General features: G+C 39.6%; 1 pseudogene; it reads left to right on the plus strand.

The window, feature by feature from the left end:
- SKP2P1 (SKP2 pseudogene 1) lies at window positions 44,093–45,262 on the plus strand (annotated as a pseudogene).

Genomic DNA, 72,089 nt, shown 5'->3' on the forward strand with positions numbered 1-72,089 from the left:
TTAAAAAGAATATTCTCATAGTTATTTTTGGGACACATCCTTGATTGTTTCCATAAGTTTCAAGAAATGGAAGTGCGACTCAGCTGTTGCCGTGCAGAGCAAGTCTGAGTCATTTCCAGTCCTTTGGACACTGGCATTGGTATTGAAAGCCCCTTTCTGTAGGAGTCAGTGCCAAAGCCTGGTTTGTCCTCCTGATCCTGGACCCACACTTTCACTGTTCTCTTTTTCTAATGACTCAAAAAAGGGTCAAGAAAATTAGTAGTGGAAGTTATGCAGGTTATGATACTACCAGAGAAGCTCCCCAGAACCTAAGAAGGCTTTGTCTAAATCCAACGGTATTGGTGCTTTAAATCCTAAAATTTGTACTGCAGGTGTGGGTAGTGTCAACCTGAAAGTTGACTGTAAAATTCTACAGCTCTGCTTCATCTCCACATTTACCTCCATGCAGAGAAAATTTGGGGTTTGGAACCTGTTGTTTGACCTTCACCTTCCAGAATCCATTACTTTCCTTTCACCTCATTTCTGCTAGATGTCAACCTTCCTCAGCTCTAGCCTCCTGGCTGACTTCCTAGCTCTTGTCCCTAGTCTATACCTTGACCATATTTTCTTTTTTTATCTACCAGTAACAAATGACTAACCTAGCTATTGTCCCAGTAGTGATGAATATGGGCCTGACTTTGGTGTTGGAACCCAGAATAGAATAGCACACCCATCATTTCCCTTTTCCTCTCTACTCACTACCACCTCCTCCTTATCAGTCAAAAGTGTGCAGAAGAGATGTAGCAGATCCATAGCATCTCAACACACAAAAAGTAGATTTGCCTCCCAAATGTCAGAGAAATGGTTGGGAAATGGTGTGCAGATATAAATAATATATTGGCTTTTTATTGGCAGTTTTTAAGAGCAAGACAACTTGATGATTAAATAGGATCAAGTTATTTGAGGGCAGAGAAACAGTTAATGCTTTTCATTTGTCCATGACTTTACTTTCTCTTGCACAAATGATTACAAGCTGTCTCTAAATAAATGTTTCTATTTCTATTAGTGTTTGAATAAATCTAACAAGATTTTTGGGAAACTAACAGTCATGCTAGCATACAAGACTACTGACAAGGAAATAAAAAAACAGTTAAGTAAAATATTTTTATTATTAATTGAATTTTAAAACGTAAGAACCCATTGCATAGACTAATTCATTTTAATCAAGTCAACCTTGAGAAATAGAGCTTACAAAGTAAGACCAAAAATGCAAGATCTTCCAGACACTGGAAATTTAGTACCCTGGAGGAAATATGTCTACCTTAGAAAAGTATATTTAAATCTGACTTTTCAATGGGTATTACTACCTTTTTCCTTTTCTTATTCAAATTAAAGAATACACAAAGTTACCTGCCTTCAGCTGGTTTTCTCAAGGTGATAATGGGCAAATCAGAAGCCACGGAGCCACCCATAGATATGACTTTCTTGTTATTTGCATTTCTTCTCCCTTCATTGCTGCTTTCGTTCGAGATGTTTTTCAAACAACCAGACCATGCTGTGCACCACGAGTTCACGTTTTCACTCTCAGCTTCCCATATTGAGAACAAAAGTTACTGGTCCATAAGTTATGTTGTGAGCATTTTTTATTGTTTTCCTACTTGCATGGATATACAAAGGAAATAAACAACTCTAATAGAGAGGCGAGATTTACCCTACCTGGAAAACAATATACTACACAGCATGATCAAAGCCAATAGGTATAACAGATCTTCCTAGAGATGATAAGTGGTGTCTTCCCACCTATAAATCATAGGTCACACTATCCAACCTCCTCCATTCCTTGAATGATGGATTTCACAGGGGGTTGTGCATCATATAATCTATATACTAGTAGTTCTTTCACTTTCACCTGAAAATGGAGCTGACAAGGCCATCTAAATTTGGTTTTGAGAAAAGTGAACATAGAAAACTTGCTTAGAGAATCAAGTTGCTGCATTTACATTAGTTGAGAAACATTTTAGAGTCTACCTTAAAGTAATTGTCATATACTCACTTTAACCTAGATCAAACGTGACAGGTCTCTGTTAAAAGCAAGACAGATCAAACTGAAGATGACCAAGTATCAGGAGACAAGACTAATTCATTAGTAAATAATAGAGATCTAAACAGCGAGCCAAGGAAGGTACTGCAGACAAGTGGACAGGTAGTGTCAGCAAGAGCCAGCGGGTGATAATAGATATGATCTCTGAAAGTAGAGGAAGTATGACATTAGGAAAATATGAGTTCAGAATTATATTCCAGAATTATATTAGAGACTCAAAAAGTATTGGGTTACGTGAGATTTATTTTCTGTTTCATGTAATTAAAAATCTAGCAGTTTTTATGGCAGGGCTGGTATGGCAGTTCTTGGTGTCATCAGAGAACCAGTCTCCCCTATTGCCTTCATTTGTCATCCCTAGAGTGTGTGACCCTCTTCCTGAAGGCTACATAATGGTCACTGAAACTCTAACTGTTACATCTGCTTTCATAAAGGAAGAAAAGACTAAATGGGGAAGGACACAGCAAACCCTTTCAAAGAGACTTCCAAGAAGTGCTGACTACTCTGCTTACATGTCTGCTTTTAGCACTCCTATCTATAAAGGAGACTGTCACATATAATTTTTCATCTTGACACACTGCCATCCCCAAATGTATAAAAGTTCTGTTTGTAAGGAGGAAGGAGAGGCTAGAATATTGGGTAGGCAAGTAGCAGCATCTACAACAGTCTAATGCAGTATTCGGTGGGAGACCTTCTGTTCAGTGATTCAAGAATTCAGATTCCTTCTACCCTACAAGCTGTTTTCAACACATGGTTCCAGTGATCACCACAAAAGGGGAAAGACAGGGTAAAGAAGACACTACCTGCTTCTTAATCACATTGGCACTGAGTCATGTACCTCACTTTTACTCACATCTACAAGTTAGGTACACCCTGGCTGGTCATACACTTCCTACAGTAAAGAAGAGTAACACTGATACTTGGTGGATAGCTAGTCATATCTGCTACAGTAGTTGCCATCAGGGAGATTGAGCAACAGAAATAGGAACTCAGCTACAGATACAGGTTCAAAGATCAGGATACTACTCTATGAAACAACTAGTGGAGTGGCTTCACATCTTGGCTGCTCATTAAATTTATTGGATACACCAGATCTTTTAACAAGTATTAGTGCCCAGCCCCAAGCCAAATAAGATGGAAATGGGCATCGGTACTTTTTTTTAAAGTCTTCCCAAGTGCTTCTAGCGTTTAGCCATAGTTGAGAGCTATGCTGTGAGAAGGATACGGCTGGACTTCAGACTCAGAAGCATTGAATGTTAGGCAAAGATTGAAGATAGAGACTTAACTAATCTCATAAACAAATTCATGAAATTATGCAGCAAAACAAACTTGATACTTAATTCTAAGATCCTGAACCTTGAGCTACTTGTACAACTTTATCCAAATATCTGAGGTGAGGCTAATATAAATAGGGGTTATATGGTTCCAGCAGTAAAGTTTAGAGGACCCCCAGGCAGGGAGCCAACCACCACAAAAAAGTTTAACCTTCTAGAATTTTTGAAGTATATGCTACATACACGATGGACTTTAACAATTTCATGTATTAGCATATTCCCAGTGCCGGAACAGACCCAGACCTAGAGCAGCAAATATTTTTTTAAACTTATAAACTAACAAGTATTCAGGGAGACTATGTACCATATGTACATTGCGATTCTCCATACTAAGAAAGATGATTTAAAAAGAAACATTGGAAGGGTATAAAAAATATAAGTAATAATTGCCTCATAAATGAGAGAGAGAGAGAGAGAGAGAGAGAGAGAGGTAGAGAGAGAGAGAGAGGAAGGAGAGACAGAGACAAGCTTTAACACATTAAGCAATAGAAATCAGACAAGTGGGCCGGGCTCGGTGGCTCACACCTATAATCCCAGCACTTTGGGAGGCCTAGGTGGGTGGATCACCTGAGGTCGGTAGTTCGAGACCAGCCTGACCAACATGGAGAAACCCCGTCTCTACTAAAAACACAAAAAATTAGCCGGACGTGGTGATGCATGCCTGTAATCCTAGCTACTTGGGAGGCTGAGGCAGGAGAATCCCTTGAACCCAGGAGGCAGAGGTTACGGTTAGCCGAGATTGTGCCATTGCACTCCAGCCTAGGCAACAAGAGTGAGACTCCGCCTCAAAAAAAAAAAAAAAAGAAATCAGACAAGTGGTTGCCTGCTGCTGGGGATGGATTGATGGTAAAGGAGCATGAGGGAATTTTGGATGTGATATTAATGTTTTATACCTTAATTGTGATGATGTGTGTAGTTGTCACAACTCATCAAGCTATATACTTAAAATGAGTAGATCTTATTGTATGTGAAGTATAACCTATATTAGTTTTCCAATGCCACATAACAAATTACCACAAATTTAAGGGCATAAAACAACACTCATTTATTAGCTCATGGCTATGTAAGTCTGGTTACAACATGACTGAGTTCTCTGCACAGGATCTCCCCAGGCTAAAATTGAGCTGTCTGGCAAGGTGTGTTCTCATCTGAAGCTCAGGATCCTCTTCCAAGTCCACCTGGTTGTGACATAATCCAGTTCCCTGTGACTATAGAACCGAAGTCCCCATTTCTTTTTTTTTTTTTGGAGATGGAGTCTCGCTCTGTCGCCCAGGCTGGAGTGCAGTGGCGCGGTCTTGGCTGACTGCAAGCTCCGTCTCCCGGGCTCACGCCATTCTCCTGCCTCAGCCTCCCTAGTAGCTGGGACTACAGGCGCCCGCCACCTCGCCTGGCTAATTTTTTGTATTTTTAGTAGGGACGGGGTTTCACCGTATTAGCCAGGATGGTCTCGATATTCTTACCTCGTGATCCGCCTGCCTCGGCCTCCCTAAGAGCTGGGATTACAGGCATGAGCCACCGCGCCCGCCTTGAAGTCCCCATTTCTTTGCCTGATATGACTCAGTGGATGCTCTAATCTCCTAGAGCACCTAGCTCTTGCTGCATGGACCCTTACATCTTTAGACCCAGCAATAGAGAATTTCTCTTGTATTGAATCCCTGTCCTGTTTCAAATGTGTCTCTCCAGGAAGAGCCCATTCCTTTTTTAGGCGTTCATGTGATTAGTCAGTTACAATGACAAATTCCCTTGTGCCATAAAACGTGACATAATCATGAGAGTGATGTCTCACACATTCATGGGTTTTACCTGCACTCAAAGGGAGGAAATTATAAAAGGGAAAGCGTCATTGGGTCATTTTAGAATTCTGCTTACCACATCCCTCAGTAATATTTATCATAAAAATAGATTAACACATAGGAAATTAAGGAGAATTTAATATTGACCTTTAGCTACTTACTTCCAAGGCCACATCTCAGAGTTTATCATCATCCAGAATTGCTCAACTTTTGAAATCTTAAATTGAGACATCCTACTATCTGTCTACAGCCTGTTATCTCCCCAGTTTCCTCACTCTGTTTCTTCCACTTTGTTTGATCTTTGACCTTGCAGGTCCTCTAGTCCCTTGACAGCTCTATGGTTTTATATCTACTATCATTCTTCTATGTTCACTTTCTTCTCCCAACCAACTTAGATGCTATGATGCATCATTTCACTCTCTTGTTTCTCTCCAATAATAACTCTTATTATATTGTGTTGCCATTTGTCTATCTCCCCCACTGGACTGTAAATTCTAAGGCATATACTTACCCTGCTATAAGATAGCATCTAGCAAATAGAAATACCTAAATAAATGTTTGCTGAAAGGAGAAATGAATGGCTGAGATACTAAACATAAGTATAAAAGGAATTCAGGGGTGGCAGGAAGGGAGAAGCCCAGTGGGCTGGAGCAGCTACAAAAGACTTAATACATGTGGTAGAAATTGAACTAGGCCTTGAGGATGGAATAAAAATTGAATAACTTGGAGCTAATTGGGGTCATTCCAGGATGAGGATTATTAGTACAAGCACTGCCTTTCACTAATTTTGAGTAAGAATATGCATCATTATGAAGTGGGGCTACAAGAAAACCAATTTGTTTGATTGATCGGGAACAGTGGGAGCAGACAGGAAACTGGGACACATAGCCGATAAGTAACAGAAAGCCTTGAAAAGGAGACACATTCCTAGTGGGAGACGCTGTCATAGATGTCAGCAAAGGTGATTAAAAAAAAAAAAGAAGTCATGCAGAAAATCTATAAGTCTAATAAGGAGAATCTAAAAGCTAGAAAATAGGAAAGGAGTCAACTATTGGGAGCCAGAGTGCTCTATCGTGTATCTAAGAGTGGGAGTTATTAATCTGATTCTGCTGATTATCTTTCTCAACCAGGACAGTTTTCACCAGACTTTCCAACTCTTGCCCTCTCGCTTTAAAAGTTTGCCTAGCATCTGACACAAAAAGTACATTTCATTTTTAAAAATTTATTTGATTTTCCATAGGTTATTGGGGAACAGGTGGTGTTTGGTTACATAGATAAGTTCTTTAGCGGTGATTTGTGAGATTTTGGTGCACCCATCACCCAAGCAGTATACACCACACCCAATTTGTAGTATTTTTTCCCTCACCCCCTTTGTACCCTTTCCCCCTGATTCCCCAAAGTCCACTGTGTCATTCTTATGCCTTTGTATTCTCATACCTTAGCTCCCACTTATGAGTGAGAACATAATGATGTTTGGTTCTCCATTCCTGAGTTACATCACTTAGAATAATAGTCTCCAATCTCATCCAGGTTGCTGTGAATGCCATTAATTCATCCCTTTGTGCGGCTGAGTAGTATTCCACCATATATTTATATATATATATACACAACACATATATATATATATACCGTGTATATATATGTATGTATATATATACATACATACATATATATACACGGTATATATATATATATACACCACATATATATATACACCACATACATATATGGTGTGTATATATATATACACCACATACATATATGGTGTATATATATATATATACACCACATATATATATGTGGTGTATATATATATATATACACACACACCACAATTTCTTTATCCACTCATTGATTGATGAGCATTTGGGTTGGTTCCACATTTTGCAACTGCAAATTGTGCTGCTATAAACATGTGTGTGCAAATATCTTAAAGTACATTTCCAAATAAGTTGGAGATAATATTGGAAAGAAAAATAAAGGGCTGGTTATGGAAAGCCTCAGAAACATGGAAGGGAAGTTTAGATTAAATGTGACAGTAAACCAAGTGGATGCCTGTTTCTTAACCAAGAAGGTGGCAAAATAGAAGCTATGTTTTAGGAACATTTTTTAAGCTGGGAAATGTAGGATGAATTCAACATAATAGATTTTTTTCACCCTAATTTGAAATTAGTGTTGGGGCCATATTAGCATTTTCTATAACCCAGGAACAAGTGATTTCTTAAATAATATGTCCATTTCTTGAAATAAACCATAGAATTCATCCTTTTTCTGTCTAATTTTATCAATCACAAAATATACTTTCTGTTACAGATACAAGTTGGATTTTAAAAATAACCAGTTATGTACTAAAATGAGAAGGATACACAATACATTCACACTTTTTTGTTTTATTTTATTCATAAACATGGTACTATATATTTTAAAATCAATTAATTGACCTAAAGTGCAACAAATATAGAAATTAATGATTTCTTTAAGCCTTTTCCATCTGATTTGAGGGAAGAGATCAAACCACCAGAGAGAGAAACTTTCACTAAATGATATAATCACATTGTATGATACGGAAAAAGAGGCTTGGTGAAGACTTTAAAAGTTGTCTAATGTGGCCGGGCGCGGTTGCTCATGCCTGTAATCCCAGCACTTAGGGAAGCCAAGGCGGGCAGATCACCTGAGGTCGGGAGGTCCAGAGCATCCTGACTAACATAGAGAAGCCCAGTCTCCACTAAAAATACAAAATTAACCGGGCATGGTGGCGCATAGCTGTAATTCCAGCTACTTGGGAAGGCTGAGGCAGGAGAATCGCTTGAACCTGGGAGGTGGAGGTTGCGGTGAGCTGAAATCACCATTGCATTCCAGCCTGGTCAACAAGAGTGAAACTCTGTCTCAAAAAAAAAAAAAACAACAACAAAAAAGTTGCCTAATGTAACAGGTGGGCCTATATTTAAGAATACAGGTTCTATTCAGGCAGACTCCCTCCTCAAGTGGGTCCCTGACCCCCGAGTAGCCTAACTGGGAGGCACCCCCTAGTAGGGGCAGACTGACACCTCACAAGGCCGGGTACTCCTCTGAGACAAAACTTCCAGAGGAATGATCAGGCAGCAGCATTTGTGGTTCACCAATATCCAGTGTTCTGCAGCCACCGCTGCTCATAGATACCCAGGCAAACAGGGTCTGGAGTGGACTTCCATTAAACTCCAACAGACCTGTAGCTGAGGGTCCTGACTGTTAGAAGGAAAACTAACAAACAGAAAGGACATCCACACCAAAAACCCATCTGTACATCACTGTCATCAAAGACCAAAACCACAAAGATGGGGAAAAAACAGAGCAGAAAAACCGGACACTCTAAAAATCAGAGCACCTCTCCTCCTGCAAAGGAATGCAGCTCCTCACAAGCAACGGAACAAAGCTGGATGGAGAATGACTTTGACGAGTTGAGAGAGGAAGGCTTCAGAAGATCAAACTACTCTGACCTAAGGGAGGAAGTGCGAACCAATGGCAAAGAAGTTAAAAACTTTTTGAAAAAAAATTAGATGAATGGATAACTAGAATAACCAATGCAGAGAAGTCCTTAAATGATCTGATGGAGCTGAAAACCACGGCACGAGAACTACGTGATGAATGCACAAGCCTCAGTAACTGATGCGGTCAACTGGAAGAAAGGGTATCACCAATGGAAGACGAAATGAATGAAATGAAGCATGAAGAGAAGTTTAGAGAAAAAAGAATAAAAAGAAATGAACAAAGCCTCCAAGAAATATGGGACTAAGTGAAAAGACCAAATCCACATCTAATTGGTGTACCTGAAAGTGACGGGGGGAATGGAACCAAGTAGGAAAACACTCTGCAGGATATTTTCCAGGAGAACTTCCCCAACCTAGCAAGGCAGGCCAACATTCAAATTCAGGAAATACAGAGAACGCCACAAAGATACTCCTCAAGAAGAGCAACTCCAAGACACATAATTATCAGATTCACCAAAGTTGAAATGAAGGAAAAAATGTTAAGGACAGCCAAAGAGAAAGGTAAGGTTACCCACAAAGGGAAGCCCATCAGACTAACAGCTGATTTCTCAGCAGAAACTCTACAAGCCAGAAGGGAGTTGGGGCCAATATTCAACATTCTTAAAGAAAAGAATTTTCAACTTAGAATTTCATATCCAGCCAAACTAAGCTTCATAAGTGAAGGAGAAATAAAAACCTTTACAGACAAGCAAATGCTGAGAGAATTTGTCACCACCAGGCCTGCCCTAAAAGAGCTCCTGAAGGAAGCACTAAACATGGAAAGGAACAACCAGTACCAGCCACTGGAAAAACATGCCAAATTGTAAAGACCATCAAGGCTAGGAAGAAACTGCATCAACTAACAAGCAAAATAACCAGCTAACATCATAATGACAGGATCAAATTCACACATAACAATACTAACCTTAAATGTAAATGCACTAAATGCTCCAATTAAAAGACACAGACTGGCAAATTGGATAAAGAGTCAAGACCCATCAGTGTGCTGTATTCAGGAGACCCATCTCACATGCAAAGACACACATAGGCTCAAAATAAAGGGATGGAGGAAGATCTACCAAGCAAATGGAAAACAAAAACAGGCAGGGGTTGCAATCCTAGTCTCTGGTAAAACAGACTTTAAACCAACAAAGATCAAAAGAGACAAAGAAGACCATTACATAATGGTAAAGGGATCAATTCAACAAGAAGAGCTAACTATCCTAAATATATATGCACCCAATACAGGAGCACCCAGATTCATAAAGCAAGTCCTGAGTGACCTACAAAGAGACTTAGACTCCCACACAATAATAATGGGAGACTTTAACACCCAACTGTCAACATTAGACAGATCAACGAGACAAAAGTTAACAAGGATATCCAGGAATTGAACTCAGCTCTGCACCAAGTGGACCTAATAGACATCTACAGAACTCTCCACCCCAAATCAACAGAATATACATTCTTTTCAGCACCACACCATGCCTATTCCAAAATTCACCACATAGTTGGAAGTAAAGCTCTCCTCAGCAAATGTAAAAGAACAGAAATTATAACAAACTGTCTCTCAGACCACAGTGCAATCAAACTAGAACTCAGGATTAAGAAACTCACTCAAAACCACTCAACTACATGGGAACTGAACAACCTGCTCCTGAGTGACTACTGGGTACATAACGAAATGAAGGCAGAAATAAAGATGTTCTTTGAAACCAACGAGAACAAAGACACAACATACCAGAATCTCTGGGACACATTCAAAGCAGTGTGTAGAGGGAAATTTATAGCACTAAATGCCCACAAGAGGAAGCAGGAAAGATCTAAAATTGACACCCTAACATCACAATTAAAAGAACTAGAGAAGCAAGAGCAAACACATTCAAAAGCTAGCAGAAGGCAAGAAATAACTAAGATCAGAGCAGAACTGAAGGAAATAGAGACACAAAAAACCTTTCAAAAAATCAGTGAATCCAGGAGCTGGTTTTTTTAAAAGGTCAACAAAATTGATAAACCACTAGCAAGACTAATAAAGAAGAAAAGACAGAAGAATCAAATAGATGCAATAAAAAATGATAAAGGGGATATTACCACCGATCCCACAGAAATACAAACTACCATCAGAGAATACTACAAACACCTCTACACAAATAAACTAGAAAATCTAGACGAAATGGATAAATTCCTCAACACATACACCCTCCGAAGACCAAACCAGGAAGAAGTTGAATCCCTGAATAGACCAATAACAGGCTCTGAAATTGAGGCAATAATTAATAGCCTACCAACCAAAAAAAGTCCAGGACCAGACGGATTCACAGCCGAATTCTAACAGAGGTACAAGGAGGAGCTGGTACCAATCCTTCTGAAACTATTCCAATCAATAGAAAAAGAGGGAATCCTCCCTAACTCATTTTATGAGGCCAGCATCATCCTGATACCAAAGCCTGGCAGAGACACAACAAAAAAAGAGAATTTTAGACCAATATCCCTGATGAACATCGATGCAAAAATCCTCTATAAAATACTGGCAAACAGAATCCAGCAGCACATCAAAAACTCTTATCCACCATGATCAAGTGGGCTTCATCCCTGGGATGCAAGGCTGGTTCAACATATGAAAATCAATAAACATAATCCAGCATATAAAGAGAACCAAAGACAAAAACCTCATGATTATCTCAATAGATGCAAAAAAGGCCTTTGACAAAATTCAATAACCCTTCATGCTAAAAACTCTCAATAAATTAGGTATTGATGGGACGTATCTCAAAATAATAAGAGCTATCTATGACAAACCCAAAGTCAATATCATACTGAATGGACAAAAACTGAAAGCATTCCCTTTGAAAATTGGCACAAGACAGAGATGCCCTCTCTCACCACTCCTATTCAACATAGTGTTGGAAGTTCTGGCCAGGGCAATTAGGCAGGAGAAGGAAATAAAGGGTATTCAATCAGGAAAAGAGGAAGTCAAATTGTCCCTGTTTGCAGATGACACAATTGTATATCTAGAAAACCCCATCGTCTCAGCCCCAAATCTCCTTAAGCTGATAAGCAACTTCAGCAAAGTCTCAGGATACAAAATCAATGTACAAAAATCACAAGCATTCTTATACATCAGTAACAGACAAACAGAGAACCAAATCATGAGTGAACTCCCAATCACAATTGCTTCAAAGAGAATAAAATACCTAGGAATCCAACTAACAAGGGATGTGAAGGACCTCTTCAAGGAGAACTACAAACCACCGCTCAATGAAATAAAAGAGGATACAAAGAAATGGAAGAACATTCCATGCTCATGGGTAGGAAGAATCAATATCGTGAAAATGGCCATACTGCCCAAGGTAATTTACATATTCAATGCTATCCCCATCAAGCTACCAATGACTCTCTCTCTTCACAGAATTGGAAAAAACTACTTTAAAGTTCATATGGAACCAAAAAAGAGCCCGCATTGCCAAGTCAATCCTAAGCCAAAAGAACAAAGCTGGAGGCATCACACTGACTTCAAACTATACTACAAGGCTACAGTAACCAAAACAGCATGGTACTGGTACCATAACAGAGATATAGACCAATGGAACAGAACAGAACCCTCAGAAATAATGCTGCATATCTACAATTATCTGATCTTTGACAAACCTGACAAAAACAAGCAATGGGGAAAGGATTCCCTGTTTAATAAATGGTGCTGGGAAAACTGGCTAGCCATATGTAGAAAGCTGAAAGTGGATCCCTTCCTTACACCTTATACAAAAATTAATTCAAGATGGATTAAAGACTTAAATGTTATACCTAAAACCATAAAAACCCTAGAAGAAAACCTAGGCAATACCATTCAGGACATAGGCATGGGCAAGGACCTCATGACTAAAACACCAAAAGCAATGGCAACAAAAGCCAAAATTGACCAATGGGATCTAATTAAACTAAAGAGCTTCTGCACAGCAAAAGAAACTACCATCACAGTGAACAGATAATCTACAGAATGGGAGAAAATTTTTGCAACCTACTCATCTGACAAAGGGCTAATATCCAGAATCTACAAGGAACTCAAACAAATTTACATGAAAAAACAAACAACCCCATCAACAAGTGGACAAAGGATATGAACAGACACTTCTCAAAAGAAGACATTTATGCAGCCAAAAAACACATGAAAAAATGCTCATCATCACTGGCCATCAGAGAAATGCAAATCAAAACCACAATGAGATACCATCTTGCACCATTTAGAATGGCAATCACTAAAAAGTCAGGAAACAACACGTGCTGGAGAGGATGTGGAGAAACAGGAACGCTTTTACACTGTTGGTGGGACTGTAAACTAGTTCAATCATTGTGGAAGTCGGTGTGGCTATTCCTCAGGTATCTAGAACTAGAAATACCATTTGACGCAGCCATCCCATTACTGGGTATATACCCAAAGGATTATAAATCATGCTGCTATAAAGACACATGCACATGTATGTTTATTGTGGTACTATTCACAAGAGCAAAGACTTGGAACCAACCCAAATGTCTAAAATGATGGACCGGATTAAGAAAATGTGGCATATATACACCATGGAATACTATGCAGCCATTAAAAAGGATGAGTTCATGTCCTTTGTAGGGACATGGATGAAGCTGGAAACCATCATTCTCAGAAACTATCACAAGTACAAAAAGCCAAACACCGCATGTTCTCACTCATAGGTGGGAATTGAACAATGAGAACACATGGACACAGGAAGGGGAACATCACACACCGGGGACTGTTGTGGGGTAGGGGGAGGGGGGAGGGATAGCATTAGGAGATATACCTAATGCTAAATGACAACTTAATGGGTGCAGCACACCAACATGGCACATGTATACATATGTAAAAAACCTGCACATTGTGCACATGTACCCTAAAACTTAAAGTATAATAATAATAATAATAATAAAGAATACAGGTTCTATTATATAATGGAAATCTGTTGACATTAGTGGATTTTATAATTGCTTAATTGTGATTTTTTTTCCTACTTTCCAAGATAAAAGTTATACTTTTCTAGAGGGCATAGATTTACTTGAGTTCTGAATCTGAACATTTAATAAGTGGATTCCAAGTGTATAAGCTGATGACCAAAGTTCCCTATGTTTGGAATATAATAACATAACCAAATTTTAATATTCTAATTATGGTTATTGTGATATAGTCTCAATAAAATTGTTTCTAAAACAGAGGTGAATATATCCAAGTCTGTGAAACCACACAACTTCCTAGATATAAATGCAGATAGACACACTATACTTGTCAATACAAATGGAGCAACTACATGATCAGTTGGGCCAGGTGACAGAGAGGCTGAGCTACTCCTTCAGGCATTAATTTTACTGTCATTATAGTTGACACATTTGCTTCTTTTTCATTCTACTGGGATCACATTCCAATTGTCAGAAGAGTGTGCGTGGGAGGTGGGATTTACCAGCACTCCATTAACTACCTCTTACGCCTGACACCAGTGACTGATCACTGGTGAATTCTTTTCAGTTGTCAAGAACTTCTCTCACTCTGTGTGTGCAAGTGTGTGTATGGGCACACACACCCATGGCAAAAAGAAACTTCTGGACTTATGACCCAGTGCTAATGCAGATCCCACTTATTTGGCAGTGAAAAGTAAACACTATATAATATTTATTGTATATATTAATGGATTTTCAAAATCAACATTTGAATAATTGTCTAACTGTGACAGTCACTCAGCTACTTTTAATTTATGCCTAGAAAACACTATACAAAAGAAGGTACTATGTTATTTTATGGAAGGTATCAAGAAGCATGTGTTTTGGGTCTCTGTTCACACTACACATTATCTGTTTTAGAAAAGTGATTCACTTTATATTTATATCCATGAAAGATTAATTGCTTTTCAGTATTTTTATTAGAAAGAATAGTCAAACATAAGCACATTTGAGTTTTCACGATTTTAAAAATGTCAACGTCACCACTAAACATTTTTAAACCTTCAGAAATATGTCTCCCTCAAAATACATGATGATGAGCTCATTCCAAATGCTTTAGGTTAAATTATAGTAGTATTTTTATTTAGTAAATTACATGGAAGCTTGTACAAGCTATCTTAGTTTAAGAAATGAATCTTCATAAGCGATTTATGATTTTTATATATATTCCTATGTTTTATTAAATATAATTAGACTATGTTCAAATATGAATACATTATTAAGACTTAGGATAAGTGACATGCCTTTCCCACTAGCATATTATTCAAATGATATATAGCCTTTTCTGGTCAGAATGATAGATAATGACTTTGTACAAGCTAATTTGAAATCGGATCCTTAATTTTCATTCATTTAATTACAAAGCAGCATTATAAAATCCCTACCAAAATAGTTCACATAGCAGTCCGCAATGAGGAAGCTTTTATGTGAAAGCACATTGTGTAAGCTTGGTCAGTCGCCAGAAGTGGTAGGATTTTGCTGAGCAAGTCATGGCATTATTAGAGGATGCTGGCATAAACAGAAATGCAGATCAGTAAATGAAATGGAGGATAGAAAGAAACCAATAAAGATGGCGTATTTAAAAAGTTGAATGTAGCTTATTAGAATACACTTTTAATAGTTCAGTGTGAGTAAAGACCTGAGGAAATAACCTTCCATTTCAGCATAAAATAAATGTGGTTGAAATTTATTCCAACTGTGCTCTTTTACAATAATATAGAATCATTTACACTTGCCCATGAAAATGATTTTATTGATAAGCTGGCACTAATGATAAACTAACTCTTCATGATACCAACACAATGGCTGGTAGAGAACTTACAGAAATGGTGACTTTAAAGAAGAACTGTGTCCTCTAGGACAGCGGTCTCACACCTTTTTGGCACCAGGGACCAGTTTTGGGGAAGACAATTTTTCCTCAGAAGGAGGAGCGTGGGGGCTTGAATCCGTTACACTTCAGATCATCAGGCATTATTAGTTAGATTCTCACAAGGAGCGTGCCATCTAGATCCTTCGCATGCGCAGTTCACAATAGGGTTCCTACTCCTATGGGAATCTAATGCTGCAGCTGATCTGACAGGATCCATTGGTGGCCTGTGGGTTGGGGTCCCCTGGTCTAGGAGAATAAAATAATAGGTAACCTATATTAGGATAAACAATCCAGTTTGTTCTTGTGATATTTATAATATCTACTGTAAAACTCAGGCTTTGTAACAGAAATAGCATGGCCATCAAATTTTCTTTTAAAAAGAGAAAATGAATCCTACTAACAATTTTCTTGTTCAATTAAAAGTAATGATACTATTTCATTTTCACAAAGAAATTATCTATTGAGATATTCATGATCAGATATATCATAGGACACATATGTTTGTCATAGCACTTACCAGAAGAGAGATGACTGGGATCTCAAATCTTAAAATCTTCAGGTTCCATCATGCCGCTTGCTCCTGTAGGAGGCTCCTAAGGTGTATATATTTCACAGAGGATACACTGGACAAGCGCACACTGCATTCTAGCTAGAGCTGTGGCCTTAAATCTCTATATAGCCTCAGGTTAAATTGAGCTGGACCACTTGTGAATGAAGATGGCTCTTTATATACCCAACCTCTATCCTAGACTATGACCCAGACTAGAGGTAAGAAGAGTGACTTCTTGGCCTTTTTTCTCAGGATCACTCCACAGTCTTGACCCTTCTCTTCCTTCCACCCTCAGGTCTTACCCAGATAGTGAGAAGATGGACAAACAGAAAATCTTCCATGAAAAACCTAGAATAGAACTTTCCTAAAACTGCCTCCTGTGCCCTAGACACTAACCTTAAGTACACTTGGTTTTACCAAAAAAAGGAGTACGAGTGGGCTGTCAACATGGAGGAGGCTCATATCACACCTCTCATATAAGAGCACACCTGAAGCTTGAACTTTTACTTCTTTGTTTCTCACACCTAAAACTCTAGCTCTTGAGAATTATGTGTTCTTTACCCTCATTAGAGAGTTGTTCCTTCTACAAGATGGAGTTGTTGAAGGAATATTGGACCTTTCCCAGCAGTTAGAATATGCCACTAATCATAATTAAGACTAAAAGTGAAGAATAATTAAACATCTTGTGTTGGAGTTATTCTTAATTCAGGGTCACAAAATCTAATACTTCACTGACCCGGTACATATAAAGTAGCAGGAACTGATATTTTTTTTAATTCTATGTACACTTCCATTACCTAGCTGTTTATTGTATAATAAGCAATTTATTTTCTCTGTATAGGAATATACACATTATGGTTCATATTTGGAAAAAATAGCAATTGCTAATTGTTCCAGCTTTAAAAATTTTTTTTTTTGTATTTTGTACAGACAAGGATCTTGCTATGTTGCCCAGCTTGCTCTCAAACTCTTAGCCTCAAGCAATCCTCCACTTTGACCTCCCAAAGTGCTGAGATTACAGGAATGAGCCACCATGCCCAGCCTGGTCTAGCTTTTGAAGAACTAGTACTGCAGCCAGTCTCTACTATGCAGTTATTTATTTGTTCACTATTAATATCAACACACATTTACTGAGCATTGACATAGTTGTGCATGGCTTCAAAATTGGCTTCTACCTTCTAAAACAATCTAGTATTCAAGATAAACACATTACATAAACAACTTATAAATAATAAAGACTATGATAAATACTATAAGAGATATAGAAAGGATACAAAATATATGTTAGAAAGAAGAGCTATTATTCTGAGAGAAGGAATTTTTATATGGAAGAGGTAGGATTTAAAGAGAGGCTTAAAATACACATAGGATTTCTCAATAGCTGAATTTCACAAATATAGTCTAAACCAGTAATTAACATATGTGGTTCAAGGACAAGCAACATCAGCATTACCTGGGAACTTGTTAGAACTGCGACTTATTAGACCCCGCCCAAGATGTAATGAATCATAAACTCTAGGGATGAGGCCTGACAATCTGTGATTTATCAACTTTCCACGTGATTCTGATGCGTGCTGGAGTTTGAAGGCCACCACTGGTCTAATCAGTCAATAAGCATATATTTATTGATTGACTTATGTGCAAGGCACTGAATAGACATTTCGGGAATGGAAATAATTATAGACACAGTTCTTATTATTCAAAACATTTCACTAACATTAGGATAGTAATCTTACCAGACATACTATAAAAGAAACCTAAAAACACAAAGTCACAAGGCCCAAGGGACTTGGGTCAAGTACCAAAGTCCAACATGACATGGTGGCAGGTAGAGATTACAGAAACTTCCCACCTAAGGGGAGAGTTCCAGGGTATTCAAAGGGGGATTTTACTAATTTACAACCCTTCCCCTTTGTCAACATGGACATTATCATTGCTTTGGCCCAGATGGCAATCAGTTTTGAGAAATCAGAAAAGAAAATAGATCAGGGAGCCAGAAACAACGAAGAATAGAGCTGAGGAATCAGAATAAAAGCCAGTTCAGAAGCCAGGATTCAGGGAACAGTAAAACAAACACAAACGGCCACTTTATTTTTCCTCCTGTGAGTTTGTTGAGCTTCCCAGATACATGCATTTGTAGTTTTTATCAAATTTGAAAAGCATTTGGCCATTCTTTTTTCAAATATGTTTTCTTCCATCTTCAGTCTTTCAGGACTCCACTTACAAGTATGTTAGACTGCTTGATATGGTGATTACTTGATATAGTCACTGAGGCATCTTTTGCTTTTTTAAGGGTTTATTTTCCACTCTATGCTTCAATTTGCATAGTTTTACTGCTATGTCTTCAAGTTCATTAATCTTTTCTTCTGCCATGTCTATGTTGTTAATTCCATCCAATGTAATTTTCATTTCAAACATTATATATTTCATCACAACAACACTTCCATTAGGTCTCTTGCACCTATCATTTCTCTTCTCATTCTGCTCATAGCTTTTTTAAACCTCCTTACATGTATGGAATATGTATACCATAGCAGTTTTAATGTCCTCATTAATTTAATAAGAATAACTCCAACAAGAAGTGTCCAATTATTTTTCATTTTTATTCTTAATTATTTAATGTTCTACTTACATAATGTTTAGAAATTCCATCATCTCTCATTTCAGGGCCTGTTTTCTTCTGCTTATGGGTCACATTTTTTTGCTCCTTCTTATGTCAAGTAATTATTTTACTGGATGGCGGACATTATGAATTTTATGGTGTAGAAGGCTGAATTTTATAGTATTCCTTTAAAGAGCATAGGACTTTATTCTGGCAGGCAGTTAAGTAAGACAAAAATCATCTTTGCTTTTGAGGCTTGTTTTTAAGCATTTTTTTAGCCCCAATACTAAAGTATGATCTTCTGGGATCTCTGCTGAATGCCCTGGATATTCAACAGTGTCTCTCTCTTCTGGCCAGCAGGAGCCAAAATGATTCCCAGCCCTGTATGAACTCTTGAAACTATTTGGCTTACAGCTTCCTGGTAATTATTCTTTTCCTAAGTTGTTCTTTGCCCAACCTGATGGATTTTCACTCGACATATGCACAGATTGGTTTCAGCCAAAGACTTGAGACTCCTGTGTAGATTTCCGGAGCCATTTCTCTATGTAGCTTCCTCCTATCCAGTATTCTGCCTCACAAATTCTAGTTGCACTGGCCTCCTGTAATCCTGATCTCTATCTCCTCATTTTAGTGAGATTCCGTTTTCCTGTGCCACTGTCACAAAAGTGTTTCTACCAGAAATTTAAGGTGGTTGTAGGTCTCCCCTCATTTACTTTCCTCCTCTCAGGGATCAAAAGCCTGTACAGCCTACAGTCCAATATCTGAAAAGTGTTGTTTCATATATTTTGCGCATCTTTCTAGTTGTTTATGAAAGGAAGGCAAGTCCCATAGTAGATATTTTTCGTGGGTGGAAGCTGAAGTCCCCAAAATGCCCACTGCAAAAACATGCAAGAAAAATATAGCCACAGACATATGGGCCTTAAGGATGGGAAGCTGAGAGAGTTGTACTGATATACATTTGGTAAACATATTTTGGAGTAGATAGTTGTTTTCTACTGAACGCTGGTTAGTTTTAAAGATGTCCTGGCTCCAAGTGACTGAGCATTCTATATGCACTGACATTAATAAATAATTGTTGTAGACATTAAGTGCTTCTGAAGGAATGCCTAATTTATTCTCCTTATTAACAAGTCAGATAAAATGCAACATTTGCATTATCTTGTAGACTTGTCTGCTCTTTATGAGAGGAAACTTTTTATTATAAAAGTAATATATGCTTATTATTAAAAAAACTCAAACAAGACAGAAATATATAGAACAGAGTAGAATTAAATCACTCCACTCTATCTCATTCACTGTTAGGAGTTTGGTATATATCTCTCTAGCTAACTATATATCTATTTCTCATCTATCACAAAAATGGATTTCTCTATCATTTACTGTCCAGTCCCATTGAAGAACCAGTAATAAGGCTTTCCCTACTATATCACGATCATCCTCTGTTTTGGGGTCTTACAAGAGTCTTGGGCTATTGCCAAGGAAAAGCATTCACAAGTAGTTTAGATGGGATCCAGAAAACCTCAGTGCCTGCTTCTACTGGATGAGGATCAGTGAGGACTGCAGGCAGATCTTAAAGCAAAATTTTGTCTCATAGATAAAAAATGACATAGTTATGGTCCTTAGCATAGCCATTTACTCTCTTGACTAATAATGAATTTTTGCTGGTATCAATTCAGCTTTAATTTGGCACCCTACAGTGGTATCAATAGAGTAGTTGGTGTCCCTCAATACCGCTTCCCTCCTGTCATCCATATTCCTCTACATCTAGTCTTTCTGTGTCTAGCTTATAACCACCTCCAAGGACGTGTCCTTTGCCCCCTTCCCTGCACACACACCTATACTTCCTCCTGCCCAGGTGACTTTAATCTAATCTCTTCTCAGGACCAGGGATAGAGTGAGTAGACAGGGTTTTTTCTCCTTTTATTTTCCTTTCAAACTTTATATTGTCATGAACTCTATGTTCTGTTTTCCAGAGGGCCTTCCATTTTGTTTTTCTATAGCCTTGTCTATAGAAAATGTAATAAAACAAAGAGTGTAATAAAATAAAAACAAAATGTAATAAAACAAAGTGTATATTAACTCTTTTCCTTTGAATTCTTGCAGTAACTATGCCAATTTATCTCCAAAGCCATGCAAGTGGATTTGACTGACTAGGGAAAGGGTCAGTAAGTTCAGGAAGTGAAAGAAAAGAAGAAAAAGCACAAAGATGACATTCAAGGTTATATTCTGAATCCTTACAAGCCACTACATATAGAAATCCTTCAGGTTATTATGATATTATTACACCATATAAATCACCATAATATAGTTGACCAGTCTCTTAATGATGCACACAATGAAAGAAAACTACATTGTATGTGCTCAAACTTTTCTGTTTATTAATGTAGGAAAAATTCCTGAAAGTGGAAATGCTGGATCAAAAGGTATGTAAGAATAATTTAGGTTTCAGTTCCAAGATGGCCGAATAGGAACAGCTCCAGTCTACAGCTCCCAGCGTGAGCGACGCAGAAGACAGGTGATTTCTGCATTTCCAGCTGAGGTACTGGGTACATTTCACTGGGGCTTGTCAGACAGTGGGTGCAAGACAGTGGGTGCAGCGTACCGAGCATGAGCCAAAGCAGGGCGAGGCATCACCTCACCCAGGAAGTGCAAGGGGTCAGGTAATTCCCTTTCCTAGCCAAGGGAAGGAGTGACAGACGGCACCTGGAAAATCGGGTCACTCCCACCCTAATACTGCGCTTTTCCAATGCTCTTAGCAAACCGCACACAAGGAGGTTATATCCAGTGCCTGGCTCGGAGGGTCCCATGCCCATGGAGCTTCACTCATTGCTAGCACGGCAGTAAGAGATCAAACTGCAAGGCAGCAGCGAGGCTGGGGGATGGGCGCCCGCCATTGCTGAGGCTTGAGTAGGTAAACAAAGAGGCCAGGAAGCTTGAACTGGGTGGAGCCCACCACACCTCAAGGAGGCCTGCCTGCCTCTGTAGACTCCACCTCTGGGGACAGGGCATAGCTGAACAAAAGGCAGCAGCAACCTCTGCAGACTTAAATGTCCCTGTCTGACAGCTTTGAAGAGAGTAGTGGTTCCCCCAGCACGCAGCTTGAGATCTGAGAACGTACAGACTGCCTCCTCAAGTGGGTCCCTGACCCCTGAGTAGCCTAACTGGGAGGTACCCCCTAGCAGGGGCAGACTGACACCCCACATGGCCAGGTACCCCTCTGAGACAAAGCTTCCAGAGGAATGATCACGCAGCAACATTTGATGTTCAGCAATATTTGCTGTTCTGCAGCCTCCGCTGCTAATACCCAGGCAAACAGGTTCTGCAGTGGACCTCCAGCAAACTCCAACAGACTTGCAGCTGAGGGTCCTGACTGTTAGAAGGAAAACTAACAAACAGAAAGGACATCCACACCAAAACCCCATCTGTACATTACCATCATCAAAGACCAAAGGTAGATAAAACCACAAAGATGGGGAAAAAACAGAGCAGAAAAGCAAAAATTCTAAAAATCAGAGCACCTCTCCCCCTCCAAAGGAATGCAGCTCCTTGCCAGAAAAGGAACAAAGCTGGACAGAGAATGACTTCGGTTGAGTTGAGAGAAGATGGCTTCAGAGGATTAAACTTCTCCGAGCTAAAGGAGGAAGTTCAAACCCATCGCAAAGAAGGTAAAAACCTTGAAAAAAAGATTAGACGAATGCCTAACTTTCTAGTGTTAGTGTTAACCAGTGTAGAGAAGTCCTTAATGACCTGCTGGAGCTGAAAGCCATGGCACAAGAACTACATGACGAATGCACAAGCCTCAGTAGCCGACTCGATCAACTGGAAGAAAGGGTATCAATGACTGAAGATCAAATTAATGAAATGAAGTGAGAAGAGAAGTTTTGAGAAAAAAGGGTAAAAAGAAATGAACAAAGCCTCCAAGAAATATGGGACTATGTGAAAAGACCAAGTCTATGTCTGATTGGTGTACCTCAAAGTGATGGGGAGAACGGAACCAAGATGGAAAACACTCTGCAGGATATTATCCAGGAGAACTTCCCCAACCTAGCAAGGCAGGCCAACATTCAAATTCAGGAAATAGAGAATGCCACAAAGATACTCCTTGAGAAGAGCAATTCCAAGACACATGTCAGATTCACCAAAGTTGAAATGAAGGAAAAAATGTTAAGGGCAGCCAGAGAGAAAGGTCAGGTTACCCACAAAGGGAAGTCCATCAGACTAACAGCTGATCTCTCAGCAGAAACTCTACAAGCCAGAAGAGAGTGGGGGGAAATATTCAACATTCTTAAAGAAAAGAATTTTCAACTTAGAATTTCATATCCAGCCAAACTAAGCTTCATAAGTGAAGGAGAAATAAAAACCTTTACAGACAAGCAAATGCTGAGAGATTTTGTACCACCAGGCCTGCCCTAAAAGAGCTCCTGAAGGAAGCACTAAACATGGAAAGGAACAACTGGTACCAGCCACTGCAAAAACATGCCAAATTGTAAAGACCATCAAGGCTAGGAAGAAACTGCATCAACTAACAAGCAAAATAACCAGCTAACATCATAATGACAGGATCAAATTCACACATAACAATACTAACCTTAAATGTAAATGGGCTAAATGCTCCAAGTAAAAGACACAGACTGGCAAATTGGATAAAGAGTCAAGACCCATCAGTGTGCTGTATTCAGGAGACCCATCTCACATGCAGAGACACACATAGGCTCAAAATAAAAGCATGAAGGAAGATCTGCCAAGCAAATGGAAAACAAAAAAAGGCAGGGGTTGCAATCCTACTCTCTGATAAAACAGACTTTAAACCAACAAACATCAAAAGAGACAAAGAAGGCCATTACATAATGGTAAAGGGATCAATTCAACAAGAAGAGCTAACTATCCTAAATATATATGCGCCCAATACAGGAGCATCCAGATTCATAAAGCAAGCCCTTAGAGACCTACAAAGAGACTTAGACTCCCACATAATAATAATGGGAGACTTTAACACCCCACTGTCAACATTAGACAGATCAACGAGACAGAAAGTTAACAAGGATATCCAGGAATTGAACTCAGCTCTGCACCAAGTGGACCTAATAGACATCTACAGAACTCTCCACCCCAAATCAACAGAATATACATTCTTCTCAGCACCACATCACACTTATTCCAAAATTGACCACAGAGTTGGAAGTAAAGCTCTCCTCAGCAAATGTAAAAGAACAGAAATTATAACAAACTGTCTCTCAGACCACAGTGCAATCAAACTAGAACTCAGGATTAAGAAACTCACTCAAAACCACTCAACTACATGGGAACTGAACAACCTGCTCCTGAATGACTACTGGGTACATAACGAAATGAAGGCAGAAATAAAGATGTTCTTTGAAACCAACGAGAACAAAGACACAACATACCAGAATCTCTGGGACACATTCAAAGCAGTGTGTAGAGGGAAATTTATAGCACTAAGTGCCCACAAGAGAAAGCAGGAAAGATCTGAAATAGATACCCTGACATCACAATTAAAAGAACTAGAGAAGCAAGAGCAAACACATTCAAAAGCTAGCAGAAGGCAAGAAATAACTAAGATCAGAGCAGAACTAAAGGAAATAGAGACACAAAAAACCCTTCAAAAAATTAATGAATCCAGGAGCTGGTTTTTTTAAAAGGTCAACAAAATTGATAGACCACTAGCAAGATTAATAAAGAAGAAAAGAGAGAAGAGTCAAATAGATGCAATAAAAAGTGATAAAGGGGATATTACCACCGATCCCACAGAAATACAAACTACCATCAGAGAATACTACAAACACCTCTACACAAATAAACTAGAAAATCTAGAAGAAATGGATAAATTCCTCAACACATACACCCTCCCAAGACTAAACCAGGAAGAAGTTGAATCCCTGAATAGACCAATAACAGGCTCTGAAATTGAGGCAATAATTAATAGCCTACCAACCAAAAAAAGTCCAGGACCAGACGGATTCACAGCCGAATTCTAACAGAGGTACAAGGAGGAGCTGGTACCATTTCTTCTGAAACTATTCCAATCAATAAAAAAAGAGGGAATCCTCCCTAACTCATTTTATGAGGCCAGCATCATCCTGATACCAAAGCCTGGCAGAGACACAACAAAAAAGAGAATTTTAGACCAATATCCTTGATGAACATCGATGCAAAAATCCTCTATAAAACACTGGCAAAGAGAATCCAGCAGCACATCAAAAAGCTTATCCACCATGATCAAGTGGGCTTCATCTCTGGGATGCAAGGCTGGTTCAACATATGAAAATCAATAAACGTAATCCAACATATAAACAGAACCAAAGACAAAAACCAGATGATTATCTCAATAGGTGCAGAAAAGGCCTTTGACAAAATTCAACAGCCCTTCATCCTAAAAACTCTCAATAAATTAGGTATTGATGGGACTCATCTCAAAATCATAAGAGCTATTTATGAGAAACCCACAGCCAATATCATACTGAATGGGCAAAAACTGGAAGCATTCCCTTTGAAAATTGGCACAAGACAGGGATGCCCTCTCTCACCATTCCTATTCAACTTAGTGTTGGAAGTTCTGGCCAGGGCAATGAGACAGGGAAAGAAATGAAGGGTATTCAATTAGCAAAAGAGGAAGTCAAATTGTCCCTGTTTGCAGATGACATGATTGTGTATTTAGAAAACCCCATCGTCTCAGCCCCAAATCTCCTTAAGCTGATAAGCAACTTCAGCAAAGTCTCAGGATACAAAATCAATGTGCAAAAATCACAAGCATTCTTATACACCAATAACAGACAAACAGAGAGCCAAATCATGAGTGAACTCCCATTCACAATTGCTTCAAAGAGAATAAAATACCTAGGAATCCAACTTACAAGGGATGTGAAGGACCTCTTCAAGGAGAACTATAAACACTGCTCAACAAAATAAAAGAGGACACAAACAAATGGAAGAACATTCCATGCTCATGGGTAGGAAGAATCAATATCATGAAAATGGCCATACTGCCCAAGGTAATTTATAGATTCAATGCCATCCCCATCAAGCTACCAAGGACTTTCTTCACAGAATTGGAAAAAACTACTTTAAAGTTCATATGGAACCAAAAAAGGGCCCACATTGCCAAGACAATCCTAAGCCAAAAGAACAAAGCTGGAGGCATCACACTACCTGACTTCAAACTATACTACAAGTCTACAGTAACCAAAACAGCATGGTACTGGTACCATAACAGAGATATAGACCAATGGAACAGAACAGAACCCTCAGAAGTAATACCACACATCTACAACCATCTGATCTTTGACAAACCTGACAAAAACAAGAAATGGCTAAAGGATTCCCTATTTAATAAATGGTGCTGGGAAAACTGGCTAGCCATATGTAGAAAGCTGAATCTGGATCCCTTCCTTACACCTTACACAAAAGTTAATTCAAGATGGATTAAAGACTTAAATGTTAGACCTAAAACCATAAAAGCTCTAGAAGAAAACCTAGGCAATACCATTCAGGACATAGGCATGAGCAAGGACTTCATGTCTAAAGCACCAAAAGCAATGGCAACAAAACCCAAAATTGACCAATGGGATCTAATTAAACTAAAGAGCTTCTGCACAGCAAAAGAAACTACCATCACAGTGAACAGGCAACCTACAGAATGGGAGAAAATTTTTGCAATCTACTCATCTGACAAAGGGCTAATATCCAGAATCTACAAGGAACTCCAACAAACTTACAAGAAAAAAACAAACAACCCCATCAAAAAGTGGGCAAAGGAGATGAACAGACACTTCTCAAAAGAAGACATTTATACAGCCAACAGACACATGAAAAAATGCTCATCATCACTGACCATCAGAGAAATGCAAATCAAAACGACAATGAGATACCATCTCACACCAGTTAGAATGGCAATCATTAAAAACTCAGGAAACAACAGGTTCTGGAGAGGATGTGGAGAAATAGGAACACTTTTACACTGTTGGTGGGACTGTAAACTAGTTCAACCATTGTGGAAGTCAGTGTGGCGATTCCTCAGGGATCTAGAACTAGAAATACCATTTGACCCAGCCATCCCATTACTGGGTATATACCCAAAGGACTATAAATCATGCAGCTATAAAGACACATGCACATGTATGTTTATTGCAGCACTATTCACAATAGCAAAGACTTGGAACCAACCCAAATGTCCATCAATGATAGACTGGATTAAGAAAATGTGGCACATATATACCATGGAATACTATGCAGCCATAAAAAAAGGATGTGTTCATGTCCTTTGTAGGGACATGGATGAAGCTGGAAACCATCATTCTCAGCAAACTATTGCCAGGACAAAAAACCAAACACTGCATGTTCTCACTCATAGGTGGGAATTGAACAATGAGAACACATGGACACAGGAAGGGGAACATCACACACTAGGGCCTGTCGTGGGGTGGGGGGAGGGGGGAGGGATAGCACTGGGAGATACACCTAATGTAAATGACGAGTTAATGGGTGCAGCACACCAATATGGCACATGTATACATGTGTAACAAACCTGCACGTTGTGCACATGTACCCTAGAACTTAAAGCATTAAAAAAAAGAAAATATCAAATTGCCTTCCAGAAAGATTGTACCAATATACACTTTTATAAATAGCATATGAGATTATTAGCTCTCCATATTAACATTTGCATCAATATTTGACAGTCTAATAGTATAAAATACCTAATTTTTTAAAATTATGTTTTTGTGATGAACAAGGTGAAGAAATTTCTGTATTTGTAGGAGCTGCTTGTACTTCTTCTACGAATTATCTGTTCATATCGTCTGTGCATATCTGATTTGGCTGTTATTCTTTTACTTGTTGATATATAGCAGCTCTACATGCATACCAACATTAACTCTCTAGATGTCATACATTGCCTATACAGTTGACTCTTGAGTAACATGGATTTGAACTGGGACCATGTTGAACATGTTTGAACTAGCAGATTTTCTTTTGCCTCTGCCATTTCTGAGACAGTAAGACCAACCCTTCTTCCTACCCCTCCTCATCCTACTCAAAGCGATGATGATGAAGATGAAGACCTTGATGATGATCCACTTCTACTTAATGAATAGTACATATATTTTCTCTTCCTTGTGATTTTCGTAATAACATTTTCTTTTCTCTAGCTTACTTTATTGTAAGAGTACAGTGTATAATGCATATAATATACAAAAGGTGTGTTAATCGGCTGTTTATGTTATTGGTAAGGTTTCTGGTCAACAATAGGCTATTAGTAGTTAAGTTTTGGGGGCATCAAAGTTATCTATGGATTTTTGGCTGTGCGGGGCATCAGTTCCCCTGACCCCCATGTTGTTCAAGGGTCAGCTACATATTGTAAATATTTTTTCTAGTTTGACATTTGTATTTTAGCATTATTTACAAAGTCTTTATGCAATGCAAAGGTTAATTCATTCAACAAACATTTATATTGAGAAGCTACTATGTGGCAGCCAGTAGTGTGAGTTGTAGGGACATAGTGGTGAGCAAGACAGACAAGGTCCCTGCACTCAGAGAGTTTACATTCTAATGGAGACGTAGAAAAATAAACAAGCAAGCAAAAGATGTACAGACTGTAGTTGTATGATAATAAAAATAGACAGTGGCAAAGAGTAAATGGGAGAGAATGACCAGTTAAGGTCTTACTGAGGAGATGACATGTGAGGTTAGACCTGACAGATGAAAGTGAGACAAGAAATAAAAGCACATAGGCAGTGGAGGGGGTTGCTGGGTTAAGGGAAAGTTATGGTGGGGAAACAGTAAACCAAAGGACCAAAGGCAGGAAAACGTTTGATGTGTTCAAGGACAAAATGAAAAGCATGGATACTAGAACTTAATAAGAAACAGACAAAATGATACGAATGAGGTTGAAGGAAGGGTAGGTGCCAGATAATGCACGATTTTATTTTATTCTAAGAGCAACAGAGAGCCACTGAAATGTTTTAGGTATGGAGTGGTATGGCTTGATTTATGTTCTTAAAGCTCACTTTTTCAGCTATACAAAGAAAAAATTAGAAAGGAGAAAGAGAAAGAGTACGAACAGAAAGAAGAGTTAGGCAACTATTTCAGGATACTAGGCGAGATATTATAGTGGCTTAGATAATGGTGGTAGCCATGACGAGAAAATAAAGTGGGAAGGGAAGTTTTCAGGCAATCCAATCTGCTCTTCTATCTTTTCCTGCCACACATAATATAACTTCATTTTCATCTATTCTCTCATCCTTTCTAGTATCAAGGAATGTCTCTTCTGTAAAACAAACTTCTCAGGAAACAGCAAGAATCATCTATTCATTAAGCGTTTCTTGAACCTCTTAACTTGGCACAGTCACTTACCTGTGCCACCAGAGTCATGTGTGCAAATTTCTTTTTTTTTTTTTTTGAGACAGAGTCTTGCTCTGTCGCCCAGGCTGGAGTGCAGTGGCGCAATCTCGGCTCACTGCAAGCTCTGCCTCCCGGGTTCATGCCATTCTCCTGCCTCAGCCTCCCAAGTAGCTGGGACTACAGGCGCCCGTCACCACGCCCGGCTAATTTTTTGTATTTTTAGTAGAGATGGGGTTTCACCATGTTAGCCAGGATGGTCTCGATTTCCTGACCTCGTGATCCACCCGCCTTGGCCTCCCAAAGTGCTAGGATTACAGGCATGAGCCACCACGCCCGGCCTTGTGCAAATTTCTATGAAAGCGTTCGACACATTATGTTTTACATATGTTCACTTGGCTTTCTGTTAGTCCATAGCCTTCGTGAGGTAAGTGATTATGTCTTATTCATCTACAAAACACAGTGCCTGACTCAGTATATGTCATGTAGTAAGTACTTAATTATTAATTATTCTTGAATTGAAGGAATGAGTATTAAATTTTACCTAAAGCATCTATGGAGATACTCATTTATCTTCATCTATTGATGTTATATATAAATAGCTTGTCTGGGAAATTGCTCTGTATTTCTGAAATAAGCCCAATATAGTTATGATAGATTATTTCCAGTAATATCAAATTTAATCTACTTATATTTTTCATCTATATTTATAAGTAAATTTGGTGTATCTTGTTAACATTTTGTCACCAGGGTTATGCTGACTGTAACATATATTGAGTAGGTATACAGACAGGGTTCTTAATTTCAAGCAGCAGGAAATGATTGTGGTTAATGTAAACAAAGATGGAGTTTATTGGAAGAATGACAGATATTTCATAGAATTCATAGAAAGATCAAAGACCTAGGATCAGTATGAATGCAAGAACCACAGGAGGATAGGGCTCAGCACTACAGCCTACCTCATGCCATTGAAACCCTCTGTTGAGTACACTACTGGAATTGCTACCGTTAGATACTTGATATTGCAGTCAACATCCATGGTAAGGAAGTCTTCCCCATTCCTGCTTCTTTATTTTAGATTCCAAGCTCCTGATCAGAGAATCTGATAAATTTCGCCTAGGTCATGGACCTAGGCTTGGAGGCAGAGATAACGAGTATCTGGCCTTTTTAGATCCTGTAGTGGAAGCCAAGCCCTGCCTTCTCTCCATACTCATACTCTGAGGAAATCCTCAAACATAAAAAGGAGGTTCTCATGCTGGACAGCCACAAAACATACTCAAGAAACTCTTCCAAAAATGGCAAACAAAAACTGAAGTCCACTTCAGGAGATTATAATCGTTTTGATGATCTTGACTAGACTACATTGTGTGGGAATTTGTCTGTAAACTTGCAAAGAGAATTTCCTGGGGAAAATTCTTCTGTACTTATGATTTAGTTTAGTCTATGGTTATAGCTCTTCTCATGTTGTCTATAATGTTTTCTTATAAATTATTTTCTAAATGTACTAAAATAAAATACAAGGACACAATATGAAATGCCAACCATTTAGATATATAGAGAGTAAAAAAGTGACAGTTTCTTAGACTTTTCCTGACTTCTAGCAACCATTTCTCTATGTAGTTACATAGAGAATATGTGTATACATCCACTAAATATATTTTGTATTTACAAAAATAGCATTACCTCAGGCTAGAGAATGGAAGATGAAAAAAATAGCATTATCTTAAACATTTTACTCTGATTTCACCTAATTAGAAAGCAAAGTCACCTTTCTATGTTATTATGGAGACAACACATTTTTAAGGGCTTTATTATAGTCTATTGTATGGGTTATAATACACTTAGCCAATAGTGTCTTGATGGACACTTAGATTTCCAATTTCCTGACATTACATACTATAATGCAATGAATATTCCTGTACTCATATTTCCGTGTTCTTAATCTACTCGATAATTAGAGGCTGTGATGGTATGTTAAGTTTTACAATTCTATTTCTGTCCATTTCTCTTTTATTTTTAACATCATCATCATATGCTGAATGAATTTTGATGTTACCTTTTAGTGCATAAATTGCATGACTAAAATATCTTCATTGTTTGTTTTTAATCAGTATAAACTTATTTTGCCCCATTAAATTTTTGTTCTTAAATTATACTTTATCTGACACCAGTATTGACATCAGTCTTAATTTTGAATGTGATCGTCATATGTATATTCAGTCATCCATTTATTTTTGTCATTTCTAGATGGTCAAGCTTTAGGAATATCTCCAACACATGTTTGGATGGGCCATCCCCTTGGTTCTGTATGAGAATTCTCCTCCTCCATCATCTTGTTTCCCTTTGCATTGAAAGGAAAGATCAGGTGAGTATAACAGCACCCTTCTCAAAAGAAATCTGTAAGGAGTAGACATGTCACTTCTCAATATTTAGATATGCCAAAATAAAAGATTTTAAAAATCAGTTGGCCAAATAATTGGAAGAAATAACAGTAACATAGATTGAATCTAATCGGGCTTGGTGCTTTAATAATTCCTTTCCTTCCCACAGGTGAGGTCACAGATGCCTCACAAAAGGCTACTGCTTCTATATTGTAACACATAAAGGTAATATTTCCTGGAATTATCCTCCTATCCGATGTCTCAGAATGGTTCTTCCATCTTGGCAGCCTTCTGATTGCAGTCATATTGCTTAACTCCTGCTTTTTACCTCTTTTCCCTGCTCTTTTGATGAGGCTCTTTATATGAATTCTTCAGTTCTTCAAACCAGCTTTGTTACCATGGCTCCAGGATTTGCAGGCCATAGGCTAGACCTACCCTTGCCCCATGCCAAGCCACAGCTTAAAGGAGGCTCCTTGGATCTATGATCTTCAGCATAAAGATTATCCAAGGTAGCAAAAATTCTGAAGTTTATATATGTATGCAAGAGATTTGAAAAAGGAAATAACTATTTGTCTCTCCTGCTTTCTGATCCAGGCAGGACTAATACTAACTATGCCACTAGACTAGAATACAAAAATGGCTCCTCTACCCACTTGGGACCTAGAACATACGAAGGTTCATATTTAGCCATTATTCAGTACTATTCCTAAACTTCTCCATCATCTGGATGCTATTTTATAATTTGTGAGCATTTTTGGCTCCTTTGATAGGCTGAAAGTGCCTGCATCATATCCCTCTTTCTATTCCTTATGTGACCTAGTAGTGTTTTACATGTATAGGCACTCAATAATTGTGTAAAATAAAGAAGAAAATAATAAAACAAATTGTGGGAAAAGAGAAAGAGAACTAATAGTAGTGGTAAAGATGACTTCAGGAATTGTGTTTACATAAAATTGGGATGTGGTAAATTGAATGAAGACTTGTCTAGGTTGGTTGGGTTTTGTAGTAATAGAAAAAAGTAATTATACATATCTGCAATATGCTTGTAACCTTAGTTACTTTAGACTCTACCAATGAGGTGGCACGGAATGTGTGGCCTAAGAGAGTCACAATAATAGTAAAATCTAATCAGTCTCCCAGCCTCTAACAGCTGAGTCTCTGGAATCCAATCCTCCTTCCAATCCCTCTATTCCGGTTCAAGAGGGTGGGACAGGTTCAAAGAGGAACTCACATGGTTTATGAATAGCTAGTGATCATTTTCCTCTTCCTATGGCCTTTGTGATCTCTGCCTTTCCTGCTCCAGACCTGTTCCCTAATGGCAACTACTGCTTCCATAATACCTCTGGATGTCAGCCACAATGTTGTAGCCTTGGCTGCCTTTCCATTCCATTTCAGTACTCCTTTCTGCTCTTATTTGTATATCAATGTATTTCTAAGCCACTAATAGTACTGCCTTGTGCTTTCAAGTTCTTAGGATCACTCTAATGCTAAAACTCTTTCATTTGACCTATTATCTGTCATAGCCCTGCACCAACATCCTGACCCTCAGCATCCAACACAGCACAGATCCATATGTGCTTTCCTAAACCACCATTTACCCCTCTAACACAGATCACATTTTTCTGATCAAACTAGTTTACTTCACCAACATGCCACCTCAAAGCTAGTTTCTTCCCATCTATTCAACTGAATTCTTGTTCAAGGGAGGGTTCTTATTCTTCCAAAACTTGGGGAGATGTCTTAGTGCTGTGGGCGGATATCAATTTCAATTTATCCAGTATTATAGCTCACATCAGAGTCCTCAACCCCCCATATAAATAAACCCCTGATGTGTTTTCCCTGTTGGGCATCTAGATATGCCTGGACATGTTGGAATCCACAGTGGGTACTACCACAACTTAGCCTCTCACTCTAGGACTCCTGCCATACTTGAATAGCTTTTATAATTAAAAAATAACAAACAAACCTGTGAGAACAAAATGAGAGCAAGCATGCGAAAGTGCTTTGCAAATGCAGTGTATTATAATAAGTTCCTTATTGTTTGTTTAGTAGAAATTCATGTCCATGAGGGAACTGAAGGCATCAAATTGGGAAGATTAAAAAACTAAAAGACTAGAATGATTAACTGAGGGAGAAATCAAGTTGATAAACACATGGAAAGCAATTCAAAATCTATGCACAGAATAGAGTTTCTGTGGGCCTATTTGAATGCAAGACACACTTGTCAAATGAACAGATGCAAAAGTTGGAAGATGGTTCTGGAAAACTTAAAAAGTAGTAATACTTGGTCTATAGACTTTAGGCAACATGAACCTAAGTGAAGCTGTACAGTATGGAGTATTACAAAGCTTGACTCCAGAGGTCAACTGCTTGGTTTGAAATCTCAGTCTTACCACTTATGAGCTCTAGATGAATTTTGACAAATTACTTAGTTTCTCATCTGTAATAAATTACAGATATATGTGTCATCTCCCCCATAGGTTGCTTTTTCTTCTTTTTTTTTTCTTTTCTTTTTTTTTTTTTTTTTTTTTGCAAGTACAGTGGTCCTTCAGTATCCATGGGGGATTGGTTCCAGGTCCTCTCTCAGATGCCAAAATCCATGCATGCTAAAGTCCGTTATATAAAATGGTATAGTACTTATATATAATCTACATACATCCTCCTATATACTTCAAGTTATCTCTAGATTACTTATAATATCTAATACACTGTAAATGCTATGTAAATAGCTATTTTACTGTATTGTTTAGTGAATAATGTCTGTACGCTACAGACACAACCATCCTTTTTTCCCAGTATTTTCCATCTGTGGTTGGTTGGATCCAACCACAGATGCAGAATCATGGATACAGATTGCCAACTGTATTATATGAGTCAATACATATAAAACAATATCAGGTCAGGCACATAGCAAGTGCTCGATATAAATAAATTTTACAACTCATCTACTCATGCCATTGTATTTCATAAAAACTAATTGAAGAGGACTATAGCTTACCTAAATTTTCAATAAAGCAGAAATTTAGGGACTTGTATTTTTCAGTTAAATAGTTTGGTGAATGTTACCTGTAATTGAATTGAAAATTACTTTTTTTCTTTAGGTTTAAGCAAAAGTTAGAGAGTAGTCCAGAATATTCAAGTGGCTTAAACAATGCACATTATACACAACTAGGTCATTCATCCTTTTGCTCACAATATGGGCAAAAGGACACACTATCACAGAATAAGATCAAGAAATAACAGTTGATATTAAAATGATTAAAAATCTCATTTACCCAAAATGACTGCTATAAATGGAGATTACTCTCACAATTGCTATAGAAAACTATTAATATTCATGTGCACATACAGTTTTATTTACAAATACCAGATAGTTTACAGTGTACTTCATTTTAAACAACTGCCATAAATGAAAATCACTTTTGTTACTACTATAGAGAGCTGCATTAATAATCATATGTAGATACAGTTGAAGTTCTGAATATTAGTGAGTGTAACAAGTAATTTGTCCTAAAGTACATCCTTATAAAAGGAAATTACTTTCACAACCATTTGAGAGCTTACTTACCTAATCAAACATAGATACAGTTTTTGTTACTAATATTAGTTTATTGTGTAATATTTGAAAGTAATTGTACTCTAAAAACATTTATTTTTGACAATTTTTGAAAACCAAATGCTTAACATAAGCCACAAAATGTTTGCACCATAACAAGACTTTCAAAATGCTGTTTACTAAAACATGAATTTGAAGCAATAATTTTTTTTTAATGATCAGATACCAGCAATGCTTTTATTCTCTCCCAGAAAGGCATGGGGGTGAGTCAATAACATTTCCATTGGTCTAAAAGCAGGGCTGTCTGCCAGAATCTGGACTCATAAGCAGCCTGTTGGCCATATTTAGCAGAGGAGCCTGCAGTTGATTAGCTATGCTCTGATGATAAATATCCTATCATTGCCATCAAGGAAAATCACTACAGTAGAGAGAACTTGTAAGACTATACTGTAATTCATGTTAACCAAGCTAGAATATGTACATGTGAAAACCCTTAATATGAAGATCTGGTTTAGTGACATATATCCTCATGGAATTTCGTTAATAGCTGATCCTCACTGCAGTTAACTCAGCCATTTTGAGGGTGATTATCCAGTTTCTGGGTTATCCATGTCCTGCATTTTCTCCTACCACTTCCTTTGGCTGACATCCCTTTGACCATTTCACTGTTCATTAGCACCTACAAAGGATAACTGAAAGCAGATGAATGCAAGCCACTCAATTATGCTTCTCATTAGCAGCTCTATGGAAGGGTTCTGTCCAGGAGGTGGTTGCGACTATTAGGTAAAATTAGGTTTCTGGATTATCAGCAGGTTTCAATTATCCACGTTGTTTCTGTCCCTCATGACCCTGCATAATCCAGAGTTGGCCACATATACATTATTTGCCTTGCCATATGGAGAAAAGAGTGGGTCTTTAATAGGAAAATTAAAGATACTGGCTCTCTGTTATGCTGTTTCTGTTGAGAATTTTCTCCCTAGTTCCTCTATTGTATAGCTAACTAAAAAGTACATGAGGCTCTGAGAATCCACATTAATTATTCATTTAATTATTATTGTAATCGGTAAAACCCTGAAAGTAATCTTATGGACATGTGGATATTTCACCACATTTCTCACATTTGAAGAGTTTTATGTGAGAGTTTAAAATACTTATTTTGGCAACTCATTACTTATACAAATCTCAATAAGAAATATTGTTGTCAGGAAGTGCCAGTAATAATGCTGTTGGAAGTTTATTCTGTGATGCATGAACAAGGGTGAGTCTCCAGGGAAAATAAGACTTGTATATCTTTCTAAATCGTGAAATCCTTTAGTCTATTGTAATCTTTGTTGTTCCATGCATTCAAACATTTGTATTATAACAGTATTAACATTTTAGAAAATAGGGATAATTATAATCCCACCAGTGATAATCAGTTTCTATTTTGTGTTATATGCTTGTAGAACTTTTCTGTTCATAAACAGATTAACCCATCACCCTCCAAGAGGGGTCACATGTAATGCTGGGTTTTTTTTGTTTGTTTTCTTTTTTGTTTGTTTTGTTTGAGACAGGGTCTCACTGTCACCCAGGCTGGAGTGCAGTGGCACGATCATAGGCACTGCAGCCTCCAACTCCTGGGCTGAGGCGGGAGGCTGAAACTCCCACCTCAGCCTCCCAAGTAACTGGGACTACAGGCATGCACCAACACACCGGGATATACATATATATGTGTGTGTGTGTGTGTGTGTGTGTGTATATGTGTGTGTGTGTGTGTGTGTGTGTGTGTGTGTGTGTGTGTGTGTATATATATATAGTCTTGCTATGTGGCCCAGGCTGGTCTCAAACTCCTGAGCTCAAGCAATCCTCCCATCTTGGCCTCACAAGGTGCAAGGATTACAGGTGTGAGCCACCAGCCTGGCCTGTAATGCTGTTCTCTAACTTCTTTTTTTTCTGTCAATATGATGAAAAAAATGTAGGTAGGTTTTTTGTGCTAATATATACACTTCTACAACATCCTTTCAATTGACTCTCTAGTATTCCATTGTATGAGCGTGCCATAATTTACTTAAATACTTTAGGCTTGGCTATCTAAATTGTTTCCAATTTGAGTTACAATAGCCACGAGAAACACTCTAGGATATAAACCTGCACATTCTTAATATTCTTGTTCAAAGGATATGGATGTGTCACCAAGCACATTTTTTGCTTGCCAAATGCCATCCCTAATTTTAGCCATACTGAGATTGTACAGATTCGTTATGAGTGAAAACAGCAACATACTTCTTATGATTTAACACTCAGGATACAGTGTAACTTCTGAAAGGGGTTTAGTTTAATATGGTACAGCTAATTGTCACACTGATCTTGTTTTCATTATAATTTCTATTTTATGCACATATAGATATTTAATCTTTACAGTTTACTGATATCAATTTAAGAGGACAGCTTGGCACCAAGAATACTTAATTTCTCTCAGTGAATTATCACAATAAAACCCTAACTGAATTTATTTTAATGAGCACAATCTACAATGATAATTTTATTATTTCTTCGATATACCATTTGCACAGCTTTCTGTATGTCAATTACAACTCGAGTGTTCTTTTTTTAAAATCCCATTGGCTGTACCTTAAAAATATATCCTCCATCTGACCAGTTCTTAAAACCTCCACTACTGGCCAGGCACGGTGGCTCATGCCTGTAATCCCAGCACTTTGGGAGGCTGAAGCAGGTGGATCACGAGGTCAGGAGTTCAAGACCAGCCTGGCCAATTGGTGAAACTCTGTCTCTGCTAAAAATACAAAAATTAGCCAGGTGTGGTGGCGGGCACCTATAATCCTAGCTACTCAGGAGGCTGAGGCAGGAGAATTGCTTGAACCCGGGAGGCGGAGGTTGCAGTGAGCCGAGATCGCGCCATTGCACTCCAGCCTGGGCCACGAGAACGAAACTCTGCCTCCGGAAAAAAAAAAAAAAAAAAAGAATTACTTGGTAATCTTCTACCACAACAACTTCTCCCCTTCTATTTGGTCTTCTTTCTTGTTTATGCCTCGGGCCTGCCAGTGGCAGTCAGTGACACCCACATGCATTCCTTCACCCCAAAAGTTTGATTGAAACTGCCATAGTCAGAAATGAATTATTGACCTGCAAGGAATTAGACATGGTGAGTCAACTGGTTATTTTCTTAGAAATATGTCCAATTCGGCCGGGCGCGGTGGCTCACGCCTGTAATCCCAGCACTTTGGGAGGTCGAGGCGGGTGGATCATGAGGTCAGGAGATCGAGACCATCCTGGCTAACAAGGTGAAACCCCGTCTCTACTAAAAATACAAAAAATTAGCCGGGCGCGGTGGCAGGCGCCTGTAGTCCCAGCTACTCAGGAGGCTGAGGCAGGAGAATGGCGTGAACCCGGGAAGCGGAGCTTGCAGTGAGCCAAGATTGCGCCACTGCAGTCCGCAGTCCGGCCTGGGCGACAGAGCGAGACTCTGTCTCAAAAAAAAAAAAAAAAAAAAGAAATATGTCCAATTCTAGTCAGAACCAGTGTTATTTGGCTTAAATCCTTCCATCACTGATCTGTAAGATGTCCAAATATCTAAGATGATTCTGGGTTCCCTTGATTTCTCAATTCTGAGACGTTGGCTTACTGTGGAACAATGCTTTAGGCTATCCCTGGTGGTCTCAAGCAAAATGGAATTTCTTTATCTACTGAACAGCCTGACTGTTCAGGTAAGAGGAATTTAATTGACTTACCTATTTAGGAGATTCTGCTTTGAGATGAGCTATGGAAAAATATAGCTCCAATAGGAACTTTTCACTTTTCTCTCCTCAAAACTCTGTTTTTCTCCTAGTCCAGCCATGCTCATGGGGGTTTTAAGCGGATTAATTAGTGCTTAAAAAGTACCTTTATAAATGAAAAGCAGCTAAGTACAAAGATAATCTTTTAAACTCTAGATGTTTGCCTTTTTTATTCATATTACAGTTCTAATTTCATACTTTTTCCATAATGTCACCAGATTGTAGGTGAGGTCCCAAAACAGACAGTTACTAGGACTAAAACTGTTGTATGACCCAATATGCAAAATAGTTCTGGGAAAAGAATGCCGAAATTGACTTGATTGTAGCAACGGCCTATTCTTTTAAAAGCATTCTTGTTTATTCGATGTCATAACAGTTTTTCAGGGATTTGGAAATGAGAAAACTTGTATTTGGTGTAGTGCAAAAAAGCTATTTATGTAACAGTCATCACAGATTAGCTGTAATGCCATAAGAAAGTTTGTTTCAAAACTCAGCCTTGGAATTTGAGTTTAGCAATAGGTCAGATTAATTTTCATGAAAATCTTGGTATTGTAAGTCCTCGTTCTCCTTCCTTAAACTTTTCATTACATTTTTCACAAATAAAGCTTGGTGGGTTTTTTCAAGACATTTCTCTTCCCAGACTGATTAAAAAAAATTCATTTGGATTTATAACCAAGTGTCTAGGTGAGAAACAAATCAAAATATTAAACCTACAGGCAATGCAGCAATACCATTGCATTGTAATGATTTTCTATTCTATTTCACCTTTCCCAAGTATCTTGCAAAAAAAAAAAAAAAAAAAGCAAAAGCTATAATAATAATATGAGCTGAAGCTACCAAGTTCTGAAATAGGCAGGTTACTGAAAGGTGGCTCAGAGAGTATGTGGGTGTATCATTGTTTCTAACTTTGAACAAGTTTCAACTTTTGTAGCTACTCTATAATTAGTACACAGACTATAATAAAGGAAGATTTGTTTGCTGCATCTACCTGAACAGAATGAGGATCTACTGTTGTCCATAATAAAGATAATGATTACTTAATAGTCTTCTCAGCTAGCTCTATGCATTACAATATTAAGGAAGCCAAAAATTTAACTGCTCTGTCATATGAATGTATTAATTTTGTAAACATTTTTCTTTGGAGATAATCTTTTGTCCTTTTAGGAATTCTATCAGTATAGTCTCTGAAAAATCAAGTGAAGAAAATTGATATAATATAAGCAAATGAAAATATATACATATATTATTCTGATGTAGATATCTAATGAGTTGAACATTTATTCTGTAAAGTGTCTTATGAATATATGTCTTCAGTAATAAATATGTCAGATGCATTTAGTCAGTTAAAGGAATAAGAGTGAATATATGAGAAGAGCTGGAATGCTTGGCAAACTATTTTTTAAGGAAAAATAGAGAATAATTAACTATGATATTCAATAGGTAAACTAAATGGCTACCCTCTAGGGAAAAAAAGCATTTACTTCTATAAAAACAATAGAATTCTCACATTCTTTGGTGATTATATATTAAATTCAGTATCTAAAGGGTGAGCATGTGCCACTTTAGCTGCGGCTTATAAAGTATTTAAGAGGTGGAAAGCTAACAGTAAAAATAACTGACCAACTTTCAGTGTGTACAAAAGGTTAACAGGGCGATGGTATAGCCCTATGTTTGACTGGTGGTGTTGCAGTTTCATCAATTTATTAACAACTAGAAGAGGGATGAGCATAAGACCGAGTTGAAATGAGGTGGGAATTATAAAACACTCCTGGGGAACTGAGCAAATGTTATCATTGGGCAACAGATGAACAATGACAGATATAATTTAATATCTCTGTGTACAAGTCAATGCACGTTGGAAAAAATTAAACTGCTGCATACTCTGAAAGGTTCTGAATTAGCACATCTTGAGGGAGGTAAAAACAAAACAAAACAACAACAACAGCCTTAAATGCTGACCACAGACAGCTCAGTGAGATTGTCTGCTCAATGTTCAGCTGTGGTCAAATACCAAGCAAAGTATTAAAACTGCCATGACACAAGTGAAGAATTATTCAAAAGATATAATGATATACCACATACATCATACATCTAAGCTTTGTGATCACAACACACACACACACACACAATACATACATATATGCATAAAAGTAGTCATTTGGCCTTGTTTAGAGCAAACAAATGTTTTTCAACTTTATTTTCATGTCATGAAATGCAATTAAGGATATAGATAATATTTCACTGTCGCTTAGTGTCACAAAATAAAACAGGAAAAGAAAATATACAAAACCACAGTTGTTTGTCATAAGTAGATAAGGAAGAGAATATCTAATCATAATGGAAGGCTCTACAAGATAGTGGCTATGAGCATGGGTTTGACATCAGACACACCTAAATTCCAATCCCAACTCATCTATCAAAAAGCAATCCCTGCCTCATGAGATTAACCCATTGTGTAGTAGGTAGTAAGTTTTCCCCATGAGTTTAAAATAATATAAATTTCCTGCCATATGTATTCTGATAGTTTTTATAGAACTCAGTAGGTTCTGTTGGATTGCTTATAAGTTTCTTTAATAAATGTTTGTGCCAAAATAAAACATGCATCTTAAAAGTACACAAATCACAAGCATACAGCTCGATGAAATTTCACAGAATGAAAACATCTTGTAACCATCGCCCAACGCAAGAAATAGAGTTACTCAAACTCAAAAAGCCTCCCTCATTCCCCTTCCAACTCATTATTCCCCCTGCTTTCCCAAGGTTTTCACTATTTATCACAGATAAGTTTTGTGGTTCTGAACTTTATATAAATGTAAAAAGAGTATGTAGCCTTATATGTCCAACAGCTTTCACTTAACATGGTGTTTGTGAGATTCATCCATGTTGTTGCCCATGGTAGTAGTTTGTTCATTTTCATAGCTAAGTATTCAAGTTGTCTGAATATACCTCAGTTTATGTATCTGTTCTGTGTAAATAAATATTTTATTTTTTCTGGCTCTGGTATAATGCTTCTGAGATGCCCAAGTTTCTTGGTGAATATATGTACTCATTTTGTGAGATTTGGAATTACTGGGTCATAATTATTTAGCATATATTTAGATTTAATCAAAACAGACAAGTAGTTTTCCAAAGTGGTTTTACCCGTTTACACTTCCACCAGTACTGTGTAAGAATTCCAGTTACTTTAAATCTGTGATGGTTGATTTTAGGTGTTAACTTGATTGAATTAAGGAATATCTAGAGAACTGGTAAAGCATTATTTTGGAGTGAGTCTGTGAGGGTGTTTCCAGAGGAAATTGGTGTGAGTCTACATGCACTAAATGGGAAAGATCTGCCTTCAATGTGGGTAGGCACCATCCAATGGGCTGGAGGCCTAGTATATTAGTCCATTCTCATGCTGCTAATAAAGACATACCCGAGACTGGGTAATTTGTAAAAGAAAGAGGTTTAATTGACTCACAGTTCAGCATGGCTTGGGAGGCCTCAGGAAACTTACAATCATGGTGAAAGTGGAAGCAAACACGTCCTTCCTCACATGGCAGCAGCAAGGAGAAGTGCTGAGCAAAAGGGGGAAAGTCCCTTATAAAACCATCAGATGTCATGAGAACTCACTCACTATCATAAGAACAGCATGAGGGTAACTGTCCCATGATTAAATTACCTCCCACCAGGTCCCTCCCATGACATATGGGGATTATGGGAACTACAATTCAAGATGAGATTTGAGTGGGGACACAGCCAAACCATATCACTTGGATAGAACAAAAAGAGAGGAAAAGCAAATTGATCTCTCTCTCTCAATCCTGGATCTGGAATACACTCTCTTCTTCCCCTGTCCTTGGACATCAGAACTCCAAGCCCTTTGGCCTTTGAACTACAAGACTTACACCTGAGTTCTCATTCTTCAGACTTGGACTCAGCCATGCTACCAGCATCCCAGGGTCTTCAGCTTTCAGATGGCCTGTCATGGAACTTCTCAGCTTCCATAACCCTGTGAGCTGATTTGACTAACAAAACCCCACTCATATCTGTCTCTCTCTCTCTCTCTCTTGATATATATATATATATCTCTCTCAAGAGACACAGAGAGAGAAATACATATAGATATATAGAGACAATAAAATGTATATATATATATTTATATATAGAGAAAATAATATGTATATATATAATAGGTAGATGTATATGTATGTATATATATTTTATTGGTTCTGTCTTATTAGAGAACCCTAATATAACATCCTAATCGACACTTAATTTGGAAAGTTTTTTTTAAAAAATTTCATCATTCTGGGAGAAAATATTTGAAACTATGCATCTGACAGGGGATTAATATCCAGAATTTACAAGAAACTCAAACAATTCAACAATAAAAAGTAATCCCTTAAAAAGTGGGAAAAGGATATGAATAGACATTTTTCAAAGAATACATACAACTGGCATATGAAAAAAATGCTCAACATGATTAATCATCAGAAAAATGCAAATTTAAACCACAATGAGATATTATCTTACACCAGTCAGAATGGCTATTATTACAAAGATAAAAAATAACTTGTTGCCACAGATGTGAAGAAAAGGAAACTCACATACTGTTGGTAGGAATGTAAAGTAGCACAACCTCTATGAAAACACAGTATGGAGATTTCTAAAAGAAGTAAAAATAGATGTAGCAATTTGATGTAGCAATCCCACTACTGAGTATCTATCCAAAGTTAAATAAATTATATAAATATATATATAAATTATATCAAAAAGATTCCTGCACACATATGTTAATCACAACACTATTCACAATAGTGATGATATGGAATCAACCTAAGTATTAACCAACAGAAGACTGGATAAAGAAAATGTGTCATATATACAAAATGGAGTACTATTCAACCATAAAAAAGAATGAAATCATGTCATTCGCAGCAATGTGGACGGACCTGGTGGCCATTATCTTAAGTGAAACAAGTCAGACACAGAAAGACAAATATCACATGTTCTTATAAGTAGGAGCAAAATAATGTGTACACATGGACTTAGAGTGTGGAATAATAAACAAATGGAGACTCTGAAGAGTGAGTGGGGCAGGAAAGGGGTGGATAATGAGAGATTACTTAATGCATACAACGTGCGTTATTTGGTGATGGCTAACCTAAAAGCCCTGACTTCACCACTAGGCAATTTATGCATGTAACACAATTACACTTGTACCCTATAAATTTATACACTTAAAAAATAAATTATTTTAATTCCAGAAAGGAAAAGTGGAGCTTAAAAAACAATAAAAGGGAGTGCCCATCCCACTTGAAATGTTGCTAGAGTTCATAGATCTAGCTGCTGCGTTCCTAAGCAAGCTAGGGGCTGCCATGCACCAAAGCGGGAATCCAGGAGGCAGGCAGCTGTGCAATTAACGCATGTACTTAAAACTCCCAAACCTGCAGATGCCATGCACAAGAACCACCTTTAAGAGATTCCAGACCAGAGTAGCAATGTTACCACCAGCTTCATGTGGGGATAGGATTCCAGCAAGACTTCTGAACTACTGGCAGGCATCGGGGTCTCTGCCCTGGAGAAGGAGGAGGCAGACAGTGAGAATATCCCCAAGGAACTGCTCTAAAACCTGGGCCAATCACACAGCCACCCAAGGAAATGGCTGAATAGCAAAAGGAATGACAAAGACTGTGATCATCAACAGGCCTAAACTAAATGGAGAGAACTTTCCAGGTGTTTCATGGGACTCCCTTCCAGATGAGCTGCTCTTGGGGATATTTTCCTGTCTGCACCTCACTGAGCTGCTAAAGGCCTCCGATGTTTTAAGAGATGGTACTGCCCTAGCATTTGTTGAGTCTCTGTGGCAGACTTTATACCTCACAGGTAAAAATCTGAAGCCAGATGTGATTAGTGTGGGCCGGTTGCCTTCCACTGCCAACAATCATTTATGACCAACCATTGGTTGAACATTTCAGCCCTCTGCATATACAGCAGAGGGATGTGTTGAACTCAGTTATAGATGTGTCTGCCCTACATGGCATTCTGTCTCAGGGCTCCAAGCTGCAGAATCTAAGCTTTCTGGAAGACCTATGGCTTTCAGAACCCATTTTCAATAATCTTGCACAGAACTCAAATTTAGTGCAACTGGGTGTTCTGGGTTCTCCTAATCCAGCTGTTCCAGACTTGATGAGCTAAATCTCTGCTGGTGATATGACTTCACTGAAAAAACATGTGCAAGTGGCTGTTGCGCATTTGTCAGAGAGCATCACCCAGCTGAATCTCAGTGGCTGCCGAAAGAATATCCTGAAATCCAATGTCTCTACTTTAGTTAGAAGATCCTCCAATGAGGGTCTAGATGTCCACCTAAACGTAAGTGATAATGTCATGCTAAAGCTAAAGAATGACTGCTTTCAGATATTTTCCAGCTCAACTACCTCCAATACGTATCACGCAGTCGGTGCTATGATATACCCAAAACTTTACTTGAACTCGAAGCAATTCCCACTCTAAAAACACTACAAGTCTTTGGAATCCTGCCAGACAGCACCCTTCAACTGTTAAAGGAAGCCCTTCCTCATCTACAGATTAATTGCTCCAAGTTAACTACAACTGCCAGGCCAACTATTGGCAACAAAAAGAATTAGGAGATATGGGACATCAAATGCTGACTGACATTGCAAAAGTCCAATTGTCTATAAAGTATTTATTGCAAGATGGTGTCTCCCTTTTCTTTGGGACAGGGAAAATAGGCAGGAAGCCCAATTGCTGGAGTGCTTGGCTAGTTTTATTCTCGGTTTTCTCTTTGCCTTCATTCCAGGAGTATTAAGCAATGATTTAAGAGGGAAAACAATGTGCTTTTCTGAAATGACTGTAAAGCTTCTATCACTGCTTTGCCCTTAAGGTAAAGCCTTTCAAAAAGGCTTTTTGAAATGTTGGGAGAGTGAGCCTATAATTTCAAGATACCTTAAAGAGCAAAATTTGAGCCACCTCTTCCAAGTGCCCTTCTTATTAAGTCTATTCAGAATCAAGCTTAAAAATTACCACCAGCAAACAATCTTCATAGCCTATATGGTAACTTTTATCTATTTAATTTTATAGTATTGCCTTATAAGACAGTTTGGAAGAACAATACGCTATTTTATTGTGAGCTGAACAGAAAGAGAATCATAGGATAGTAGCATTTGAGGCAATTTCTTCTGGAAATAGGAAAAAAATGCATTTTAATTTTGCCTTTAGATTTGAAATTAGGTTAGAGAAACAAATAGCCCCATGTAATTCACCTTAAAACATAAAAATAAATATATAAATAAATAAATAAACAACAAAAGGTAAAGAATTGGTATAGGATTTGAAAGCTCAAGAGACAATTTTCTATGACAGGTTAATTTGAGGTATCCTTTAACGCTTACTAAGGTACTGTTTCCAGAATTCTAAATTAGGTGAAGAAATATAATTCTGGTTTTCTAACTTTGTAATCAAATTATATTAACAGGGGTTCTTTAGCTTTTAAAATGACTTCCTTTGTTTTAGAAAGGTAGTATTAACCCAGTCTCTATTCTTGAAAAGTTTGATGGAAGAATTCAGAACTGTAGTTGCCTGCTGTTTTCCTTTAGCACTGGGTTTCTTGAGGTTACTTGTATATTAATTTGGAATCAAGTATTTTAAATTGTCTTGTTTTAATGGTCTCTCACAATAATTATTCAAAACTATTCATTTTATAGGGTAATGGGGCCTAAAATTCCCTAAGAGGAACTGCATGTTCCCTTCAATTGAAAATAAACACTAGAAGCCTGAGCACGGTGGTTCATGCCTATAATTCCAGCACTTTGGGAGGCCGAGGCAGGCAGATCACTTGAGGTCAGGAGTTCGAGACCAGCCTGGTCAATATGGCAAAACCCCATCTCTACTAAAATTACAAAAATTAGCCAGTCGTGGTACCACACACCTGTAATTCCAGCTACTAGGGAGGCTGAGGCAGGAGAATTGCTTGAACCCAGAGGGCAGAGGCTGCAGTGAGCCGAGATTGCACCGCTACACTCCAGCCTGGGTAACAGAGCCAGACTCTAAAAAAGAAAAAAAAAACTAGAAGAAGGTATATAGGTATATGTTCCATGCAGTTTCAGCAGTAAGCACTACTTTCACCTATGTAAGAGTTAAGATTCAGGTACTGAACGTTTTGATAGCATCAGTGATTTTTTTTTAAACTGGTACATAGAAGTAAAAAGATTATATTCTGCTTTTTAAAAATAACAAAAAAAACTAGTTTAAATTGATGAACTCCTCATGTGTTCAAAATGCAACAAAAAAAGCCAAAACTCATCATTCCTATTAACATTAACTGTTTTTTTAAATCAAAAAAATTTAATGTTAGGAACAATAGTATGAAATGCCCTTATCTGCTCAGACCTAAGTAGTGTTACACAGGAAATCATCAAGCTTCAATTTCTTAGTAGTTAAAAAATGCTAAATTCTACTTGAAATTATTGTTTACAGATTAGTGACAAGGACTGGTCAAGGACTCTGACTTCTGGATGCCCTCAAACATACAGAACTCCCAAACTCAAGTCCAGCTATAACCTACTTTGCATAACCTACTTTGCCAACATGTCAGAGTAATCCATATTTTTGTGTGTGATTTCTACTTTTATAGACTTGTTTTAAAATAAAACACATTGTTGTTTAAAAAAAAAAAAAAAAAAAAAGAGGCCAGGTGTGGTTGCTCATGCCTGTAATCCCAGCACTTTGGGAGGCCGAGGTGGGCAGATCACGAGGTCAGGAGATAGAGACTGTCAGGCCTCTGAGCCCAAGCTAAGTCATCATATCCCCTGTGACCTGCACGTACACATCCAGATGACTGGTTCCTGCCTTAACTGATGACATTCTACCACAAAAGAAATGAAAATGGCCTATTCCTGCCTTAACTGATGACATTATCTTGTGAAATTCCTTCTCCTGGCTCATCCTGGCTCAAAAGCTCCCCTATTGAACACCTTGTGACCCCCACTCCTGCCCACCAGAGAACAACCCCTTTGACTGTAATTTTCCTTTACCTACCCAAATCCTGTAAAACGGCCCCACCCCATCTCCCTCTGCTGACTCTTCGGACTCAGTCTGCCTGCACCCAGGTGATTAAAAGCTTTATTGCTCACACAAAGCCTGTTTGGTGGTCTCTTCACACAGACGCGCATGAAATTTGGTGCTGTGACTCAGATCAATCCCCTGTGCTCCTGCTCTTTGATCCATGAAAAGATCCACCTACGACCTCGGGTCCTCAGACCCACCAGCCCAAGGAACATCTCACCAATTTTAAATCAGGTAAGTGGCCTCTTCTTACTCTCTTCTCCAACCTCTCTCACTATCCCTCAACCACTTTCTCCTTTCAATCTTGGCGCCACCCTTCAATCTCTCCCTTCTCTTAATTTCAATTCCTTTCATTTTCTGGTAGAGACAAAGGAGACACATTTTATCTGTGGACCCAAAACTCTGGCGCCAGTCACGGACTCGGGAAGGCAGCCTTCCCTTGGTGTTTAATCATTGCAGGGACACCTCTCTGATTATTCACCCACGTTTCAGAGGTGTGTGACCACATGGGGACACCTGCCTTGGTCCTTCACCCTTAGCGGCAAGTCCCGCTTTTCTGGGGGAGGGTCAAGAACCCCGAACCCTTCTCTGTCTCTATCTCTTTTCTGCGGGGCAAGAACCCCCCCCAATCCCTTATTTCCATGCCCCAACCCCTTATCTCTGTGCCCTGATCCCTTATTTCCACGCCCCAACCTCTTATCTCTGTGCCCCGATCCCTTATTTCCATGCCCCGACCTCTTATCTCTGTGCCCCGATCCCTTATTTCCACGGCCCAACCTCTTATCTCTGTGCCCCGATCCCTTATTTCCATGCCCCGACCTCTTATCTCTGCACCCCAACCCCTAATTTCCATGCCCCGACCCCTTTCCTGCTTTTCTAGAGGGTAAGAACGCCTGAACCTCTTCACTCCATGTCTCTACTCTCTCTTTTCTCTCGGCTTGCCTCCTTCACTATGGGCAACATTCCACCCTCCATTCCTCCCTCTTCTCCCTTAGTCTGTGTTCTCAAGAACTTAAAACCTCTTCAACTCACACCTGACCTAAAACCTAAATGCCTTATTTTCTTCTACAATGCCACTTGACCCCAATACAAACTCGACAGTGGTTCCAAATAGCCAGAAAATGGCACTTTCATTTTTTCCATCCTATAAGATCTAAATAATTCTTGTTGTAAAATGGGCAAATGGTCTGAGGTGCCTGACGTCCAGGCATTCTTTTACACATCAGTCACTCCCTAGTCTCTGTTCCCAATGCAACTCGTCCCAAATCTTCCTTCTTTCCCTCCCACCTGTCCCCTCAGTCCCAAACCCAAGCGTCGCTGAGTCTTTCTAATCTTCCTTTTCTACAGACCCATCTGACCTCTCCCTTCCTCACCAGGCCGAGCTAGGTCCCAATTCTTCCTCAGCCTCCGCTCCTCCACCCTATAATCCTTTTATCACCTCCCCTGCTCACACCTGGTCTGGCTTACAGTTTCCTTCCGTGACTAGCCCTCCCCCACCTGCCCAGCAATTTCCTCTTAAAAAGGTGGCTAGAGCCAAAGGCATAGTCAAGGTTAATGCTCCTTTTTCTTTATCCCAAATCAGATAGTGTTTAGGCTCTTTTTCATCAAATATAAAAACCCAGCCCAGTTCATGGCTCGTTCGGCAGCAACCCTGAGATGCTTTACACCCCTAGACCCTAAAAGGTCAAAAGGCCATCCTATTCTCAATATACATTTTATTACCCAATCTGCTCCCGACATTAAACTCCAAAAATTAAATTCCGGCCCTCAAACCCCAAAACAGGACTTAATTAACCTCACCTTCAAGGTGTACAATAATAGAGTAAAGGCAGCCAAGTAGCAACATATTTCTGAGTTGCAATTCTTTGCCTCCACTGTGAGACAAACCCCAGCCACATCTCCAGCACACAAGAACTTCCAAACGCCTGAACCGCAGCAGCCAGGCCTTCCTCCAGAACCTCCTCCCCCAGGAGCTTGCTACAAGTGCCAGAAATCTGGCCACCAGGCCAAGGAATGCCTGCAGCCCAGGATTCCTCCTAAGCCACGTCCCATCTGTGCGGGACCCCACTGAAAATCAGACTGTTCAATTCACCTGGTAGCCACTCCCAGAGCCCCTGGAACTCTGGCCCAAGGCTCTCTAAATGACTCCTTCCCAGATCTTCTCAGCTTAGTGGCTGAAGACTGACGCTGCCTGATTGCCTCAGAAGCCCCTAGATCATCACGGATGCCGAGCTTCGGGTAACTTTCACAGTGGAGGGTAAGTCTGTCCCCTTCTTAATCAATACAGAGACTACCCACTCCACATTACCTTCTTTTCAAGGGCCTGTTTCCCTTGCCTCCATAACTGTTGTGGGTATTGACGGCCAGGCTTCTAAACCTCTTAAAATTCCCCAACTCTAGTGCCAACTTAGTCAATACTCTTTTAAGCACTCCTTTTTAGTTATCCCCACCTGCCCAGTTCCCTTATTAGGCTGAGACACTTTAACTAAATTATCTGCTTCCCTGACTATTCCTAGGCTACAGCCACACCTCATTGCTGCCTTTTCCCCCAGTTCAAAGCCTCCTTCACATCCTCCCCTTGTATCTCCCCACCTTAACCCACAAGTATAAGACACCTCTACTCCCTCCTTAGCAACCAATCATGCACCCCTTACCATCCTATTAAAACCTAATCACCCTTACCTCGCTCAATGCCAATATCCCATCCCACAGCACACTTTAAAAGGATTAAAGCCTGTTATCACTCGCCTGCTACAGCATGGGCTTCTAAAACCTATAAACTCTCCTTACAATTCCCCCATTTTACCTGTCCAAAAACCGGACAAGTCTTACAGATTAGTTCAGGATCTGCGCGTTATCAACCAAATTGTTTTGCCTATCCACCCGGTGGTGTCCAACCCATACACTCTTTTGTCCTCAGTACCTTCCTCCACAACTCACTATTCTGTTCTTGATCTTAAAGATGCTTTTTTCACTATTCCCCTGCACCCCTCGTCCCAGCCTCTCTTTGCTTTCACTTGGACTGACCCTGACACCCATCAGGCTCAGCAAATTACCTATGCTGTACTGCTGCAAGGCCTCACAGACAGCCCCCGTTACTTCAGTCAAGCCCAAATTTCTTCCTCATCTGTTACCTATCTTGGCATAATTCTCATAAAAACACACGTGCTCTCCCTGCCCATCGTGTCCAACTGATCTTTCAAACCCCAGCACCTTCTACAAAACAACAACTCCTTTCCTTCCTAGGCATGGTTAGATACTTTCGACTTTAGATACCTGGTTTTGCCATCCTAACAAAACCATTATATAAACTCAACAAAAGGAAACCTAGCTGACCACATAGATCCTAAATCCTTTCCCCACTCCTCTTTCCATTCCTTGAAGACAGCTTTAGAGACTGCCCCCATCCTAGCTCTCCCTGACTCATCCCAACCCTTTTCATTACACACAGCTGAAGTGCAGGGCTGTGCAGTCGGAATTCTTACACAAGGACTGGGATCGCATCCTGTAGCCTTTTTGTCCAAACAACTTGACCTTATTGTTTTAGATTGGCCATCATGTCTCCGTGCAGTGGCTGCTGCCGCCCTAATACTTTTAGAGGCCCTTAAAATCACAAACTATGCTCAACTCACTCTCTACAGTTCTCATAACTTCCAAAATCTATTTTCTTCCTCACACCTGACACATATACTGTCTGCTCCCCGGCTCCTTCAGCTGTACTCACTCTTTGTTGAGTTTCCCACAGTTACCATTGTTCCTGGCCCGGACTTCAATCCGGCCTCCCACATTATTCTGGATACCACACCTGACCCTCATGACTATATCTCTCTGATCCACCTGACATTCACCCCATTTCCCCATATTTCCTTCTTTCCTGTTCCTCACCCTGATCACATTTAGTTTATTGATGGCAGTTCCGCCAGGCCTAATCGCCACTCACCAGCAAAGGCAGGCTATGCTATAGTATCTTCCACACCTATCATTGAGGCTACCGCTCTGCCCCCCTCCACTACCTCTCAGCAAGCCGAACTAGTTGCCTTAACTCAAGCCCTCACTCTTGCAAAAGGACTACTCATCAATATTTATAGTGACTCTAAATATGCCTTTCATATTCTGCACCACCATGCTGTTATACAGGCTGAAAGAGGTTTCCTCACTATGCAAGTGTCCTCCATCATTAACGACTCTTAAATAAAACTCTGCTCAAGGCCGCTTTACTTCCAAAGGAAGCTGGAGTCATTCACTGCAAAGGCCATCAAAAGGCATCAGATCCCATTGCTCTAGGCAATGCTTATGCTGATAAGGTGGCTAGACAAGCAACAGGCTTTCCACCTTCTGTCCCTCATGGCCAGTTTTTCTCCTTCACATCAGTCACTCCCACCTACTCCCCTGCTGAAACTTCCACCTGTCAATCTCTTCCCACACAAGGCAAATGGTTCTTAGACCAAGGAAAATATCTCCTTCCAGCCTCACAGGCCCATTCTATTCTGTCGTCTTTTCATAACCTCTTCCATGTAGGTTATGAGCCGCTAGCCCGTCTCTTAGAACCTCTCATTTCTTTTCCATCCTGGAAATCTATCCTCAAGGAAATCACTTCTCAGTGTTCCATTTGCTATTCTACTACCCCTCAGGGATCGTTCAGGCCTCCTCCCTTTCCCACACATCAAGCTCGGGGATTTGCCCCCACCCAGGACTGGCAAATTGACTTTACTCACATGCCCTGAGTCAGGAAACTAAAATACCTCTTAGTCTGGGTAGACACTTTCCCTGGATGGGTAGAGGCCTTTCCTACAGGGTCTAAGAAGGCCACCACAGTCATTTCTTCCCTTCTGTCAGACATAGTTCCTCGGTTTGGCCTTCCTACCTCTATACAGTCCAATAGCAGACCGGCCTTTATTAGTCAAATCAGCCAAGCGGTTTTTCAGGCTCTTGGTATTCAGTGAAACCTTTATATCCCTTACGGTCCTCAGTCTTCAGGAAAGGTAGAACGGACTGATGGACTTTTAAAAACACACCTCACCAAGCTCAGCTACCAACTTAAAAAGGACTGGACAATACTTTTACCACTTTCCCTTCTCAGAATTCAGGCCTGTCCTTGGAATTTTACAGGGTACAGCCCATTTGAGCTCCTGTATGGACACTCCTTTTTATTAAGCCCCAGTCTCATTCCAGACAACAGACCAACTTGGACTGTGCCCCAAAAAACTTGTCATCCCTACTATCTTCTGTCTAGTCATACTCCTATTCACCGTTCTCAACTACTCATACATGCCCTGCTCTTGTTTACACTGTCGGTTTACACTGTTTCTCCAAGCCATCACAGCTGATATCTCCTGGTGCTATCCCCAAACTGCCACTCTTAACTCTTGAAGTAAATAAATAATCTTTGCTGGCAGGACTATGCTGAATCTCCTTAGGCACTCTAATTAGATGTCCTGGGTCCTCCCAATTCTTAGACCTTTAATACCTGTTTTTCTCCTTCTCTTATTCCGTTTAGTTTTTCAATTCATATAAAACTGTATCCAGGCCATCACAATAATTCTAAATGACAAATGTTTCTTCTAACAGTCCCACAGTATCACCCCTTACCACAAAATCTTCCTTCAGCTTAATGTCTCCCACTCTAGGTTCCCACGCTGCCCCTAATCCCACTGAAAGCAGCCCTGAGAAACAATGCCCATTATCTCTCCATACCACCCCCAAAAATTTTTGCCGCCCCAACACTTTACCACTATTTCGTTTTATTTTTCTTATTAATATAAGAAGACAGGAACGTCAGGCCTCTTAGCCCAAGCTAAGCCATCATATCCCCTGTGACCTGCACGTACACATCCAAATGGCCTGTTCCTGCCTTAACTGATGACATTATCTTGTGAAATTCCTTCTCCTGGCTCATCCTGGCTCAAAAGCTCCCCTACTGAGCACCTTGTGACCCCCACTCCTGCCCACCAGAGAACAACCCCTTTGACTGTAATTTTCCTTTACCTACCCAAATCCTATAAAACGGCCCCACTCCTATCTCCCTTCGCTGACTCTCTTTTTGGATTCAGCCCACCTGCGCCCAGGTGATTAAAAGCTTTATTGCTCGCACAAAGCCTGTTTGGTGGTCTCTTCACATGGACGTGCATGAAAGAGACCATCCTGGCTGACACGGTGAAACCCCATCTCTACTAAAAATACAAAAAATTAGCCGGGTGTGGTGGCGGGCACCTGTAGTCCCAGATACTCAGGAGGCTGAGGCAGGAGAATGACGGGAACCCAGGAGGCTGAGCTTGCAGTGAGCCGAGATCGCACCACTGCACTCCATCCAGCTGGGTGACAGAGCAAGACTCCATCTCAAAAAAAAAAAAAAAAAAAAAAAAAAAGAATTGCATGTACACAGGCTGAGATGCATTCTTCTGTGAAGGATTCATGAACAGAACAACTTCACAACAATACTGAATCACGTAACGGTGAAAACCCAATTATATTCTGATCACAGAAAATGAATAATGGTTCCTTTTCTGTAAGTGAATGGAAATAAAACAGTTAAAATATATATAGAAAAAGTAAATGTCACTTCTGCTTCCATCAAGTGACCAGGCTTGATGATCTCTCTATGTTATACGTTTCCAAGGCAGATTGTACGTTTGGTTTATGGCAATCATCAATATTGAAATAAAATAAATACTTTAGAAATTTTTAGTTATTCTGGTGGGTATCATCATTTGCTATTAAGGCATGTTTCTTGTTTATGAAAAAAAAAACAGGAGAAACAATGGTGGGAGTCTTTGATTATCCAAATTAAGTAAAATTAGGCAGGTTGAGTAGAATTACTCAGATATACCTCTACTGCTGATTGCATTTCTCGGACTCAAGTTTCATAATTGAAAGTTTTAAAAGCAAAGCAAACCCAAGCAAGTTATTTTGTGGGTATTGACTAACTGATTCTAAAGTTTATATAGAGAGGCAAAAGATCCAGAATAGCCAACACAATACTGATGGAGAAGAACAAATAAGACGACTAATACTTCAAGACTTACTATAAGACTACACAGTAATCAAGACAGTAATCAAGTATTGGAAGAAAAATAGACAGATAGATCAGTAGAACAGACTAGAAAGACCAGAAATAGACCAACACAAATATACTCAACTGAACTTTGACATAGGAGCAAAGCAGTTAGGTGGGGAAAAGACAGTCTTTTCAACAATGGTACTGGAACAACTGAGTATCCACATAAAAAGAAAATGAATATTAACATAGACCTTACACTCTTCACAAAAATAAGTTCAAAATGGATCATAGACCTAAATGTAAAATGCAAAACTATAAAATTCTGAGAAGATAACATAGGAGAAAATCTAGATAATCTTGGGTTTGGCAATGACTTTTAAGATACAACACCAGGGCTGGGTGCGGTGGCTCAAGCCTGTAATCCTAGCACTTTGGGAGGCCGAGGTGGGCGGATCACGAGGTCAAGAGATGGAGACCATCCTGGCTAACACGGTGAAACCCCATCTCTACTAAAAATACAAAAAAAATTAGCTGGGCGTGGTGGCAGGCATCTGTAGTCCCAGCTACTCAGGAGGCTGAGGCAGGAGAATGGCGTGAACCCGGAAGGAAGAGCTTGCAGTGAGCCAAGAACACCCCACTGCACTCCAGCCTGGGTGACAGAGAGAGACTCCGTCTCAAAAAAAAAAAAAGATACAACACCAAAGACAAAGCCCATGAAAGAAAGACTTGGTACATTGAACTTCATTCAAAATAAAAACTTCTGCTCTGTAAAAACAGTCAAAAGAATGAGAATACAAGCCACAGATTGGGAGAAAATATTTGCATAAGACATATCTGATAAAGGATTGTTATCCAAAATAAACAAAAGACTCTTAAAACTCAACAGCAAGAAGTCTAACAACCTAATTAAAAATGGGCAAAAGATCTGAACAGATGCCTCACCAAAGAAGATATACAGATGGCAAATAAGAATAAAAAAGATGCTCAACATCATATGTAATTAGAGAATTTCAAATAAAAACAATGAGATACCACTACACACCTATTAGAATGGCTAATATTCAAAACACGGACAACATCAAATGCTGTTGAGGATATGAAACAACAGGAGATCTTATTCATTGCTGGTGGAAATGCAAAATAGTGCAGCCACTTTTGAAGCCAGTTTGGCAGTTTCTCAAAAAACTAAACATACTCTTACCCATATGATCCAGCAATCATACTCCTTAGAATTTACCCCAAGGAGCTGAAAACTTATGTCTACACAAAAACATGCACACAGATGTTTAGAGCAATTTATTCATAATTGCTAAAATTTGGAAGCAACCAAGTTATCCTTAAGTAGGTGAATGGATAGGTTGTAGTACATCCAGCCAATGGAGTGTTATTTAACACTAAAAAGTAATGAGCTATCAAGCCATGAAAAGGCACAGAGGAACCTTAATGAATATTACTAAGTGAACTGGCTAGCCATATGCAGAAAACTGAAACTGGACCCCTTCCTTACACCTTATACAAAAATTTACTCAAGATGGATTAAAGACTTAAATTTAATTCCCAAACCATAGAAACCCTAGAAGAAAGCCTAGGTAGTACCAGTCAGGATGTAGGCATGGGCAAAGACCTCATGACAAAAATGCCAAAAGCAATTGCCACAAAATTCAAAATTGACAAATGGGATCTAATTAAACTAAAGAGCTTCCGCGCAACAAAATAAACTATCATCAGAGTGAACAGGCAACCTACAGAATGGGAGAACATTTTTGCAATCTACCCATCTGACAAAGGTCTGATATCCAGAATCTACAAGAAACTTCAACGAATTTACAAGAAAAAAACAAACAACCCCATCAAAAACTGGGCAAAGGATATGAACAGACAGTTCTTAATAGAAGAAGACATTTATGCGGCCAACAAACGTGAAAAAAAACTCAACATCACTGATCATCAGATAAATGCAAAATCAAAACCACAATGAGATAACCATCTCACACCAGTCAGAATGGCAATTATTAAAAAGTCAGGTAACAATAGATACTGGTGAGGCTGTGGAGAAATAGGAAAGCTTTGACACTGTTAGTGGGAGTGTAAATTAGTTCAACCATTGTGGAAGACAGTATGGCAATTCCTCAAGGATCTAAAGCCAGAAATACCATTTGACCCAGCAATCCTATTACTGGGTATATACCCAAAGGAATATAAATCATTCCACTATAAAGACACATGCACACGTATGTTTATTACAACACTATTTACAGTAACAAAGACATGGAACCAATCCAAATGCCCATAAATTACAGACTGGATAAAGAAAATGTGGCACATATACACTATGGAATACTAGGCAGCCATAAAAAAAGAATGAGATCACGTCCTTTGCAGGGACATGGATGAAACTGGAAGCCGTCATCCTTAGCAAACTAACACAGGAACAGAAAACCAAATACCACATGTTCTCACTCACAAGTGGGAGATGAACAATGAGAACACATGGACACAGAGAAGGGAACAACACATACCAGGGCCTGTTGGGGGTTGGGGGGCAAGGAGAGGGAACTTAGAGGATGATGGGTCAATAGGTGCAGCAAACCACCATGGCATACATGTACCTATGTCACTAACCTGCACGTTCTGCACATGTATCCCAGTTTTTTTTAGAAGAAATTTTTTTTTTTTGAGACGGAGTCTCGCTCTGTCGCCCAGGCCGGACTGCGGACTGCAGTGGCGCAATCTCGGCTCACTGCAAGCTCCGCTTCCCGGGTTCACGCTATTCTCCTGCCTCAGCCTCCCGAGTAGCTGGGACTACAGGCGTCCGCCACCGCGCCCGGCTAATTTTTTGTATTTTTAGTAGAGACGGGGTTTCACCTTGTTAGCCAGGATGGTCTCGATCTCCTGACCTCATGATCCACCCGCCTCGGCCTTCCAAAGTGCTGGGATTACAGGCGTGAGCCACCGCGCCCGGCCTGAAGAAATTTTTTAAAAAAGAATATTGCTAAGTGAATGAAGCCAATCTGAAAAGTCTACATACTATATGATTCCAACTATAGGACCTTCTGGAAAAGGCAAAACTATAGAGAAAGTAAAAAGATTGGTTGTTTCAAGGAAGTGGGAGGAGGGAGGGATACATAGGTGAAACATAGAGGATTTTTAGGGCAGTGAAACTATTCTGTATGATGTTATAATGGTGAATACATAGCATTATACATTTGTCCCAAACCAAAGAATATACAACACCAAGAATGAACCTAAGTATTTACATCAACTATGCACTCTGGGTGATAATGCTGTGTCAATTTAAGTCCCTTTCTTGTAACAAATGTGCCAGTCTGGTGCAGGATGTCGACAGTGGGTAAGGCTGTGGGTGTGTAGGTGTAGGGGGTACATGAGAACTCTGTGCTTTCTGCTCAATTTTGCTGTGAACCTAAAATTGCTGTAAAAAAAAAAGTCTGTTTCAAAATATGTAAAGCAAAAGCTTATGGTTTCTGAGAGATATACTAAGGATGTGGCCATTGTGTATTTTATCATAAGAGTATTAAAAGGCCAGTAATTGCAGTAATTTTTTAGAGCATGCAAGCTTTTATACAGACCCATCGTCTTCTCAATTAAAATGATGTTCTTATTGTTTTCATTATGTAAGAATTGGAGGCAAAACTGGGTAGGCACTTGGGAGGCTCTATTTATTCCCCACCATATGGAGTAGGGCTGCTCTTTAGGTAGGTAGCCACCTACATGGTGAGATATGAGAGATGCTTAAAGGCTACTTTTAACCTAAAATTTCACCTACTATTCTGTCATGGTATCTCCTTCTTCCTCTCCTAACCAGAAATGGATCCTGCCTGCTTCTCATTTTTAACACATCTAGTATCTAGCCCATGTACTGATTGACACATACAAGATGTTCAATAATTGTTTAATAAATTAGTTGTTGATTCTGAATTTTAAAAAAAGGACAAACAGTCCCCAACATCTTTTTTTAAAAAAAGTTGTGTATTCTTTCTTGAATTTGACAAAGCCAAATTATTTAAGCCTGAATATCTCATAACTTTCTTTTAAATTACATTGTTTAGCCAGGTGTGGTGGCTCAGGCCTGTAATCCCAGCACTTTGGGAGGCCAAGGCAGGCAGATCACGAGGTCAGGAGTTCAAGACCAGCCTGGCAAACATAGTGAAACTCTGTCTCTACTAAAAATGCAAAAAATTACCCGGGCGTGGTGGTGGGTGCCTGTAATCCCAGCTACTCAGGAGGCTGAGGCAGGAGAATCATTTGAACCCGGGAGGCGGAGGTTGCAGTGAGCCGAGATCATGCCATTGCACTCCAGCCTGGGCAACAGTGTGACACTCTGTCTCAAAAATAAATAAATAAATAAATAACATTATGTATTTTGCTTCTTACAAGGGCAAATAACATGATTTTGAAACAAATAGAGTGTTTCAAACTGGGTTGACAGACCAGTTGACTTTGAATTCACTGATGTTGCAATTAGGCATGCTCATCCTCAAATGGGCTGATTTTCATATTTGAGGTATAAAGCGTATATGTAAAGAAAATGTATTCATACCTTTTATTTAGTGTTTCTCCTAGTAGAAATGTCAGATGGCATTCTAGAGCCTTTAAATATAATGAAAACTAAATTAAAGCCTATTTCTACGAGTCTGGCTTTATTTCTCATTCTTGTCCTTACTGTTATACACATCTTAAGGCATCATTGCCTTCCTGTATCTTCTTGCTTCCATGCAAAGTGCCAATAGTGTAGATCTTCTGTCATTATGGCCACTACCTCACCACCTGGTCGGGCCCCAAATCACTCTAATGTTTGCATAGACGTACACCCATTTCATTCCTGGCTTTCTGATTGGTGAGCTTTTTGTTCTATACTGATATATAACTAGACTACTTTAGAATTAAAATAGTTTGAGATTCTGCAAAGTAACCTAGAAAATGAAAGGTAGAAACAATAATTGAGATAAATCAAAAACATATCATACATTTGTATAAAAACCATCTGTGATGAAGTAGTAAGGAAAGAGAAAAGTTAAAAGATAAATGAGTCCTCGTCCTTCTGGATATAAGACGAATATAACCTGGGATCAGGAAAAAATTCCCCTTAGGGTGTTTTATTACCCAGTCCCATAGAGTGTAGGATTTATGCTCTCCCCTTTCCCCCATTGAGCACTGTGTAAGAAAGATGTGAATTAAACAGATGGCTAAAAATACAATTGATGCCTAGGTTTCTAAGCTTTGAAATGATAATTCAGCAAATACTACCCTAGTCTCTGACTTTACTCCAAGAAGTGTTTTACAAACTCATTTAGGAGCATGGCCTCCAAAAAAAATAAGTTTTGGAAGGTAATTCTTTATTTTTGTTTTTCCTTTGAAATACCAATAAAGCTCGAGTGACTACAGTCAACAACTTTCTAATCCATATTTCTAGCTTATAAGAACCGAGTTATTCCACAAATATCTCTCTCCCATCACACCAGTACCTGCCCATGTATTTGAAGCAGTCTTCCACTGTTTAAGAAGAGGAACAGCAGGTTGGGCATAGTGGCTAACACCTGTAATCATAGCACTTGGGGAGGCCGAGGTGGGAGGATTGCTTGAGGCCAGGTGTTTGAGACCAGCCTGGGCAACATAGGGAGACTCTGTCTCTACAAAAAATACAAAAATTAGACAGGCATGGTGGCATGCACCTGTCATCCCAGCTGCTCGAGATGCTGAGGCAAGAGGATTGCTTGAGCCAAGGAGTTCAGGTTACAGTAAACTATGATCACACCACTGCACTCCAGCCTGGGTGACAGAGTGAGACCCTGTCTCACAAAAAAAAAAAAAAAGAATTGCAGCAACACATATGTAGTAACAACAGCTTTTCCAAGTCTTTTACAGTGCCCCCTTTAGATGCAAGTAGCAATAAGCCAAGTCCTATTAAGATGGAATGATTACTGCTCTGTAGCTACTTTGTCCAAATATGGGCCCCTGGTTTATGCCATTAAGTTCAGAAGTTTGAACTATACCAACCTTTTCCAGTCATTGTCACTAGACTATGGACATCAGCATTTTTACTGTTAGTAGGTACATAGCTGACAACAGGTGATAGTCTATACTCTGTCTTTAATCTAGGCTTGGCCTAACAAAACAGACAACATCTAAATGGAAAAGAACTGGGGTAGTTTTGATCTCCTTTGACATTGCCAATGCTTTATGTCATTACTCTCTAGGCTGACTTGAAAGAACACAGACCTTGTGAAAACATTTTAATGGAAGGAAGTATCAAGTAAAACTCAGAATTGTAATATTACTTAGCAATGCCTGGAGCCTGCATCTTCCTGCCACCATTATCACAATAAACTCATAAAGGTGTAAAACTATGCAGAGCTATGTCAGACACATTAAAATAACATCTGCTAAATGACTCTTATGGCACATTTCTTTCCTTGTTATTCTTTCCATTCATCATTTTCTCCTTACCTAGTTTTGAACTGGGCTGAGAGAGAAAACAAAGAAACAAAAAACATTACTATAGTTCCCGTAATACAGCTGTTTTGGTATTATCTTTTACATATTTTTTCTATCAGTGGTCTAGGAAATATGAAAGGACAGCAAGCACAGTAGTATGCAAAGAAAAAATACTGTTATCCTGATCTCAATCTACTTGTGAATTTTTGGAAAATAATAAGTTTGTATAAATGTCAACTTTAAGAGTTGAGGCTGTAACATGGTTTGGCTCTGTGTCTCCACTCAAATCTCATCTTGTTGCTCCCATAATTCCCACATGTTGTGGGAAGAACCCAGTGGGAGATGATTGAATCACCGGTCTCACAAGATCTGACGGTTTTAAAAATGAGAGTTTCTCTGCACAAACTCTCTCTTTCCCTGCCACTGTCCATGTAAGACATGACTTGCTCCTCCTTGCCTTTCACCTTCAACCATGATTGTGAGGCTTCCCCAGCCAATAAACCTCTTTCTTTTGTAAATTGCCCAGTCTCGGGTATGTCTTTATCAGCCATGTGAAAATGGACTAACACAGTAAATGGGTACCAATAGAGTGGTGTGCTGCTGAAAAGATACCCGAAAATGTGGAAGTGACTTTGGAACTGGGTAACAGGCAGAGGTTGGAACAGTTTGGAGGGCTCAGAAGGAGACAGGAAAATGTGGGAAAGTTTGGAACTCCCTAGAGACTTGTTGAATGGCTTTGACCAAAATACTGATAATGATATGGACAATGAAATCCAGGCTGAGGTGGTCTCAGATGGAGTTGAGGAACTTGTTGGGAACTGGAGCAAAGGTAACTCTTGTTATGTTTTAGCAAAGAGATTGGTGGTATTTTGTCCCTGCCCTAGAGATTTGTGGAACTTTGAACTTGAGAGAGATGATTTAAAGTATCTGGCAGAAGAAAATTCTAAGCAGCAAAGCATTCAAGAAGTTAGTTGGGTGGTGTTAAAGGCATTCAGTTTTATAAGCGAAGCAAGGCATGAAAGTTTGGAAAATTTGCAGCCTGACAATGTGATAGAAAAGAAAATCCCATTTTCTGAGAAGAAATTCAAGCCAGCTGTAGAAATTTGCGCAAGTAATGACGAGCTGAATGCTAATCCCCAAGACAAGGGGGAAAATGTCTGCAGGGCATGTCACAGCAGCCCCTCCAATTATGGGCCAGGAGGTCTAGGAGGAAAAAGTGGTTTCATGGGCTGGGCCCACGATTTCCATGCTGTGTGCAGCCTATGGACCTGGTGCCCTGCATCCCTGCTGCTCTAGCCATGGCTGAAAGGAGCCAACATAGAGCTTGGGCCGTGGCTTTGGAGGGTGCAAGCTTCAAGCCTTGGCAGCTTCCACATGGTGTTGAGCCTGCCGGTGCACAGAAGTGAAGAACTGGGGTTTAGAAACCTCTGCCTAGATTTCAGAGGATGTATGGAAATGCCTGGATTCCAGGCAGAAGTTTCCTGCAGGGGCAATGCTCTCATGGGGAACTCTGCTAAGACAGTGAGGAAGAAAATGTGGGGTTGGAGCCCCCACACAGAGACCCTACTGGGGCACCACCTAGTGGAGCTGTGAGAAGAGGGCCATCGTTCTCTGGGCCCCAGAATGGTAGATCCACTGGCAGCTGGCACTGGGCACCTGGAAAAGCCACAGACACTCAACGGCAGCCCATGAAGGCAGCCAGGAGGGAGGCTGTACCTTGCAAAGCCACAGGGGCAAAGCTGCCCAACACCATGGGAACCTACCTCTTGCATCAGTGTGACCTGGATATGAGACATGGAGTCAAAGGAGATTATTTTGAAGCTTTAATATTTGACTCCCCCGCTGGATTTCAAACTTGCATGGGGACTGTAGCCCCTTTGTTTTTGCCAATTTCTCCCATTTGCAACGGCTGTATTTACCCAATTCCTGTACCCCCATTGTATCTAGAAAGTAACTAACTTGCTTTTGATTTTACAGGCTCATACATAAAAGAGACTTGCCTTCTCTCAGATGAGACTTTGGACTGTGGACTTTTGAGTTAATGTCAAAATGAGTTGAGACTTTGGGGGACTGTTGGGAAGGCATGATTGGTTTTGAAACATGAAGATATGAGATTTGAGAGGGGCCGGCGCAGAACGATATGGTCTGGCTCTATGTCCCTACCCAAACCTCATCTTGTAGCTCCCGTAATTCCCATGTGTTGAGAGAAGGACTTGGTGGGAGATGATTGAATCATGGGGGCGGGTGTTTCCCTTCCTGTTCTCATGATAGTGAATGGGTCTCACAAGATCTGATGGTTTTAAAAATGGAAGTTTCTCTGCACAAGCTCTCTCTTTGCCTGCTGCCATCCATGTAAGATGTGACTTGCTCCTGCCTTTCACCTTCTGCCATGATTGTGAGGCCTCCCCAGCCACAAGTCCAATAAGCCTCTTTCTTTTGTAAATTGCCCAGTTTCGGGCATGTCTTTATAGCAGCGTGAAAATGAACTAATACAGGCTGTATAATTACTACTTCTGATAGATACTTCTACAATTGGCAAAACACTTAAACTTGCTTCGGTTATCAGGTATCAGAGCTTGGATAATCACGTAACCATCGTCTCCTTCTATATTTCCTATCTTGGTGAATCATCTGGTCACCCTAGACAGAAACCTAAGACTCCTTTTTGAGATAGCTATCTCTTTAGATTCACACATCCAATCTATGTTGATTCTACCTCTTTGATATATTTTGAATTTTTTCTAAGGACCTGTAATTAGTAATTTCAATCTTTTCCATATTCTCCTTTCTACTATCTTAGTTTTGGTTTTAATCACCTGGATTATTTAAGTGTTCTATCTAGTCCACCCGCCACCATCAGCCTCTCCTCCCCAAAATGGTCCTAAATATTCTAACAAAAGGATCTTTCTAAAATGCAAATATTAGGTCATTAAAAAATTTATCAGCCGGGCACAGTGGCTCACACCTGTAACCCCAGCATTTTGGGAGGCCGAGGCGGGTGGATCACTTGAAATCAGGAGTTCGAGACCAGCCTGGCCAACATGGTGAAACCCTGTCTCTACTAAAAATACAAAAAAATTAGCTGGGCATGGTGGTGGGCACCTGTAATCCCAGCTACTCAGGAGGCTGAGGCACAAGAATTGCTTGAACCTGGGAGGCAGAGACTGCAGTGAGCTGAGATTGCACCACTGCACTCCAGCCTGGGTGACAGACTGAGACTCTGTCTCAAAAAATAAATAAATAAATAAATAAAAAATTATAAGTGATGCTCCACAACCTTTACGATAAAGCTCATACTCCCTAACATGGGTTACAAGGAACTGGTCTTTACTTACCTCTCCAACTTCATCTCTAGCCACTTTCCCTTCATAACCCCAACCAATTTGGTCTACTTACAGTTTCTTCACCTTGAAGGTGTCTAACTCCATTAACTCCATGCCTTTGCACATGCTATTGTTTCCCATACCAGGAATGCTTTTCTTGAACTCTCTTCTACCAAATATCAGTTTTGTTTTGTTTTGTTTTGTTTTGTTTTGTTTTGTTTTTTTGAGACAGGGTCTCATTCTATCACTCAGGCTGGAGTGCAATGGTACAATCATAGCTAACCACAGCCCTGACCTCCCAGGTTTAGGTGATCCTCCTACTTCAGCCCAAGAGTAGCTGGGACTACAGAAGCATGCCACCATGCCTGGCTAATTTTTTGTATTTTTACTAGAGATGGGGTTTTGCCATGTTACCCAGGCTGGTCTTGAACTCCTGGGCTCAAGTGATCTGCCCGCCTCAGACTCACAAAGTGTTGGTATTACAGGCATGAGCCACCATGCCCAGTCCCCAGTATTCTTCTTTATTATTTAGAATTGTGTTTAATGACACATAATAGGCACAACAGAAAAGTGACAACAGTAGCTTAAACACAAGTCCAAAGGAAGTAGAAGTTGCATGATATAATCAGAGTCTGAGACTCCTACTATCTCTTTTATTTTACATTATTATAAGGAGGCTTCAAGATGATGGTTCCATCTCTACGTTTCATATCTGCATTCCAACAACAAAGAAAGAGAAGAGCAAAGAACCTGTCAGTTGAGTTTATTTTTATCAGGAAAAAAAATGACTTTCAACAAAGCCCCACTCAGTAGATTTTTTCTTATATGGTCACTAGGCCTAGAATGCTGTATAAAGGGGTAAGCAGATTTTACAAAAAATTCAGAATTCTGTTTGTATGTAAGAAGGGAAGAATAGATATTGTCTGCCACATCCTTTTACCTGGTTATCTCTTACAAGATTCAGATCAAGCTTCACTTTCTCTTGGAAGTTTTTCATGACATCACAAGTCCAGGTTTGGGGTCACCCTCTGTTTTCCCAGATTAGTGCATGGAAAACAGAAGGCACTCAATACATTTGGTTAACCGGATGAGAATGAAAGCCCCTCTCTTCTTTGTTCTTTCAGCACACTATTCTGGAATCACCAGTTTAGATGCTGACTCCTTCACAAACCTGTAAGTTTTCTAAGGCCAAAGCTGTGCTTTATTTACCTCAGTATTCCACAGTATCTGAAATACAGTAAGCATTTAGTAAATGTTTGTTGAATGAATATGTGATTGAACACATTTTAAAATGAGATTTTATAAGCAAGTGAAAATATTTAGAGACACAAAGATTAAATTCATGCTGTGTTGGGGAATAGTAGCAGAGATCTATCTAAATAGAGGTAGCACAGGAATACATTAATCTCAGTGTCTAGCTTAGAACCCTAAGAGCTAAAGAATCCCAATAGCTAAAGCCACTGAATTTCTGCTTATGGGTTAAACTCTGTCCCCAATTTTTCTGAAACCATAATCTCAAAGATCAGTACTACTACCTTTATTTTAGGTTTCATTCTGACCTCTTGCTGTTGCAGAACTTTCTCCTCAGTTCAGTTAAAAACTGGGTTCTTGTCACACAACCAGGAAAGATTACGCTCATGGACACATAGAAGGGTGAGAACAAAAAAGGAAAAAAACTCAGCAAAGCTAGAGGGATTCCTGTTAACAGGCCCCATCTCACTGACTGAATCCCAGGTTACCACCCAGGAGCAGGAGAGGCCAGGCTCCTCCCCCTTGCAAATGGCAAGAACTTCCCGAGGCCCCACCCCATCCTCCCAGTGCGCAGGCCAGGCGGAGGTTCAGCGGGGAGCCGTTTTTACTTGGCTGTCTCATTGCCTTATTATAACCCATCTTAGCTTCATGCATAACTTGGAATCCATGTTTAAAATTTGTCTTTCTTCATGATTTGAGTCTGTCTGCTTTTTTTTTTTTTTTTTTTTTTTGAGACGGAGTCTCGCTCTGTCACCCAGGCTGGAGTGCAGTGACGTGATCTCGGCTCACTGCAAGCTCCGCCTCCCGGGCTCACGCCACTCTCCCGCCTCAGCCTCCTGAGTAGCTGGGATTACAGGCGCTCTCCACCACGCCCGGCTAATTTTTTGTATTTTTAGTAGAGACGGGGTTTCACTGTGTTAGCCAGGATGGTCTCGATCTCCTGACCTCGTGATCCGCCCGCCTCAGCCTCCCAAAGTGCTGGGATTACAGGAGTGAGCCACCGCGCCCAGCCTAGTCTGTCTGCTTTTAACCTTATCCTCATGACTTGTTCCTTGCCATCTCATGTAATACCTCTTTTATACCAAACATTGGCCCTGCTGGACTTAGCATAGCATCTGGGCTCTGTTTAACTATCTGTAGCTCCTTCTAATGCTTGCTATTGCGATGTCTAGACTGCCTGACTCCCTGCTGCCTGCTACCTGTAAGACTGTTTAGATTCTCAGCCCAAACTTCTCCCTCTTTGGCCCATTCTATCAGTGAGAACAAAGCCTGGTTCTGACATGTGTGGGTGGGGCTGGGTTTACCTAAGGAGCACTTTTTCAGAGAATAGCTGGTGTGTCAAAGAGGGAAACAGACATTTGATAAGAATTGTGGGAAATATTCAGATAGTTGAATGAAACCAAATTCTTATTCAATATATGATTGTCTGGACTAATTTGCATAATGCTTTCTATCTTAGGAAGCCAACAACTCTATTTTTCTTTTTCATACAAATGGTGGCTACTATTAACCTTTCTATTACTGACTTATGATTGTAGCTGCAGAAAAGTGTAAATTTAGTATTTTTTACAACACTCAGTATTGCCTTATTTTCTCTGGTAGCAGTTGCTAATTAAGTGGAAGTGTCAGTAAGAACACAGCTTAAGGATACATAATATAAATAGCTAGTGCTGGGATAGATGTGCCAAAGTATACCATCCCTTACCCCATGCTGCTCTGTGTCTTAGGACTACAACTAAGTGCAAGTGGAGTGGACATGTGCAATTCTTCCATTCCTATCTCATTACTCTCATGTAAGTTAAATCTTTATTGAGAGCCTGCTAGGTGCACAATCCTGTGCTAGATGGAGGAATATAAAAAATGAGACTGGGAGGCCGAGGTGGGTGGATCACCTGAGATCAGGAGACTGAGACCGGCCTGGCCAACATGGCAAAACCCCATCTCTACTAAAAATACAAAAATAACCCCGGCATGGTGGCATGCACCGATAATCCCAGCTACTCGGAAGGCTGAGGCAGGAGGATCACTTGAACCCAGGGGGCAGAGGTTGCGGTGAGCCGAGATCGCGCCACTTCACTCCAGCCTGGGTGAAAGAGTGAAACTCTGACTCAAAAAAAAAAAAAAAAAAAAAAAAGAGACAAAGTACCTGCCCTCAGGAAGTTAACCATCTAATTGACTGGAAGAGGAGACAGTACTCTCAGTCATAATTAACAGTCAAATGTTTCAGTAACAACAGAAAACCACTGTATATATAAAATCTCAAATTCCGTTTAAGTGCCACTAGGAGCTATGCTCTCTAGTGCCCCCATTAATAGAAAAGCAAACCAGCCCTACCTTCCATGGCTTTTCACAGTTGAAGAAATGTTACCATAAAATAATGGGATGGTTTCACAAAATACACACCATGAAAAATACAAACATTTCCTCCATTTTTCAAATATCACTGAAAAAATATTTTTTCCTCACTTTTAAAAAAGTCTAAATGCCTTTTCAAATAGTGTCTACTTTGTGTACCTTGTTCTTGAATTTCAAATGCATTCCTAACAAAATTTAACAATGAATAATAATTCAAGAGTCAATTCTGATACTGTTATAGGGGAACTGCTTAAGCTCTAAGACAAATAAACAACAAGAGGTGTTAGAGAAGTCAAAAAAAGTTCTTACATTTCAGATCTTTCCTATTCTTCTCATCCGTATTCTCCAACTGAAAAAGATCTTGTTCCTGCCAGTTGGTGGCCTGACCTTAGACCAGGTTTAATTAATTAGCAATCTTCTCCAGCTGTCATCTGGCCTTATTTGCCTAGACCCTAACCACAGCTCAGTACATTACTGAGGCTGAGATTTAAACCATGAACTTTTTGGTCCACCGAGCCAGAGTGACTCAACAGCCAATCAGATCTACCTCCTCTTTCCACTGTGCCGCAAACCTCATCATCCCTGACAATGGAGGCCAAGTTTAACTTCCCACATGTAGATCAGTGTTTGTCAAAATGTGGATTCCAGACAAGTGTCCTGCACATAACTGTGGTGTTTATAAGAATGCAGATTCCAGGGCGCTATTCTTAGAGATTCTGATAGCGTAGATATGGGATGAGACCTGAGGATATTCATTTTCAAAGGTTACACTTCGTGATTTTCCTTGAGACTCATTGATTGATGGTGCAAATACAATTAAGGAATGAGACCTAAGGCCTATAGGACCCAACTTAATGTCTCAAAAGGTCAAGATGGAAATAATTCAATTTACTGGTAACAATGTGAATAGAATCACTTAGGAAGCTTGTTAAATATACACATTCCTGGGTCCTAACCCCAAACAAAAGGAATCATAATCATAAGGAGGGCCTGAGCATCTGTATGTTTAAAACGACTCAGGTCGTTCTGATAAATTTTAACAGTTGAGATCCTTTGTACCAGATCAATTACTTCAAGCTATCCAGCAACTGGCAGAGTGAAAGAGGTAACTTGCTGAAGACCCAGGAACCTATTCCCCATTCTTGGAGTGTACCTATTTTAAATGACAAAGATACATACATTTTTGCGGTGCTTAAGGGATACCTTACATTGAATGTGGTTGGAGTAAACACCCTGCAGGCTTTGGAGATGGAAGGAAGTAAAAGATACTATAGTGGGCAGTAGGTGATAACAGGTCCTGAGATAGCCAAATGTTTATGGCCTCACTCCCTCTATGTTTATAGCAACCCGTCCCAGCCCACCAATCCCCCCACCCCATCTTGAAGGGCTGAAGGTGGTTAAAGAGTGCTTCAAGGGCTGGCGTGGTGGCTCACACCTGTAATCTCAGCAATTTGCGAGGCTGAGGCGGGCAGATCACATGAGGTCAGGAGTTCAGTTCAAGACCAGCCTGGCAAACATGGTGAAACCCCATCTCTACTAAAAATACAAAAATTAGCCGGGCGTGGTGGTGCACGCTTGTAATCCCAGCAACTTGGGAGGCTGAGGCAGGAGAATTGCTTGAACCCTGGAGGTAGAGGTTGCAGTGAGCCGAGATCACGCCACTGCACTCCAGCCTAGGTGACAGAGCGAGACTCCATCTCAAAAAAAAAAAAAAAAAGAGTCCTTCAAGAAGAAGCAAGTACCTACGTGGAGACAGTAGGGTTTTGTCTTAGCCATTTTTACTAGTCCTATTGGTTCTGTACAAATCAGCAGAATACCACTTCACTAGCTCCAGGAGCAAAGTAGGACAGCCTAGATAGATACATAGTCATGTCACATGGCCGCATATGTTCTCACGCTATCTGCTATTACTCTGTGCTCATTAGTGGCAGTAACGCATCTAAGCAGGCAGGTACCATGCTCTCCTGGAAAAAGAGAACACCTTTCATACCATCCTACTGTCTGTAGTCTATGACTATCTATTAATTCCCTCTCTCTTTTCCCTCTGGGTCTGGAAGGGTGCCTTAGCCATAGAGGTGGCAATCAAGTAGAAGAGTGAAACTAATTTGAATCTACTACTGAGGGTCATGATATCTTAACACATGGTTCCAGAGTATAACAAAAAAGGACCTCATGGCTAACGGAAAGTATATGAGAACTCTTCCCAAAGAGCCTATTTCAGTCATTCTCCTGGAACACATCATAATCCACCTCTAGGCTCTATATTAATAGCACCAAACTCTCTCCAAATGTCCACATCCACAATCCAGCCACCTCCTGGACATAATCTAAATGATTCACTTGCATCTCTAACACTACATATCAAAAACTAAACCTATCTCCTCCAAACTAATTTCTGTTAATGATATTACCATCTTCCCAATTACTCAGGCTAGAAACCTACAGGCTATCTTCAATTCCTTCCTTGACCTCATCCTCTACCTCCAATTAAGACTTTAAACCACTACTGGCTGGGCACAGTGGCTCACACCTGTAATCCCAGCACTTTGGGAGGCCAAGGTAGGTGGATCACGTGAGGTCAGGAGTTCAAGACCAGCCTGGCCAACATGGCGAAACCCCATGTGTACTAAAGATAAGAAAAATAGCCAGGTGTGGTGGCATGTGCCTGTAATCCCAGCTATTTGGGAAGTAGAAGTGGGAGAATCACTTGAACCTGGGAGGCAGAGGCTTCAGTGAGCCGAGATTGTGCCACTGCACTCTGGCCTGGGAAACAGAGCGAGACGCCATCTCAAAAAAACACAAAAACAACAACAACAACAACAACAACAACACTTTAAACCATTACTGATCCAACCAAATAATGACTAAGACACTGGGGAAAAGAAAGTAAAGAATGGGTAGGAGGAATGATCAGGAGACATTTGATAGGATTTACCTTCCAGAACATACAATAGCAACAGTCTCCTTCATGTCTCCACTTATACCCTCCAGGCCTCCTCCTCCTAATTCTTCCACAGGCTTGTTACTCCCCTGTCCAAAACCTTTGCTTTCTCCTCAATCTTACCTTCAGCTCCTCCTCTTGCACACAAAATGACTTTTTAGTTTTTCCCAGTGTTTCCCTACTTATAAACTTTAGCCAAATTATACCATTCCTTCTTTCCTGAACATGCCCCTTGTTTTCCTTGCTCAAAGTTTTTACTAATGCTCTTCCTATTGTTTGAAAATTCCTTCCCCCTCCATCTGTTAAATCTGTACTCATCCCTCTGGGTTCAGCACCAATGCTGTAACACCTCCTTCATCCTTCAACTGAATGTATTCTTTCCTTCTCAGGACTAAAAAGGGCCTCACATTTTAAAGCTGCTTATTGCATTCTGCCTTATCACACTTTTACTTCCCCCACCTAGGGGGATGGAAAGCTTATATTTCCACATGGTACCTAGCAGTGCCTTTCCTATAGCAATGACTTTAAAATTGCGTGGAACGAATGAATTTCCCCTTTCCTCAATTGCCAGGGAAATTCCCTACATGAAACCTACTTGTATTAGTAACAAGAGAAGCTTTCATCCTAGCACATACCTTGGTTTCTTTCTCTGTGCCCATGCCTATCTCTATTCCTATGTAAATCCCTATGTCTAGCTCTCTCTGTGCCTCTGTCTGTTTTCTCCATCATTGACTTTGTCTTCTCACCTCCTTCCCTCCTCTATCTGGCACTGTCAATCTGTCTTTTAGTGTCTTTTTCAGTCTTTTCCTTGTTGCTGTAGGTATGTCTTTAACTTTATCCCTGCTTTCTCTTCTACTGTCTGTCCATTTCTGTTTCTTGTTTCTCTGACACCTACCCCTTCTAACATGGA

This window comes from Homo sapiens, chromosome X, assembly GCF_000001405.40.
Source record: "Homo sapiens chromosome X, GRCh38.p14 Primary Assembly".
In the NCBI taxonomy this organism is placed as follows: Eukaryota; Metazoa; Chordata; class Mammalia; order Primates; family Hominidae; genus Homo; species Homo sapiens.